The sequence below is a fragment of the Erythranthe guttata genome, chromosome 5, assembly GCF_056151865.1.
Source record: "Erythranthe guttata isolate IM_541 chromosome 5, IM_541, whole genome shotgun sequence".
Lineage (NCBI taxonomy): Eukaryota > Viridiplantae > Streptophyta > Magnoliopsida > Lamiales > Phrymaceae > Erythranthe > Erythranthe guttata.
The window spans coordinates 8,341,886-8,413,974 of NC_142537.1; the positions used below are offsets into that span (position 1 = coordinate 8,341,886).

The 72,089-nt window shown below is 34.1% G+C and overlaps 2 protein-coding genes across 5 annotated transcripts; both read left to right on the forward strand.

The window, feature by feature from the left end:
* The first annotated feature begins 10,737 nt into the window (after positions 1–10,737).
* LOC105972741 (germin-like protein subfamily 1 member 17) lies at positions 10,738–11,821 on the forward strand. The gene is made up of 2 exons (XM_088818761.1): positions 10,738–10,912; positions 11,020–11,821. The coding sequence occupies exons 1-2, from the start codon at positions 10,783–10,785 to the stop codon at positions 11,586–11,588; spliced, it is 699 nt and encodes a 232-aa protein (XP_088674887.1). The 5' UTR covers positions 10,738–10,782; the 3' UTR covers positions 11,589–11,821.
* A 19,992-nt stretch (positions 11,822–31,813) lies between these two features.
* Positions 31,814–38,201, forward strand: LOC105954139 (uncharacterized). 4 transcript variants are annotated; one of them, XM_088818763.1, is made up of 9 exons: positions 31,815–31,953; positions 32,164–32,236; positions 35,529–35,594; positions 35,732–35,833; positions 36,020–36,104; positions 36,852–36,911; positions 37,284–37,329; positions 37,785–37,848; positions 37,934–38,201. In XM_088818763.1, the coding sequence occupies exons 6-9, from the start codon at positions 36,885–36,887 to the stop codon at positions 38,154–38,156; spliced, it is 360 nt and encodes a 119-aa protein (XP_088674889.1). In that variant the 5' UTR covers positions 31,815–31,953; positions 32,164–32,236; positions 35,529–35,594; positions 35,732–35,833; positions 36,020–36,104; positions 36,852–36,884; the 3' UTR covers positions 38,157–38,201. The 4 variants fall into 4 exon arrangements, with proteins under 4 accessions (XP_088674891.1, XP_088674889.1, XP_088674888.1 ...); XM_088818765.1 differs by lacking the exon at positions 35,529–35,594 and having other exon boundaries at positions 31,814–31,953; positions 37,785–37,851; positions 37,936–38,201; XM_088818762.1 differs by lacking the exon at positions 35,529–35,594.
* Positions 38,202–72,089: the final 33,888 nt, after the last annotated feature.

Consider the following 72,089-nt stretch of genomic DNA (forward strand, 5'->3'; position numbering starts at 1 on the left):
GTTCTGGATTTTCTTGCATTATGCTTGAAAATTTCGAAGGAAATTGAAAAATAAATTGTGAAAAATTTCATTATATCCAAATTTGGAACAAAAGTTTATAAATTAATGCAACTTCCAAAATTTCTGAAATCCCACCGATTCCGGGCATTCCAAAATTCAGAAGATTTTTTAACTCCGAACTTTTTGGAACGAAATCGGAAATTATTTTTAACTTCCAAAAAAAAATGGAGAATTTCCAAATCGTTCCATCCGATTTACACACTTATTCATAATATAATATTAGAGATGTGATTTTTTTGGGGGGCATAATTAGATGAGGTCAATTGATATAAATCCTTTAACTCAACAGAGAAGGTTAAAAACGGGGCCATCAACACTTTATACTGTGTATCATTTGATAATTGTGAGACTTTTAACTAAAAATATTATATTGTAAGCTTATTTTAATTTTTAAAAAAATGTATGAGATGTACTTTATGTTATGTTGTTCCTACTAATAAAAATAGATCTCAATGACTTTTCTCAAATTGCCCGTACCAAAACATTATGAAACACGTGAATTAATTTCACAATGTGTTTTTAACTTTTCTTAACTTCTAAACTAAATCTTAGTTAGTGGGCTTAGTAGGGTTAAGTAGTGCTTAGTGGATTTAATTATGGGATTTATCTTAACTTCCTAACTAACCCACTAACCCATTATCTTGAGTGCTCTTGTGGTTGGTTTTCTTGTAGATCATGGGCTGAAGAGTGGAAGCTTGGCAAGTCTATAAATACCAAACTCAAGACTCAAGATTATCACAGATTTCGAGAAAACAAAATAGAGAGCTGAAGTTTTAATCTCGAGAATTTTAGTGTGTTTTCTAGGATCTGTTGTACGTACTATTTATAAGTACATTCTTTGAAATCTAGAATTTTTGATATCTTTCTTTTAGTATCTAGATTTGGTTGTAAGAGTGATCTTGAAAAATATTCACTCATAAGGAAGAAGTTTTCGCACTCTTCTGTTTGTATTCTTGGAATACTGATTTTAATATATTTTCCGTCCTGTAAAGGGCAAGTTCACAAGTCTTTACTTGTGAACATTTTTAATTCTGAGTATTGTTCTTTTGTCTTTATATTTCCGCTGCATGTTTGTTCAAGTGTCATAACACCTTCAACAACACCTCTGTATTAAACGAATTCAGGACCATAAATTCTTTCAATTGGCATCAAGAGCCAACACTTGACGTATACTAAGTGTTTGTTCCTATTTTCTTTACAGAAACGAATTCGTGATGGATACTCAGATGACTGCTTCTATGCGACCTCCTGTACTTGATGGCACGAACTACACCTACTGGAAAGTCAAGATGAGGGCGTACATCAAAGCCATTGATGAGAGAGCATGGAGATCTATTCTCACTGGATGGAAGCCACCAACTATCACAGATGTGGACGGAGATGTTTTTCCAACTCCAGAATTACGGTGGACACCAGACGATCTATCAAATGCTAATCAAAACTCAAAGGCGTTAAATGCAATTTTCAATTCAGTAGATTTAACAATGTTTAAATTAATCTCTGTATGCACTTCTGCAAAGGATGCTTGGGAAATTCTTCAGCTACATTGCGAGGGATCAGATAGTGTCAAAAGAACCAAGCTCAGATTACTCTCTTCCAAATTTGAGAGACTGAGAATGGAGGAAACTGAAACAATTTCTCAGTACAATGAGAAGCTGATTGACTTGGCTAATGAATTTCAATCCTTAGGTGGTCCTTTGAGCAACGAGACACTAGTGAATAAGGTATTGAGAACTCTTCCAGAAAGGTTCAGCATGACGGTTACTGCTATTGAGGAGGCTAAAGATACATCATCTCTACGGCTGGACGAATTAATAGGAAGTCTCAAGTCCAGAGAGATGAACTTCGAAGATCAAAGAAAGGAGAAAGGAAAGGCTATCTCAAATGCACTCCAGGCAGAATTAGAGAAGGAAGATGTTGCTCCGGAATATGATGATGATGCAGAAGAATGCCTCAATAATGTGGCATTTCAGATTCAGAAATTCAACAGGGCGTTCAGGCGAAGTGGAATCAAGCCCAGGCAGTTATTCTCAGAAGGGTCTCCACAAAATCGACAAACTCAGCCCCGGAACAGATCTATTCCACAGAGAACATTTCCTCAAACACCTTCTCAAAACAATTTAAAAAATTCTTCTTTTATTCGTTCAAATTCTGAACCACCTAACTTGGATCATATTAAATGCAGGGCCTGTTCAGGATTTGGACATTATGCTAATGAATGTGCAAATACCTTGAGAAGGAGAGGAATGAGTTTGATTTGTGCTGTCAGTGATGAGGAGGAAGAACAACCTGAACAGACAGAGGAACAGCAATCCTCTAAACAAGCTCTTTCTGTCAGATATCTTACTGGAAGTTCCACTGAAACAGAATCCCAAGGAGTCTCCCTGGATGCTGCAACACTTTCTGAAACACTTTCAATTTGTGAGTTAAATACTGATCAATATACATGTTTAAACTCTATTTCTGTGAATGCAGCAGAATCCAGTAATGAAGCAGTCAGTGATGATGAAGAAATGTGTAAAAAGCTGATCAGAAACTTGGAGAATAAGACTCAAGCTCTAGATGCAGCCAACAAAGAAAATTCCTCCCTCAAAGAAACAATCACACATTTGGAGGTTGGAATCACCAAGAAGGATCTTGAACTGGCAAAAGTGAAAGAAGAACTCAAAAAGGCAACTCTAGCAATCAAGAGGATGAACACTGGCACAACTAAGCTCGAAGAGATTGTGTCAATGGAAAAGCACTACAAACATGAAGGGCTAGGGTTCAAAAAACAAATGAAGCCAGTTAAGAAGAAAGAAATTGTCTTTGTAAAAGAGAAGGGTGCAAACAGAAAGGATTGCAGGAAGTCCACAGTCACCACTCCAGATTCCAGAATAAGAGGTTATGTTTGTCATTACTGTTTCTCACCAGGACACATTCGTCCATTTTGTGAAAAACTCAGCAGTGACAAAATGTTGTATAAAATAAGCCACAACACTTCAAGGAACACTTCAAAGAAAAAGGTAGAATCTACCAAAAAGGAGTGTAAAATATGGACTCCCAAAGGTAAATTTTTGTGCAAAGCAGTATACACCTCTTTAAATGCTAACATTTCAGGTTCATGGTACTTTGATATTGGATGCTCCAGGCACATGACTGGAACAAAGGAATTTCTATCAAACTACCACACACTTAATGGAGGACGTGTAACCTATGGAGGAGGAGCTAAAGGCAAAGTGGTTGGACGTGGAACACTCAGTATTGAGGGGCTTCCAAAACTCTCAAATGTTTTACATGTTGAAGGATTGGGGTCAAATCTCATTAGTATCAGTCAATTGTGTGATGATGATCTACGTGTAGAATTTGATAAATACTGTTGTTCTGTGTTTGATAATCAAAATCATTGTGTACTTACAGGTTCCAGATCAATGGATAATTGCTATCAAACAGGTGACACCATCTCATGCAAGAGTTCAAGAGTAAGTGAAGTAGAGCTGTGGCACCAGAAACTAGGACATACAAACTTCAAGAATCTGAAGCTTCTCAACAAGTACAATGCCATAAGAGGAGTACCAGATCTCAAGATCAAGGATATTCCTATATGTGGAATGTGCCAGAAGGGAAAGCAAACCAGAGTACCACACAAAGTGTTGCAACACGTTGGTACCACTATTTGTTTTGAACTTGTACATATGGATCTTATGGGTCCTATAGAGGTAGAAAGTCTAGGTGGTAAAAAATATGTCTTTGTATGTGTTGATGATTTTTCAAGATATACTTGGGTGTATTTTTTGAGAGAAAAATCAGACACCTTTGAAGTATTCAAAAATTTGTACAGGTTTGTTAGAACTCAATTTCAAGTTTCTGTTCGTAGGATAAGATCTGATCATGGAAAAGAATTTGAGAATGCTTTATTTTTTGCTTTTTGTAATAAAAAGGGAATAAAGCATGAATTTTCTGCTCCAAAAACTCCTCAGCAAAATGGCATTGCTGAAAGGAAAAACAGAACTATTCAGGAAATGGCTAGGGTGATGATGAGTGCAAAAAATTTGTCTAAAAGGTTTTGGGCTGAGGCTGTCAACACAGCCTGTCACATCTCAAACCGTGTGTATCTAAGATTAGGATCTATGATGACTTCATATGAAATTCTTTATGGTAAGAAACCTAATCTAGAATACATGCATGTGTTTGGGTGTGTCTGCTATGTTCTAAATGATAGAGATCATCTAGCTAAATTTGATTCAAAAAGTGATTTGAGCTTGTTTATGGGATACTCTAATAACAGTCATGCTTATAGAGTATACAATCTAAGAACTCGAACCATTATTGAATCTGTAAATGTGGTATTTGATGACTTTGCTGATCTCCGCAGTAAAACAGCTGAAGATGAAGTTGATGACTTGATTGCTGAAAGGGAAACAACAGAAGAAGACACTTCTGCCACAGAAAGCCCAGACACAAACAGTCCAGTCTTAAGAGAAGAAGGTGCTGAGCCAAGTGTCACCACATCTGACTCAACACATCCTACAGAGACTGAGTTGCAGCCAACCCTAGATGTCTGCAGAAAGGAACCATCAAGCAGAATCCAGAAAAATCACCCATCAACTCAAGTAGTGGGTGATATCTTTGGTGGAATAAGAACCAGAAGAAAAGAGAGAGTGAACTACAGAGATATGGTAAGATTTGCTAATTTATCTTCTGAATGTGCACTAACTGGAACCACTTGTTTTGTGTCTTCAGTGGAACCTAGGAATATTGCAGAAGCTCTGAAGGATGAATTCTGGGTAAATGCAATGCATGAAGAATTGAATCAATTCATCAGAAATGATGTGTGGTACTTAGTTCCCAGACCAAGCCATGTAAATGTGATAGGGACTAAGTGGATCTTCAAAAACAAAACTGATGAAAAAGGTACAGTTGTTAGAAACAAGGCTAGGTTAGTAGCACAAGGATACACTCAAATTGAGGGTATAGACTTTGATGAGATTTTTGCTCCAGTAGCTAGAATTGAATCTATTAGATTACTTCTTGCTATAGCCTGCTTTCTTAAAATCAAACTGTATCAGATGGATATCAAAAGTGCATTTCTGAATGGGGTTTTAAATGAGGAAGCATATGTTGAACAGCCAAAGGGTTTTGAAGATTCTGCCAAACCTAATCATGTTTTCAAGCTTAAGAAGGCACTGTATGGTCTTAAACAAGCTCCTAGAGCATGGTATCAAAGACTCACTGACTTCTTACTTGAAATACAGTTCAATAGAGGGGAGGCAGACAGAACCCTATTTGTTAGGAGAACTAATAATCATATCATTATTGTTCAGATATATGTTGATGACATTGTTTTTGGCTCTACTTTCGCTAACCTTTTACAGTCTTTTGTAGATTCAATGTCTCAAACTTTTGAAATGAGTATGGTAGGGGAGTTGAATTACTTCTTAGGACTCCAAATCAAACAGACAGGTGAAAGAATGTTTGTGAATCAGAAGAAGTATGCTCTCAACCTGGTCAAAAGGTTTGAGTTGGAATCAGCCAAGCACATGAAAACTCCAATGGGTTCCAGCCAAAAACTGTCTAAGGATGATGTTGCAGAAGATGTCGACAGCACTCTCTACAGAAGCATGATTGGAAGCCTTCTGTATCTAACAGCAAGCAGGCCTGACATTATGTTTAGTGTTTGTGTGTGTGCCAGATATCAAGCAAATCCCAAGGTCACCCATCTTAAAGCTGTGAAGAGGATTATTAGGTATGTTGCAGGTACAGTAGACTTAGGGATTCAGTTTTTCAAAGACACAAATACAAACTTGATAGGCTTTAGTGATTCTGATTGGGCTGGGGATATTAGTGACAGAAAAAGCACATCAGGTGCATGTTTCTTTTTGGGGAATAATCTAGTTTCTTGGTTTAGTAGAAAGCAAAACTGTGTATCTCTTTCAACAGCTGAATCAGAATATGTAGCTGCTGGAGGGTGTTGTGGTCAACTAATTTGGATGAAACAAATGTTGGGAGATTATGGGTTAACCAGTGATACCCTGACCATATATTGTGATAATTCAAGTGCTATTGACATTTCAAAAAATCCCGTTCAACACTCACGAACTAAACACATAGATATTAAACATCATTTTATTCGTGATATAGTTGAGAAAAATATAGTGTGCTTAAAGTACATTCCTACAGAAGATCAGCTGGCTGACATCTTTACAAAGGCATTAGATTATGAGAGGTTTTCAAAACTCAGAAAATCTCTCGGGATGTGTACTCAATAAACATGTCCTGAAACGTGTTGCAGCACCTCATCAAATATCTTAAGTTGCAACACAATTTACTGAAGCATTAGCTTCATTAAATAAATGACTTCACTGTGATGTATTATTTTCTAAATCAGTAACTGGAAGTCTTTCACCTTGAAACGTGATCATGCTTCATGTAAACATTTAGACAAATAATTACACTCACATAAGTCAAACTCCTCTATTTTGATAGTCATATCTTAGTAACTGAGGAACCTTCAAACTGAACACTTGATCATGTTCCATGTGAATTGTTTGACTTGAAAATAAGAGTTTATATATAGATATATTATTATAAAAAAAAAAAAAAAAAAAAAAAATATATATATATATATATATATATATATATATACATATTTATATAATAATAAATATATAAATATACAGATATAATAGTATCTATGCCTGTCAGCAAATTTTTCTCACTATTAATCATCAATAAATGTATTTTTCTATTATTTGTGAATATTTCTTGAGTGCTACGGTTTTATTGATTTTTCTCTTTTCATTTTAATTATCCCTATTTATATGGGTCATGGGTACATGGGTTAATTCCTTATTTTCCACTAAGTCCACTCCTTATTGTGCCATGTGTCACGTTTTTATTTTAAACTGCCAAGGAAATTTTATTCTCCTTAATCACACTCTCCCCAAGAAAAACGGACACCACTTCTTCACCTTCTCCACTTCAATTTTTTCTTTCTTCTTCAGCAAAAATTAGGGCTTATAAATTTCGTGCTTCTTCTCACAAAATTCACACTCAAAAATCAAAAGCACAAAGAAGCAATTTTACTTTATCTACTGTATCATGGCATCCCCACCTAGAAATCCTCCTCCAGCCGTCGATGGTGATGTCCACAACGATGCTGCAGCACCTGTACCAGCAGACCCACATCTGGCCATCATCGTTCATCCAATCAACTTTGAAGCTGTTCCTATCAGCTACATTGAGCCCGGCGACGAGCTGAACCCGATTGACCCAGACAACTTCGATTTTGTGGGTCCCTCTTCCACCGCCGGAAGATTTCCAACGCGCCGGTCAAAGCGCACGAACCCTTTTCCAGATCTGAACACTGCGGTGCCTCAACGCCGAAGAGGAGAAAACTCTCCCCGGAGAGGAAGCAGAGGTGGAAGAAGAGGAAGCAGAGGTGGCCGCACTCCAGTCCAGTCAAACCCACGAAGAGGTCTTCATCTGGTAGATGAAGAAACTGATGACGAAGCAGGGGATCCTACCTTTGCTGCACCACAGGCTCAAGCCTTGTCCTCCAGCTCCTCTGAGTCTTCATCCAACAACTCACCTTCCCCAGCATCAACTCAGGGGGAGACGTCGCAGCCCAGCATGGCAACAGCAGCCTCTCAACATTCTGTTCCTGAAGGTGTTGCTGCACCTGTTTCAGAAGGTGTTGCTGCACCTGTTTCAGAAGGTGTTGCTGCACCTGTCTCTGAAGGTGTTGCTGCACATGCTCCAGAAGATGCTGCTGCACCTACTGTTTCAGCAAATGTTCCTCAGAATGCTGCTGAGGATGCTGCCCCTTATCAGGATGAAGAAATGCCTGATTTCTCTGGAATGTCATCAGCAGAGCATGTAGACATTCCATTTGTCGATGCTCAGGAGTTCACCACTACAGAAGAAACTCCATCAGCACCTCAGGGAGATCCTCTGGAAACCCTGGCAGAAGCAGCAGCTCAAGCAGATACAATTCCTCCTCAGGCTGAAGAATCAGAGAAAAGTGAAGACAGTTGGGAGGTTCCACTAGCTACTTTTCGCAAAAACTTGTCCTCTTCTGATTCCGACAGTGAATCCTCTGAAGACTCTTCTCAGCAGGAAGAAGGTGTTGCCCCACGTGCTGCATCACCTGAACCAGCATATGTTCCTGATGAGCTTGAAGATTCAGAAGATGATGATTCCTCAGAAGAAGAAGAACCAGACCTGGATGGGAAGAACTTGTCAATCCCTTTTGAGGTAACAACTGCCTTCAGTCCTAATTTCTATTTTGAGTCTGATTCACTGTTGAGTCCTCAAGTCATGAATTGTCATTTCATTGAGGAAAAGAAAATTTCTAAGGAAGATTTTGATAGGCATAGGATAACAGCTTTTCTTCACCAAAGAAAAATCCTTAACCTAGTTGAGATTGCCTGCTCTTATGATCCCTTGGTTGTGAAAGAGTTTTATGCCAATTTGCAAACCTCCTTTTTAAAGAAAAACTCTCCAAACTTTGGGAAAGTTTTTGTGCGCAATGCCATTTATTCTTTTTCTCCCAAAGTTATCAACTCTCATTTACAGACTCCTACTGTGATTGATGAGGATAATTATGGTGATTTTACTGCAATTTGCAAAGTTATTTCTGGAAACCGTTTAAGAAATTGGCCTGCACACCCAAGAAAATTTCAAGTCTCTCAACTCACTGCCTTCTATTCTGTCCTGTTTAGACTCACAGTGGCTAATTGGATTCCATCCAAAAATGTCTCTGTGGTAACTAAGCCTCATGCTGTACTCATGTACAAATTGGGGATGGGTTTACCAGTGGATTTTGGCAAACTGTTCTTTGATACTATTGGTCATCTTGCCCAGAAAATTTCACCCTCCACTCACCTCCCCTATCCTTCTCTCATCTATTCCATCTTGCTCTCTCAAAACTTGGGCCAAGATGACTCAGAATATCTTCACACCCCACAAGGCATGATCACTGTGTCTCAAAATTTTCTGAGGGCTCCTCATGTTCAAGATCTTCCCTGGAATGGAGATGATTTTCTCTCAACTGAATCAGGTCAAAATAACATTGGTACTGAGGGTGTTGCACCTCATGTTGACAACACTTCTAACCTTCTTGTGTCTGTTCCTAGAGATCTCCTATTGCAGCAACTTACTCATTCTCTAGCTCAGATTACCTATCATCAGTCCATGGTGGAGCTGATTCAGAAGGCTCTTTCTGATCAAAAAGGGGGAGAAAAAGATCATGAAACTGAAGCAGGAACATCTCATCCTTTGGATGTTAGAGGCAGAGAGCGAGGAGTCAATGAAGAGGAAGCAAAGAAAGAGGGGGAAGCTCAAGAAGAAAGCAGTGGATCTAGTGATGGAGGAGGAGCAGCAGCTGAAACTGAGGAGACCTTGGAGACTTTGGATATTTTACTTTAGATTGTTTTCATGAACAATATTTTTGTTTGTGTTTTGTTTATTTTCCCTCTGAACTTTTGTTTAGGACTGCACTTTGATTATTACTTTTGTTGGACTATCTTGCTGAATTTGGTTTTAATTTATTGTTTCTATGTTTTTCAAATGGTATCAAATTCAGGGGGAGTTCAAGCAATATCTCAGGGGGAGTCTTTGACTAAGATTTAGTTTTGATCAGAAAGTTAAAAAGGGGGAGTTTGAAACACGTGAATTAATTTCACAATGTGTTTTTAACTTTTCTTAACTTCTAAACTAAATCTTAGTTAGTGGGCTTAGTAGGGTTAAGTAGTGCTTAGTGGATTTAATTATGGGATTTATCTTAACTTCCTAACTAACCCACTAACCCATTATCTTGAGTGCTCTTGTGGTTGGTTTTCTTGTAGATCATGGGCTGAAGAGTGGAAGCTTGGCAAGTCTATAAATACCAAACTCAAGACTCAAGATTATCACAGATTTCGAGAAAACAAAATAGAGAGCTGAAGTTTTAATCTCGAGAATTTTAGTGTGTTTTCTAGGATCTGTTGTACGTACTATTTATAAGTACATTCTTTGAAATCTAGAATTTTTGATATCTTTCTTTTAGTATCTAGATTTGGTTGTAAGAGTGATCTTGAAAAAGATTCACTCATAAGGAAGAAGTTTTCGCACTCTTCTGTTTGTATTCTTGGAATACTGATTTTAATATATTTTCCGTCCTGTAAAGGGCAAGTTCACAAGTCTTTACTTGTGAACATTTTTAATTCTGAGTATTGTTCTTTTGTCTTTATATTTCCGCTGCATGTTTGTTCAAGTGTCATAACACCTTCAACAACACCTCTGTATTAAACGAAATCAGGACCATAAATTCTTTCACATTAAAACGTTTCAGCGAGCACAGTATATGAAAATCAGAAGCCAAACTCAAAATTGTTACAACTACAATTATAATTACAATTACAATTAATATATTGGTCATCGCCTGCGTGTGATATATAGGTGGAAAAGTAGGAATTCTCTACCATATATTATGAAAGTAAACTTACTGATCATTTTTAAATGACAAAAAAATTGAACTTAATTTATATCATTTTCAGAATAATTGAGTGACGACCAAAATATATCTCATGGTCTACAATAGTCTGCTGAAGAAACATGATTGATTATTGATTGTTAGATGTGCTTCTCCTATTATATTTCAGCTATATATACATCCCCCGTTTTCTTTTGCTGCATATCACAATTACCTCTATTAATAAATTCAAAAAACATATATAATTATATATAGTATACTTTGTTAACATGAAAATGTCTGGAATTAATTTCTTATTCCTCGTAGTTGTTGCTGTTTTGGCTTCTTTATCAGCAGATGCCTATGATCCCAACCCGTTGCAAGATTTTTGCGTAGCTGTCAACGATTCCACTGCTGCTGGTAACTAATTCATATATAATTTCCCCGATCTTGTTTTTTTTTTATTCGAATTAAATCAAATATATTTATGACTCAATTTGAATGATGCATGCATGGAATGATGGCAGTGTTTGTGAATGGAAAGATATGCAAGGACCCGAAAACAGTAACATCAGATGACTTCTACCATTCGGGTCTGAATAAACCCGGAGAAATAATAAGTCAATACGGGTCAAAAGTGAGTCTCGTTTTCATCGATCAGCTAGCAGAGCTCAACACATTAGGAATTTCTATAGTCCGAATCGACTTTGCAGTTGGAGGAGTAAATCCACCGCACTCGCATCTACACGCATCCGAAATTCTTCTATGTATGGAAGGAACTATCTATGCTGGCTTCATTTCGTCGAACCCTTCGAATCCAGGTGACAAAAACAGGCTATTTGCAAAGATATTGAATCCAGGTGATGTTTTTGTGTTCCCAAAGGGACTCATTCATTTCCAGTACAACCTCGGAAACGACACTACTGCAGTTGCAATAGCTAGTCTTAATAGCCAAAATCCAGGTGTCGTCACTTTATCTAAGGCCGTGTTTGGATCCGATCCTCCAGTGATCCCTGAAGCTCTCGCTAAGGGATTTCAGCTCGACATTGAAGCTGTTCAACAACTCCAATCGCTGACCTGGATCGGAAATGGCTAATGAATCTTACATATAGATTCATGAGAATGCCATTCCAAATAAATGGTTGTATAATGTGGCCTTCAATTTATAATAGGATTGCTTTCAAAATATGTGTGTCATAATAAGTAATAACTAATGTTTTCTTATGTAATGAGTATTGCGTACACTCCTATATATCTATAGATCTCCAGTTTGTTGTATTACATTCATTACTAGTGTAAGATCCCTTTAAAGTTTGTATCATTTAATAAAGTCATACAAACATCGGGTAAAGAGAACCAGCTTGCTACGTCCCTTGACGACTCATGCTTGTTTAACCACAAGATTACTACACTGGCCGAGAATTCTAATACTGAGGTGGAAAGGAAATTCCTGAAAGTCTCTAACAAAGGAAGGAAGAAGAAGGCAGATGAGTTGATGGTGCTTGATACGGAACGCACACCGAAACGTGCGTATCTTCGTCTCTTGGACGAGGACATTTCTCCAACGGCGGAGGCTGCGGGGCAGCCCCGCCGAGATCCATGAATTGCCTCTTCTGGAATTGTCAAGGGTTGGGGGGGTTGGGGGGTCCTTTGACAATTCACGAAATCGGAGCGATGCTTCGAAAATTTCACCCCCCACTGGTGTTCATTTCGGAAACGAAATCAACACCTCGGTTCGTGGATATTTTAAAAGGGCGTTGGAATTACGATGGAATTTGTGTTAATCGAGAAGGTTTGTCCGGTGGCCTTGCTCTACTCTGGAAAAAGGATATGAATGTTACGCTCTTATCATTCTCTAAGAACCACATCGATGTGGTGGTTGAGAATTCGGAAAAAGAGGTTAAGTGGCGTTGTACGGGATTTTATGGATTCCCAGAAACTCAGCGGCGACGGGAATCATGGACCCTCCTACGCCAACTTCGTGATCTCTCCCCTCTACCATGGCTCGTCGGTGGTGATTTTAACGAGATTCCGTGCAACTCCGAAAAGGAGGGTGGCCTTCCTCGACTCCCTTACCAGATTGAAGAATTTCGCAGATGTCTGATTGATTGTGATCTCAGCGATCTTGGATTTGAGGGGCCGGTGTATACGTGGTGCAATAACAGGGAGGTGCCCAACACGATTAGAAGTAGGATTGATCGGTTCTGTGCTAACGGGGAATGGTCGGCGCTCTTCCCTTCGGCTAAAGTCCAACATCTTACGGCAGCAGGGTCGGATCATTGCCCCATAATGCTCACTCTCTGCCCGACTTCGAATTATCTACGACGAGGACATCGTAAACCTTTCCGTTTCGAATCTATGTGGCTCCGCCGAGATGAGTGTGAAGAAGTTATTAAGAACGTGTGGGACTCTTCCCACTTAGCCGATCCGGTGGAGGATTTACTCATGAAAACGGCCGAGTGCCGTGTTGCCGTGCTTCATTGGAGCAAATTAAATGTTTGTGCCCCGCAAAAACAGATTAACGAGTTAGATAAAAAGATTCAGGAGTTAAAAAGGGGGGTCCAAACTTTGGAGACAAAAGAGATGATCCTTTCTCTTAAAAAAGAACTCGAAAAGGTATATGGAGACCAGAATGAGTATTGGCGGCAACGAAGTCGAGTGCAATGGATTCAAGAAGGAGATAGAAACACCAGTTTTTTCACTCACGAGCCTCTGCTAGGAAAAAAATTAATCGTGTAGTGCGGTTGAAAGATGACTCGGGGATTTGGCAAGATGGGGATCAGGCCATTGAGGGGATTATTTCCAACTATTTCGCTCACATTTTTCAGTCTACGGAGCCAGATGAGAGTGAGATTGATGGGGTGCTCGACCAGCTGCAACCGATGATTACTCCAACAGCAGCTCAGTTACTATCCATTCCTTTCTCGGAATCTGAGGTAACCCACACCATTCATAAAATGGCTCCATTGAAATCACCGGGGCCTGATGGTCTCCCGGTATTGTTCTTTACTCGTTTTTGGCATGTCATTGGAGCTAGTGTGGTGTCTTGTGTTCTAGATTTTCTCAATAATAAAAAACTCCCTAGAGCTTTGAATTATACTCTCATTGTGTTAATTCCTAAAGTCACCTCCCCCGAGAAAATCACGGATTATCGGCCAATTAGTCTATGTAATGTTATTTACAAGATTGGATCGAAAATTATCACCAATCGTCTTAGGGTTATTCTTAATGACATCGTTTCCCCTACTCAATCAGCATTTGTTCCCCACCGCCTCATTACAGATTATGTTTTAGTTGCTTACGAGATTAATCATTTTATTAAAACTAAATCTGGGCGTAGAGAGTCTTATATGGCAATTAAGTTAGACATTAGCAAGGCTTACGATCGCATGGAATGGGTTTTTCTGAGGAGAGTGCTTGCTCGATTTGGTTTCCCCCTTCATTTTATCGATCTTATCATGTTGTGTGTCTCTTCGGTCTCTTACTCTTTTCTCTTTAATGGTTCGCAGTTTGGAACTCTTTCTCCATCCCGGGGTCTTCGGCAAGGAGATCCCCTATCTCCATTTTTGTTTATTTTGTGTGCAGAAGTTATGATCTCAATGCTTCAAACGGCGGTTTCTCGTGGCCAACTTCATGGAGTCCGTATTGCACCACAAGCGCCTGTGATCACCAATCTTTGCTTCGCCGATGATACCCTTATGTTCTGTCGCGCCGATCCAGGAGATGCTCTCGTACTGAAAAATATTTTAGACTTATACGCTCGCACCTCAGGACAAGAAATCAACTTGGCCAAAACGACTATGTGCTACAGCCCTCATACTTGCGAAACTACCAAAGGTCACATCAGGGAGATTTTAGGCTTCAAGGAAGTGGAGAGACATGACACATACTTGGGGATGCCGGCATCACTAGGGAAATCTCGTAAGGAGATCTTCCAATTTCTTCGGGATAGAATATGGGGCCGAATCAAGGGTTGGGGCGTTCGACATCTTTCGAAGGCGGGAAAAAAAATCATGATCAAGTCGGTTTTACAAGCAATTCCCTCTTATATTATGAGTTGCTTTGCATTACCAGAAGGATTAATTCGAAACTTGGAGTCGTTGATTAGGTAATTTTGGTGGGGAAGGGCTGGATCCAAGGGGATGAACTGGGTATCTTGGCAGAGACTTTGCAAACCAAAAGCAATCGGGGGAATGGGTTTTAGGGATTTGAGGCTATTCAATTTGGCGCTTCTCGCCAAACAAATGTGGCGCTTCATTACCGAACCAGATCTTCTTATCTCAAGGGTGATGAAAGCGAGATACTTCCCGTCGAGCGACATTTTTCAAGCACAAATTGGGAATCGACCAAGCGCAACCTGGAGAAGTATTCTTAAGGCCCGGCCCTTGGTTTTATCGGGGATGCGTAAGAGAATTGGTAATGGGAAAACGACGGCGATTTGGGGCGAACCGTGGTTAATGGAGGACGGGAACTTCAACGTCTTTACTCGACGCTCAATGCACTCTGCATTTCCAAATTTAGTGGTGGATCTTATCAACCAAGACTCGAATTGCTGGAATGCTGTCCTCATTGACCAATGTTTTTGGCCAGTGGATCGAGATAGGATTCTTCACGTCCCTATTGGTAGTGAATTGATCGAGGATAGATGGGTGTGGCATTACTCCGCGAACGGGAAGTTTACGGTCCGCTCGTGCTATCTCAATGCTCTCAATAGCAGGTTGCACTCAAGTGTTTCGCAACGACGAGAGGGTGGCGATGGTAGTGGGACAGTGGCGGAGGATTGGAGGATGGTTTGGAAGTTGAAGCTCCCCCCAAAAATTAAAAACTTCGTATGGCGCGCTTGTGCCGAAATTACGCCGACGGGGGCTGAGCTGTTTCGGCGAAGAATTACTCCGACCCCTGAGTGTGCGAGATGTGGATGCCGAGTAGAGACAATGGTGCATGCAACGTATGAGTGCAGTGGAATGTCCCGAATTCGGCAGGCCCCGCCATTTAATCTCCAACCTTTCTCTCACTTGGAGTCCTTTTGGGCTTGGATCAGATTTACTCGACAGAACTTGAACGACCACTTATTCCATTTGGCGATTGTTATTGCATGGAAGAGCTGGCAACTACGTAACAACGATTTGCATGGGCACGACGACATCCATGTTGCGGAGTTGCTGAGCTGGTGCGAGAATTTTTTGTCCCTATTCCAAGCGCACCATATGCACCATACCGACGGGCCCTGCCCCTCTCTTCCGTCTACCTGGACTGCTCCACCAATGGGCAGCATCAAAATCAATTTTGATGCAGCTCTACCTCCTGGTAAGCCGTTTTATGCATGTGCCATGGTGGCGAGGAATCACGATCGTCAATGTCTTGGTTGGGCTATTCGCCACATTCCTGGGAAGCCAACAACCACTGATTGTGAGGCCCATGCAGCTCTTGCATCCATGGTCTGGGCTAGGAGACAAGGCTGGAACAATATCATTTTGGAGGGAGATAATCTCACAGTCATAAACCTTCTCAAGAACAAAGAGAACACTTCAGCTTCGTTTGGTGCATTCATCGAAGAATGTATTTCGATTTCTTCTTCGTTTTCTAGTTGCATATTTTCTTTTATTCGTCGTAAGGGCAATGTTTTAGCTCACTCTTTTGCCACGAACCTTGGCTATTCATGTAATGAGGGTATTTCCATTCCCTCTGACTTAAGGCATTTAGCCTAATTTATTTATCACCTTTTCCTCAAAAAAATAAAGTCATCGTTGTTTGTTTGCCTCTATTTCTAATTAACTGTCACTTTAAAAGTATTTTTGTCGATATTATCTATCATTTTAAAGTTCTAATAATGCATTAATTGTCCTATTTTCTAGTTTTGCCCTTATCACCCATACGCTATTACAATATTTTCAAAGATGATTTTTCAAACAGAAGAAATAATTCGTAGAGAAAGAATTAGGGGAATGACAGCTCAGTCATATTATAAGTTTTATTTCAAAGATCCATATATGATTATTAGGTTTCCCTAATATTAAACGGCACTTATAATATGAAATTGAAAATAAAGGGAATATAATGTTAATGGACTAGCTTTGTTTGATTACTAACAGTTAGGGGTGCAAGTTGGAATGGAAATTCCAATTTCCGCTGGTTTCGATCCGAAAAGTTCCGATTTTGAAACAACTTTTTTCATTCCGATTTCCGAAATTCCGATTTCCGAATTTTTCCGATTTTTTTGGATTGGAATTGGAATTATATAAAATAAATTTGGAATTTCCGATTTTCGATCCGATTTGATTCCAAAATTAATTCCGAAAAATTCCGATGTTTTTCTGAAAATACATCTATAAAGAATAAATATTATATAATACTTATCTTTCCGAAAAATACACCTTTAAGATTTGTTTTAGGATTTTTACATAATGAATTGTTGTTAGAAGTTTGATTAGATATTATGTTGTGTTTATGTTTATTTATTTTTTGAACTGAAATTTAGTAGTTATTAGTTTTACTTTTATCGACGTGAATGTTCTTATTTTTGGAAAATTATGAATATTTTAAAAAATTCCGCTAAGTTTTGAAATTTTTAAGCTCATGTGATTATCCGATTTTTTTCCGAAATTCCGAAAATTCCGGGACTTTTGGAATTGGAATGAATTTTTAGATTTCGAAAATTTTGGAATTGGAGTTGGAATTGATTTTGTACTTCCGATTTTTTTTGGAAATTTTCCGAAAAGGCTAATTCCGATTCGATCCATCCGACTTTCACCCCTACTAACAGTGATATAATCCAAATAGCCAATTAATTAGTTAATTAATATCACCCTTAATTAGATCTCACTAGAAAGACTAATTAAAACGGCTTCTTCAAAATTTTATTCTAATTCATATAAAATCTGAAATTTTATTTTAATTCATATAATTATTAGAATAATTTTATTCTAATAATTATAGCTAGATGCATTCAAAGGTCATGCGGAAACAAAATAATTGTTATCAGTGGCCAAGCCAGGATTTCATCACCGGGGGTGAATATGCATTAAAATATAATGTAGAAGAATTAATGACGTTGATTGTTCCAACAATGGTATATCTAAGATGTTCTACATGGTGGACTTATTTTTTGGGGTTCGTAGGCAGCGCCCCTGAAAAAAAAATCAAATTTTTTTTTACAAAAACCAAAAGATAGGAAAAGAAAATTTAGTACATTTTGTTGCATTTATATGGATTTTAGGTGCACTAAATAGTAAAAATTTGGTGGACTTAATAAATATAAAGGCATAATACCGTGGATACTTTTACAATTGAGGATGACTTGAGTCCATCACTTCCCAAGGATGGATTCGTGGTTCCAATTCGTAACTTAATTTTTATCTTACTTATTAGAACCATTTATTATAGAAGGGCAATGCAAGGCAAAACAAAAACTATACATACATATATAGTAGTAAAAAAAATAAAATTTAAGGGGGGGCCAGGGCCCCCCGGCCCTACACCGGCTTCCCTACTGATTTTTATATTAGAAAATCCGGGCGATTATCTAATTGTTTCACAATATATTCATTGTTTCTCTTATCGGCGCATGCCATGCATGAATGAGGAAGCTGGAAGAGATTGTCCGGTGAAAAATGTCAATGGAGGAGATGATGAGGCGACGAGCAACTTTTATAGATTGATTACAACAACTAGACATGATAGCACACAAGTTAGACTAATATACTTGGCATACTAGTTGTGTACATATTACGCCAAATTGTACTTTTATTTGCAAATTGTAATTGTAATATTTATTTCATTAATTTTATTGTACTAGTTGTAGTCAATTTCTGAAGTACTAATTCCTAACGTTCACCTCCCCTATACATCTCCAATAGCAGATACTTTCTTCTGAGCCCTGCAAATTATTTAGTAAGCATGAGATAAATAAATATTAGTCAGTTTCTGCCTTATTTATTTAATTTTTTTTTCTTATTTTATGGTAAGGCCTCGATATATCATTTTCGTTCTAAAATTAAATGTCACTCCGTAAAACTATATTGAATTCGATAAAGAACAGGGTATGTTGGAGAAACTGCTTACTTCTTTCAACTTTTGACTTCTCACTTTCTTCCCATGCTTTAAGTAGGGACAATCTCTTCTCTCTTCTCTATTACTGATCGGAAAAGCAAAACACTTGTGATAATATTGAAATAATCAAGTATTTTCAATTGCTCAATACCTAATACCTAAAATGGCATACTAACACGAAGTGTACTATCATACCTCTGTTTATATAGCCTTGGGTTTCTTCTCCCCAACAACTTCAGGTTCTTCTGCAATATATGCGAAAAGCATCACAAGTAAGCAAAATAAGTAATCAGATACAAATCATTGAACGAGTAAATAAAATTTGAGATTTACAAAGTAATTAACATGATAGAAGCAATTCACTGGAAACTACTGCATCTGCACACAATCTCAGAAATTTTATTAACGAACTCATTTTAAGTGGATGTTTTTTACTTTTGTGATAGAAGCAGCGCCGTGTGCCGGCCGGCGCGTGAAGCGGCAGGACTTAAGTATATATATATATATATATATATATATATATATATATATATATATATATATATATATATATATATATATATATATATATATATATATATATATATATAATAACACAATTACACAAACATATACGGAAGACTATTAATTTATAATATTTATCGAAATTCATCGAAGAACTGCCCTGCCCTCGTTTCTCTTCCTTCTCCACTAGCGGTTGTGGGCGAAAAGTTCACAACCACCGGTAATCGTTCCTCTCTTTGTTCTTCCTATGGGAAAATTCTCATGTTTTCTCTTCCATCTCGATCCGCCACTGTCTCCGGGAAGACCACCGACCATCACCGCGCACAGGTACTATAATCTTCTTTCTCTCCATCTATTTCTCGTTTTTCTTCTCCTATTATTCAATTGTATGTTAGGGGTTTAATCTTGAATCCCCTAAATTTTAGTTTTCACATCTTGTTTTTGTTGTTAGATTAATATTTTTTGCGGATAACACCTCTTAAGACATCTATGCAAGTATATTCAAATACCCAATTTTTGCCATCCCCTGTTGTCGAAAAAAATGCATCAATAGAACAACAAAAAATTCTAAAATTGAAATATGACAAGAGTGAGACAAAAATGAGAATCCAAAGAGAAAATATTAGGGAAAACACTTAGTGAACATCCTCGGCATCTGCGAGTGCTTTAGAGAATTCCAGCCTTTATGAATTCTCAACGAGCCGACCCAGCTCACACTAACATAGGTGACGGCATCTATGAAGAGTATCCTACTATACCCCACTTGTAATTTACAAGATATAGACGTCATTAAAAGCAATAGCTTAACCTTTTTGAACATCGTAGGTTGCACCTATTACATCATAGGAATAAGATGGAGTTAAACTCCTAAGTGCTCAATTCATTTAAGTTACACAGAATTGGTTGTCCTATTGAACTTGGTCTGTGAGATCTCCAGTCGCCAAGTTAGGTTTTCGTATAAGGTAACTTAGTTAGTTAGGCTTTAAACTTATTCGCCTCGATGCACATTTAACTCTGTCGCTAGATAAACCTTTATTAAATAGATCCGCTAGGTCATCTTTGGATTTCTCAAAATCAATGGAAATTTATTCCATTAGAGAGTAAATGTATTGCAAATATGTCTACGACGAATATGCCGAGACTTACTATAGTAAAGTATGAGTGCAATTGTTAATTGATTGTATTTAAATTGAATATTATATTGCCTCACTATACCCTTTAATGACATTACAAACATATTTAATTTGTAGTTAAATTCCCCAACATTTCGAGATATTTATAGCTCAATTTTATATCTTTTCATAACTCAAATAGAATGTTATTATTTTTCTTGTGTTAAAACTCGATAAAGAGCTTCCCCCACAAGTCACCCAATAAATTTTAATTTTGATCATGTCAATTGTAACACATGTCGATGTGCATACTCTAATAGTTGGAGCTCTTGAAGTTAAAGCCTTTTTCACAAATTTTGTCTCTAACGCAAATTTCTCATTTATTAATCATATTTTTTCAAATAAAACCCAGTTTTATTTAAACAAATATTTTCAATACAATAATATATTACCAATACTGTTGTAAATAATATATAATTTGGTTATTCCTATCTTAAGCCACTTGAAGTTTATAACTCCCCATTACGTTACTAGAGATTCTCAACTTACCAATTATCACATAACTCCCTCCATGATGTATGTAGGGTATAACTTCCATGTAACTCCCATGTAACTTCCAGTGGTTTTCACCTATATAAATGAGAATCTCCCCTCCCCTAAGGGTCCCACAATTTTCTCTCGAATTGTTGTTCTTTGCATTCTCCTTTTCTCTCTCCATCTTGTCATTTACATTCTTATACATTTCCACAAACACAAACCAAACAACTAGATAAATAGGCCATTTTACAACACGTTATCAACACGAGGTGCTCGCGGTGATCATGGAAAGATAATCGTTTGTGGGACAAAAATTCTTTGAGAGCTTGTAATTTGGTTGCGTTCGGGAAATGGTGATCTCGTTCGAAAAACACAATATACATTCATCATAATTCTTAAATTTTGGCGTTTCAAGTAAGTTTTAATCATTTGCAAATTTGATTTCGTATGAGACCCATGCTCAATAAATTTGATGTCATAATATGTATGAAGGACATATCCATATATGTTATGCATTCACGATAGTAAGTTATGATCTATGATTATAAATACATAACTCGACTTGAGTTACTTGTAGTTTAGTAACATGTGCACAATAATCATAAAATTTAGGGTCTTTCTAGGGTGAGACTGTTAAGTGTATATTTTTACACTTTATCGTATCTTTTTATTTGAGCTTTTGGTGTGTTTTAATGATAATTGGTGCTTAAAAAGTTGATTTATTGTATTTCAGGTATAAATTGAAGAATTGGAAAAGTATGGGGTCAAAACTGCAATTTTGGAGAAAATATGGGCCAAAAGTGAAAAAAGCAGAATTCTGGAAAATCAAGGACCGCACGGCCGTGCGGATTTTAGGCATAAATCTCACACGGCCGTCCGGATGGTCGAAATAGCGCAGTGAAGGAATCTTAATTGCACAAGGAAACTGCCTTCTTCCCCAAGTTTTTCACCCTATATAAGACCAAGCCAAGCACACAATTAGGGATCTTTTTTTTACGCAATTTCAAGAGCAACAAAGCAATAACAAAGACGAAGAATTCGAAGACTCCAAGCAAATATTTATCGTCTATGATTTATTTTATTTGCGTTTTTGATTTAATCATGAGTAGCTAAACTACTTATTTCTAGGATTTTATTTGGAACCCTATGTGGGATTTATGAACCCAATTCTATGATTTTATGCAAGTTTTAATTCCGGATTATTTCTTCTACTTGTTTTATTAAGTGCATGAACTTGATCAACTTATGTGCTTTTATGTTATTGTTAATCGCATGAATCGGAAGATCGGGTTAATAATTAGAACTGTGGTAGAAGAGCCTTTGTGGTATTAACATAGGAATATAGTTAATCTCTTAGGTAGCCATTATTGAGATTTGTGCTTAATGCTGTGTTCTAGAATTAATTGCATAGGAATATAGTAATTGAATCTAGAGTATTAGAATCGTAATACACGCGGAAGCGGGTTATGATTATTTTAGCATCTCAGGTTAATAATCCGGGTTAATTGCTTGCATAATTGAAGGAATTGGGGGAATAATAATCACATAGGGGGAAGAATAAAATCCTAGGCTTGTTTACTCTGATTAAACCTTCGTTTTTTATTGCTTTCGTGTTCTTGTCTTTTTAATTTGCTTTTTAATATAGTTTAATTTAGTTAATCTTTTCCAAATTCGACTGTGTAGGGTGGGCTTGAAAACAATTGGTAGAATTTAGCGTCTAGGATTAGATAATTAAATATTCCCTGTGGGTTCGATATCCGGACTTTTAGTCCACTATATTACTTGTACAATACGTGCACTTGCGTGTAGGTTTTCGACCAACAAGTTTTTGGCGCCGTTGCCGGGGACTATTTTAATTATTTATTTTATTCTAGCTCTATATTTGAACAATTTTCACGATTCACCCATTTAATTTTTGTTTTATTTTATTTTTGTTTTAGGTACGGTGTATGCCTAGGAGACTCAATCTTGCTAGAGAACCGTTTGATCCCGAAATCGAACGCACTTTTCGAGCCGCTAGGAGACGTCAACACGCAACCAATACAATGGAAGACGAAGAACGCATACGCGCAGAGGGTAATTTAATCAATGCCAATGGAAACCAAGTCCGAGACCCACCCCCTCAACTTCCGTTACAGCCAGCAGCTAGGCCACGGGCACTTCAAGATTACATAATCCCGACTCATGACGGATTCCGGCCGAGCATCCAATATCCACCTATTGAGGCGCACAATTTTGAGATCAAGCAAGGCCTTTTGACGATGCTCCAAAATAACGGGCTATTTAGTGGGTTGGCAGGTGAAGATCCCCATCTTCACATTGTCAATTTTCTAGATACCTGTAATTCCCACCGTCAAAACGGCGTTTCCCAAGAGGCGCTTCAATTAATTCTCTTCAAGCACTCCCTACAAGGAAGAGCTCGCCAGTGGTTGATGTCCCAAGCCCCCCACTCTATCCCGTCGTGGTCTCAACTCCTCAACCTCTTCATGAAAGTTTACAGCTCACCCGAGAAGGACGAGAGAATCCGACGAGAAATTCACAATTTTTTCCAAGAGCAAGGCGAGCAATTATACGAGGCATGGGAGAGATTTAAAACTCTTTTGCGGCAGTGTCCAACACATGGAGTCGAACAATGGCGGCTAATCCACATCTTCTACCAAGGGATTAACGAGAATGCACGAACGGTCTTAGATGCATCAACCGGGGGAAATTTTATGAGTCAATCGATACCGGATGCATTTATCATGTTAGATCAAATTGCTCAAAATCGGTTTGCCAAGTCAAGCGAGAGGACGGTTAGTGGATCCAAGAAAGTTCCCGGAGTGTTGGAGTTAGATGCAATTACGGCCCTTCAAGCTCAAGTGACCCAAATTGCTCAACAAAATCAACTCCTTCTGCAGCACATCAAAGCAAGTCCACCACAACAAGTCAAAGCAATCGAATCTCCATGTTGTGAAATTTGCGGTGGAAATCATTACACGCTCCAATGCCAACAAGATGTGGAGTCGCTCAACTACGTCAACAATGCGCCTCGCCAATTCCAAAATCAAGGGTGGAGATCACAAGGGCAATATGGAGGAAATCAACAAGGCCAAGGATATCAAAGACCTCAAGGTCAATTTCAAAATCAAGCCCCTCCTCAACAAAGCTATCAAGGCAACAATCCACCGGTCCAAAAATCAAACACGGATGAGATATTGGCCCAATTCATGACCGCTACCCAAGCCTCGTTGCGAAATTTGGAGAATCAACTCGCTCAATTAGCTTTGAAGCAAGAGAACCGCCCGCCGGGAGCATTGCCATCGAATACGGAAGATCCTCGAAATCAAAAATTCGAGACGTGCCAAGCTATCGATGTCAAGAGCGAAAAAAGGGAAGAAATTCAAATCAAGCCGCAAGCCACTGTAGCCGAATGGGTCGAGCCAATCCCATATCCACAAAGATTGCTAACGAAAAAGATCGAGGTCGAGACATGCCAAGCAGTCACCTTGAAGAACGGTAAGCAATTGGAGGAAGCCCCACGAAAAGAGAAGAGAAGCACGGTAATCGAGAAGCCGAAAAAGAATGAGGAAAAAGAATCATCTCATGACGAGCCACCATCGACGGTGCCTTCACAAGTCCCTCCAATTCCTTATCCTCAAAAATTCATTAAGAAGAAGCTCGATGCCGAATATCAAAGATTTTTGGACAAATTGAAGGAAATTCGCATAAATATTCCTTTCATTGAAGCACTACAAAAGATGCCAAAGTGGGTGAAGTTCCTCAAGGACCTCGTGAAGAAAAGTTAGAAATTGCAAGGGAACGAGATGATCCAACTCACGGAGCAAATTAGTGCAATTCTTACTCGGCCTCTTCCACAAAAACTTGGCGATCCAGGTAAGTTTACTATTCCTTGTACTATAGGAGGTAAAAATTTTAGATCGCTCATTGATTTAGGCGCTAGCATTAATCTTATGCCGTACTCTACTTTTAAAAATCTTGGGTTAGGAGAAATTGAACCGACGGCTATAACTCTTCAATTAGCCGATAGATCTTTAGTTTACCCAAAAGGTATTTTAGAGAATGTGCTAGTGAAAGTCAATAAATTTATCTTCCCTGTTGATTTCGTGATACTAGATATAGATGAGGATAGGGAGATACCTCTTATCGTAGGGAGACCGTTTTTAGCCACGTCAAAAACTCTCATTGATTGTGCTAGTGGTGATCTTACAATGACTGTGCATGATCAAACAATCAAATTCAATGTTTTTAGTGCTAATAAAAATCCATGTGATAATAATGATTGTTTTGCTATTGAGCTTATGGATTTTACAAATAATGAAAAATTTGATGTTTTGCACTTGGACAATGGGAAAGCATCTTTGAGTGCAGGAGATGATGGCGGAAGCGGGAATCGGAAGGAGCAAGTTTACTTTATGGACTCAATTTTAAATCCTCCGAGAGAAAATCATACGAGTCGAGGTCTTAACGACGAGGAGAATGCAAGGAAGATGTTGCCACCCAAAAACTCGAGCAAGTCACGAGAGAAGGATGAGTCAAGCTACTGTGATCGTAAGGAGAAAATCAAAAAGGAATTGCACAAAGGACAATTGGTGTTATTGTACAAATCCCGTCTTTGGTTATTTCCAAGGAAGCGCAAATCAAAGTGGTCGCGGCCGTGTATTATCCAAGAACTTCTTCCTCACGAGGTGGTTAAAATAAAGGAGCGCGATTCAAATCGTACGTTCAACGTGAAGCGGAGCCGGCTCAAACCGTATTGGGAAGCGAGTGAAGAATGCCAAGTGACCTCGGTCACTTTTGCTTGAAAATAAAGAAGCAATGTCTGGCTGAAGACTTTAAACTTAGCGCTTCTCGGGAGGCAACCCGAGCTTTATTGTTTTTCGTATTTTTATTTAATTTTTCGTTTCGTTTTTATTATCATAAGCATGCATTCTAATTTATAATTTTTTTTATTTTACTTTTCAGGGTCGAAAACGTGAGTCGAGAGTCGAGTGGGTCGTCCGCGAAAAAAAAAAAAAAAAAAAAAAAAAAATTGCTTGAGTCGAATGCATCGATGAGTTATGATAATGAGAGATGATCAATGTTTGATGATGAGATTGCTTGTTTTGTGTGATAAGGATTTGATGTTTGTTTAGCTTTCGATTCAACGGGACTTAGAAGCGAATTATTGCTAGGAATCACATTTTGTGCATTGCTTTGGTTGAATTTTTTGTATTTTAAATTTGGAATTAATTTATGCTAGATCATGATATGTTCGGTTTTAGAACTCACCTTAGGAAATTTATGATACGAAGTATTGAGTAGTGAGTGAATTGGGATATGATTTGGGCCTTCTTTGAACCGTTTGAGCCTTTCAAGCCGACCTTTTTATCGAAATTATCCTTAGAACCTTGATTTGAGCCTCGGAGAAAAGGTGTTCTTTCTTTTAGCCAATGCGTAAGGTAGAATAGGTGGAGATTCTTGAAAATTACCCCTTGGAGTTCGGTCGAAAAGTTTATAAGGTCCTTCTTCTTCTTCTTCGAAAAAAAAAAAAAAAAAAAAAAGACAAATATCTATGCTTCTATATGCATATAAAAAAAATATATATATAAAAAAAAAAAAAAAAAAAAAAAAAAAAAAAAAAAAGAAGAGACTAGAAGGGAGAAATAAGGACTAGTTGTTGAATTATTTTTGAAAACTCGATCCATTGCCTCAAAAGCAAAAGTGGAGACTTTTGAACTTTTGAGAATCGAGTTTATTAAAGTCCGTAGAGGTGAATTCATTGTTTCAAACGCCTATCTTTCAAATTTTGGCGTAATCACCTAAATTCAAGAAGAATAGCCACATATACCCATATTTCCTACCTCGAACCAAAGAGCCTAACAATTGAAAGCCACAAAGCCCCAATGATCCCAATAGCTTAATGTTCGATATTAGTAGAGTAGAATAATTTGGTGAGTATTTGGAGTCAAGCATATGCATGTAAGTATAAATTCTTTCTATCTTTAATTTATAAATATTGGATGCTTGAAGCAATTGTATGAATTGTGGTTTTTGGTAATGGTGAGTGACTAAGTGTTGTTGAATTTTGAGCTTGCGAATGTCTAAAGAATTGTCATTATAATTACAAGTTCTGAAAACGTGAAGTTGATCATTGATCTATGTGATGAGATGTTATCGTTGAGTTAATTGCTTATTGGTAAATTTTGCTTGAGGACAAGCAAAAGTTCAAGTTTGGGGGTGTGTTAAGTGTATATTTTTACACTTTATCGTATCTTTTTATTTCAGCTTTTGGTGTGTTTTAATGATAATTGGTGCTTAAAAAGTTGATTTATTGTATTTCAGGTATAAATTGAAGAATTGGAAAAGTATGGGGTCAAAACTGCAATTTTGGAGAAAATATGGGCCAAAAGTGAAAAAAGCAGAATTCTGGAAAATCAAGGACCGCACGGCCGTGCGGATTTTAGGCATAAATCTCACACGGCCGTCCGGATGGTCGAAATAGCGCAGTGAAGGAATCTTAATTGCACAAGGAAACTGCCTTCTTCCCCAAGTTTTTCACCCTATATAAGACCAAGCCAAGCACACAATTAGGGATCTTTTTTTCACGCAATTTCAAGAGCAACAAAGCAATAACAAAGACGAAGAATTCGAAGACTCCAAGCAAATATTTATCGTCTATGATTTATTTTATTTGCGTTTTTGATTTAATCATGAGTAGCTAAACTACTTATTTCTAGGATTTTATTTGGAACCCTATGTGGGATTTATGAACCCAATTCTATGATTTTATGCAAGTTTTAATTCCGGATTATTTCTTCTACTTGTTTTATTAAGTGCATGAACTTGATCAACTTATGTGCTTTTATGTTATTGTTAATCGCATGAATCGGAAGATCGGGTTAATAATTAGAACTGTGGTAGAAGAGCCTTTGTGGTATTAACATAGGAATATAGTTAATCTCTTAGGTAGCCATTATTGAGATTTGTGCTTAATGCTGTGTTCTAGAATTAATTGCATAGGAATATAGTAATTGAATCTAGAGTATTAGAATCGTAATACACGCGGAAGCGGGTTATGATTATTTTAGCATCTCAGGTTAATAATCCGGGTTAATTGCTTGTATAATTGAAGGAATTGGGGGAATAATAATCACATAGGGGGAAGAATAAAATCCTAGGCTTGTTTACTCTGATTAAACCTTCGTTTTTTATTGCTTTCGTGTTCTTGTCTTTTTAATTTGCTTTTTAATATAGTTTAATTTAGTTAATCTTTTCCAAATTCGACTGTGTAGGGTGGGCTTGAAAACAATTGGTAGAATTTAGCGTCTAGGATTAGATAATTAAATATTCCCTGTGGGTTCGATGTCCGGACTTTTAGTCCACTATATTACTTGTACGATACGTGCACTTGCGTGTAGGTTTTCGACCAACAGAGACCGCCTGTGTTCTAAACTTTTATGAGATATGCATTAATCACCATTAATTTTTTAAGATTAAATCTGGACCCTAGAAAAATAACATGGCATATGTTCTAAAAAATGAAGTACTTTACCAAATTATCCTTCGATTATTTTTTTTATTAAATAAATATAAAATATTTAACATTGAATTGTCTAATTTGCCCCCTACTATATTTTTATTAAATAATTAATTTAAATTCATTATGACCGAGTTTTATTTGATAAATAGTCGAAAAAAATGCATTCATTAGGGATAGAACTTGGGACATCTTAATACATTTATCACTCCTAACCATCCAAGCACATTAACTTATTGTAATATATTTAACCATAATTGTATAAATACTGTTAATTCAAATATTAATTGCAACATTCATTATTATTAAATAATATTAAATAAATTATTAACAAATTTAATATAATAAAGTTTGAAAAATATAAATAATTGCAGTTCAATACGCCAAACATCTATCATTAATTATATAATATTAGAATTATTAATAAACTCCACCATTTAAAAATGTAAAGAATGCTCAATTAAATATAAAAAAAATGCATAACTTAATTCAAACTCACTTATGTTATTAAATCGATAGTGTGACAAATCCAAATAAAAAAATAAAATAATATGTTTATTTAGAAGAAGAAAATTTTATAACTCATTCCAATTAGTAGTTTTCTCACTTTAAAATAAAATTATATACTACAAATAATAAATTGTGAATTTTCTTTTAATATTTAATTTAATCAAATAGTAAAATTTGAATCGATTAAGTTCAAATCCTTTCAATTAGTAAACATTATTCAAATATTTGAATCGGTTGCTTAACTATTGACATAACGTGTTACATAGTTGATTTAACTATTTATAAGTAATGTCTAGTATCTTTTTAATTTAATTTTGTCATAAAAAATAATAAATTTAATTCCTAACACATGTAAGAACCTAATCGTAAATCGTTATATTTTATCAAAGCGTAATATATGAACCAATTAAGCTCAAGTCCTTTCAATTTGTAAACATTATTCAAATATTTGAATCGATTAATTAGCGCGCTCAACTATTGACAAGAACGTCTTAATCAAATTAACTATTATTAATTAAATTGTAATACATTTTTAATTCAATTTTATCATAAAAAAATAATTCCTAAATTACTTAAGAATCAAATCATAAAACTAATTAAAGCGTATGATTTGAATCAATTAAGCGCAAATCCTTTTAATTTGTAAATATTATTCAAAAATTTGAATCGATTAAGTTCAACCATTGACAAGAACGTATTAATCGAGTTAACTATTTATAATTAAAGTCTATTATCCTTTTAATTCAATTTTAACAAAAAAAATAATAATTTAATTCGTAAAATCGTAAGAATGAAAGCGTAAATCGTACGATTTAATCTGACCATGAACCGATTAAATCTTACGATTTTTACGAATTAAGTTTTATTATTTTTTATGATAAAATTCCATTAAAAAAAAGGATACTAAACTTTAACTATACATAGTTTTATTAATACGCTATTGTAAATTATTGAGTTTAACCGATTCAAATATTTGAATATTGTCTACGAATTGAAATGAGTTGAGCTTAATCGATCAAATCTTTGAATATTTTTTTTTGAATTGAAAACACATGAGTTTAATTGATTCACATATTACGATTTAATTAAATTTTACAATTTACGATTCAATTCAAACTTCAAATTCTTTCGAAATTCATTTTTAAATTACACGAGTTGATCAGCATTTCCTTAGATTTTTAAAATATATTATATAAAGATTTTTAGTATAGGATATTATTAATATATAATAATAATTATATGAGAATTAGTAATTTATTTAACATTATTTATATAAGTTTTATAACCATTATAAATTGTAGCTTTGTGATATATATCCGTATTATTAGTTTATTGTCAATTATGTGTTGTGTCTTAATGGCAAGTATTCTTGCATGTTTTCAGATGGTCACAAGTTCAAATTCAAGTTGATGCAATTTTGGATTATTATTATTATTATTATTATTATTATTATTATTATTATTATTATTATTATTATTATTATTGTTGTTGTTATTATTATTATTATTCTTGTTATTGTTATTATTATTCTTGTTATTATTCTTGTTATTATTATTATTCTTGTTATTGTTATTGTTATTGTTGTTGCACTTCATTGACATTTTTGTTGTGATAAACAAAAATTGATTAGTTTTCTTCACAAAATGATTTCCAATTTTTGTTTTGTTTTCCATCCTTGTGCTTCCGTGATTCTTCCTCGAATAAATCCCAAAGAAACCTCTATTTTTTTTGGCCAATGTATCCCACAACATATGCAAATTGCTTGAATATATGCTACACGAAAATTGATCAATGAACAATGTATTATTAATTACACATTAGTTATAGAAAATATAATAGAATAATAAATATGAATATAATCTTTCATTTCTGAAATTTCAAGATGTAGTCACATTTTCTACAAATCCGTAGACTTTTTTCCGTGGCCGATATAAGTCGCTTATAATACATGACTTAGCAGTGTACATATCTACAAATCATTTACAAACAAAAAAACAATTATTAGAGATATCATGTATACATTAATAGAATGAACAACAACTAATGTAAACTTAATTATGATCAAGTAATTATCATGTGCATAGAAACAAATGAATTCTACTGATTTATTTTGTCGAAAAAAAATATTCGGAAAAAAATGTACACGAAATATGAATTTCAATATAATTATCCGAAAAAAAAAACAAAAAAAAAAAGAAATACAAAAAAATATGAAGTGTAAATAATTAATTAACATTAGAACAAAAAAATTGAAGATTGGTTTTTTGAATTTCAATTTAAAAATAAATTAAATACATGTTTAAATAAGGAAACCCCAAAACTAATATAATTAATGCTATGTGTCCAATCTTGCTAAATCATAATATATATATATATATATATATATATATATATATATATATATAGATTAAAAAATCAGAAAACTGAACTTTAATTTTTTCGGAGAAATAAAGTAAAATTAGGGTTTTACTCAAAAAAAATAAAAAAATAAAGTAAAATTAGGGTTTTATAACTATCTTATTCTTCAAGTTTGTTCGAAATATAGATGTTAATATGAAGTTTATCTGGAACTGTTTCATTTCAAGAATCTAATTCATATTTTCTGATTCAAATATCAATTTTTTATATGTGAGTTTGCATCAATTTCCTCGCATCAATTTGCAATTAGTTGAAATCCCAATACGCGAGGACAATGAAGATATGCATCTTGAACAATATAAGTTACAGTCGAGAATGAAAAATAATACATATCATTTTCACAATGATCTAGTAAATGTTATAATATTTTGTCGAAGAATTCATAAAATGTTAGCTGCTTTAATGTTTATTCAATTTGTTGTTAATTTCCTTCTAGGCTTCCACTTTTTCTCATTTTCAGAAAACCATCATCTTGTACTATTGCTTGAAAAATTAATAAATGCTCAATATTCTTCTACATATATGATTGAAAACGAGATATTTTCCGTGTATACACACATGCATTCCTGTTATTGTCATGTGTCTTATTATTGTCTAGTTTTCGTTCTCTCTTTCTACAAAAGAAAATGTGAGTTAGTAAGTTCTTACGTTCGTTTTCTTTTTTTTTTTTTTCTTTTGGTAATTCATTGCAGTTTTATATGCAATCGTGAATTTAAATAGAGAGTAATGGTGTTGGCTGGAAGAGCAATCAAGATCGAGATGAAATGCCAAAATACCAAAGAGAATAGCAATCAGTTTTCAGCATTACCAAAGTAAGTTCGGTACAAGTACAAGCGGTTCGGTTTTAGTTAATGAAATGCCATAGAGAAATTTATATATCTTTTCTCATTTTTCAGAAAATTCAGTTCTACCTTATCTGGACGAATTTACCGACGATAACATTTTTTTTGGATTTGGTATTAAGTTTGGCAATGCAAACTGATATTTCGATTTTTCTAATGTTGGGTTTAATGAATGGACAGGCCTATTAGAATTGGATATTGGGCTTCGGAAATCCAAGAAATGGCTAATGAAGAGTCCACAAGACATAGTAAGGTAATGTCAAACCCTTCCAATATATTTTACATCTTGAAAAATCGTATACTGGCTAAAAATGGTTAATGCTAATACGTTAAATTAGCTGGCATGTTGGTGGATGGATAAGGCAAAATTTTATTGCGTATCGCTGCATTGACTGCCGGTCTTATCACGGCAGATTTTCTCACATTCTATAACACTCATTTTCCCTGCCCCCATTCATTCTCATATCGCCATCTCTCTATTTTCCTTTCAGTTTTCTACTTTTCTTCTCATCATTTTCTCAGATTTAAGGCTTTTGCTTTATCTTTAGTTGAAAATGATGAGATTTGTGTTTGATATTTTTTAGTTTTCGATTGTGCTCTTTTTTTTCTTTCTTATTTTTTGTTGGTCCCCGGACCTTATCTCCTCAGATGCATTCGACATTCCGTTTTCTATCTTCGAACCATTTTTCTGGATTGAAGGCTTTTGATTTATTTCTGGTTCAAAATCAGATGACACATCTGATTTGACATATATATATATATATATATATATATATATATATATATATATATATATATATATATATATATATATATATATATATATATATATATATATATATATATATATATATATTTTGACTTTTATATTTTTTGTTCCTCCTTCCCCTAGTTGATTTACTCATCCATTTCTTTCCGTTCAATTTTCATTATTTCTCGGGAAATTCTTGAAAACATGGCAGCTTTTACTATGGATTTGGGTGAAATCATCTATATAGTATATCTTGATTTGAAAATTAATTTTTTTGAATTCAATATTCACCAAACCATCTCTCTTTGCATTATTCAAACTACCTAAAGAGTCCTATGCACTACTGCACAATCCACCCCTCAGTAGCGAATCTCAATTTTGTTTTTGCAAAATTAGATGTTCAAAAGTGAGAACTAATGGTTCCTATGTTATATGTTAATATCTTTGTCTTTGGGTGTGACGAACGAAAATGAACTCAAACAATTGTCTTCAGCGTCACATGTGTGGTAAAGATATAGTTGTTAGATACATCAAATGCAATTTGAAGGATTATTGCGTTCTCAGCATCACTAAGTTGTGAATAAGTTTGTTGTTGAAGATACTTTTCATTCCAGTGTTTCAGTTTTATGTTAAGCTACTAAAATTATATCTTTTGCATCTGGAAATTCTTTGACTGGAACCAATCTTGTGACGTGGGCTTCCAAATTGTCACAGCCGAAGAATTTCCATGACACAAGATTTTAGTAGTCAAACAATTGAGCATTGAAGTATAAAATGTCACCAACAACAAAAGTTCTCAACATTTAATAATGCATGGAATGGCGGATAGTTCTTCTTATTGCATCTGGTGCATTATAAAACTATTTCTTCATCATTCTTGTGACATTGATGACAATTGTTTGAGTCACTCTGTCATACTCGAAGACAAAATTTTTTAACATAAAAATCTATAGTTCTCACTTTAGAATATCTTGTTTTGTGAAGAAGTTATGAGAGAGAATGAATGTTATGAGATGTGTTATTGAACTTTCAAAGTTATTGGTGTTAGAAAAGTGTTTTCCATATTTCAAATACGACTGAGAATGAGTATACATATGATATGAATTACTTACCGAGTCATGAAAAACTATTTATTTTGCGTTTTCGGCTTTGACAAAATAATTTTTTCTCCTGCACTATAACATTAATCTGTTTCATTTTGAAGCAATGGTATATTTATAATCATTTCAAAAATCACATTAATATTTCTGCACCATTAAATAGTGATACATCTGAAATCTTCACGATTTGCTTATTACTGTAAAAAGATCTTTCCGATTGAGTATTCAGTTATGCAGAGAGATCTGTGCGATGTGGTAATAATTGTAATTTTGATGATTGTTATGGAGTCAATAAAATATGTATTAACCAAAGTGATCTTTACTCTTTAGTCTGCAATATTGTTAAAAATGCATTTGGAAGAACATTTTTTGTACAATAATAGACACAATCTGTTATAAAAGATATTCAAATGCTCTGCAAACTTCATGATGATCAATTGGTATCTATAACTGCTAGCTGATAATTTTGTATAAAGAACCAATTCTGGTTGTTACATCGAATGATGTACTATCAAAGATAAATACACTAATTAAACTATAAGATAAGGGCCCCCCTTTTTTTTCTTTCAATTTTCATGATGCTCCCAAAAAATATTGAATTCATCATGCAAATTCATAGTAAGAAAATGCTCGAAGCAGCACATCATGTAATAATGTCGAAAATAATTTATTATTATTACCTGCAGTGTTCAAGAACACAAGAAAAAACGTCGAAAATAAATTATTATTACCTGCAGTGTCCCACAGTCCTAGGTTGACTGTGCTGCCATCCACAACTAAATTTGCTCTGAAGTTGTCGAAAACTGTAGGACCATAATCCTGTAATACGAAATAAGATATAACTATCATGATGCTCCCCAAAAAAAATCATGAAGCCTAAATACTTTTAGAGCAAAATTATTCTCCTGAAAGACTTTGATAATTGCAGTAATGTAAATTTTAATTATTGAACACAATTAATTATGGTATTGAAGAAAATTGATTTTCTCATGCATTTGTTGACACTTATTACGTGCCCTTATAAAACACTTGAAATTCGAATAACCAAAAAAGTCTTCAGATTTCTATCATTTTTATGGCTTGTGCGCGGGGAACAATGAAGATAGTCAGGATTTGCATCTTGAACAATATAGCTTACAGTGGATAATGGAAAATAAGAATTTTCATTTTCACGGTGTTATATATTTGATGGATATTCTTCAAATTCTAGAGGAATATTTGGTCAATGAGCTTCCATACATTTGCGTGTATGTATTGGCCATCGCTGTTTGGAAATAAGTATTGAAGTGTTGAATGCTGTTTCCTTTTGATTTAATGAAAATGGCTTAGAGAGTAAAATCTGTTAGGTGCAAAAGAATAGTTCATAGGTCGTTGGTTTTAATTTGGTATCGAGGCTAAAAAAGTTTTGTTGAGCTTCAAAGTTTTATGCATTTCATCAAAACAACATCAGAGATCTATGTTAACCTGTGATATCACTGTATAACTTATTAGCAGTTGGGTAGATGTTTGTACGTTGTGGTAAACTAACCGAACTAAAAACAAAGCTTTAATTTGTATCGAATACTGAACTGCTATCCATATTTCACAGTTTTGGCTTGGTACCGGTTTTTTGGTTTTAGTGTACTCAACTGATCGTAACACTGATTTTCTTTGAATTTATATTCAATTTCTGGTTTCCATTTTTCTCATTTCAGAAAACCCTCCTCTTGTGGAAATATGATTGAAGAGAAGTTTTGCATGTATATATATGTTCATTCCTGGTATTGTGATATGCCTTACTATTAGCTAGTTTTTGTTGTTTTCTTCTACCAAAGAGAATGCGAGTTATAAGTTTTTGTTTTTATTCAATGGAAATTTTACATGTAATCCTGAATCTAAATAGAGAATAATGGTGCAGGCTGGAAGAGCAATCAAGACCAAGATGAAATTTTGGAAATTTCCGAGGAGCAATCAAGACCAATAATGGCAATCGGTTTTCAGCATTGCCAAAATATATTTGGTATAATTTCCATGCTGTTCAGTTTAGTCAATGAAATATAATTAGTTGTCTCATTTGTCAGAAAATCCAGTTCTCTCGGATCTTTATGAATTTACCGAACCGAACCAAACCAAATTGTTTGGTTTTGGGTATCAAGTGTCGCAATGATATTTTTGTTTTCTAATTTTGGGTTTTCTGAATGAACAGGCCTATTGGCAGTGCATATTGGGCTTAGATACTCTCATTCGGAAATCCAAGAAATTGCTTGTAGAAATTCACAAACCGTTGTAAGGTATTGTCAAGCCCATCCAATATGTTTTATATCTTGGGAATCCGTATATTGCTGCTGCCAGCTAATAATTGTTAATGCTAATACGTCAATTGAGTTGGTGAGTTGGTGGATGGATAAGGCAGAATTTATTGCGAACCGCTGCATTGAGTGCCGACCTTATCAAGGCAGATTTTCTCACCATTATATAACACGCATTCTCCGTGCACCAATTCATCCACCATATCTCCATTTCTCTATTTCTCTTTCAGTTTTCTTCTCATCATTTTTTCAGATTTAAGAATTTTGCTTTATTTTGGTTGAAAAGCAGATGAGATTTGTGTTAATATTTGTAAGTTTTTAGTTTTATTTAGTTTTTAAATGATGCCGATATTTTTTTCCTTATTCTTCTTGCCCCCTCACCTCCCATATCCTTAGTTGTATTCGACATTCAGTTTTCCATCTTCTAACCATGGATTCGAGGCTTTTTATTACTTCTGGTTCAAAATCAGAGGACATATCTGCTTTGAGTCGCATAATTTTTTTTATTTTTGTTTTTGAATTTTGTATTTTTCGAATTTTCGTTCCCCATCGCCTAGTTGATTAGTGTATCCATATCTTTCTGTTCAGGTTTTATTCATTTCTACTTTGGATTAGAATTTAGAATGAGATCATAAATATTTCATCTCGATTTGAAGATTAGTTTTCTAGGACAAGTTTACATGTCGTAGTTATGTTGCTTCTCTTTCTGATGATTTTTTTTCCTTGTAGAGTTATTAATGAAGATTATCCTCTACTGGTAATATGCAGATGAACAAGCTCAACTTAAAGGTAAATTATCGACTTTCTCCTACTAATTAAAAGAGTAAATTTTTCAAATGCCATTGCTGCGTTTATCTTTTCTAAACTATTTATTGTAGTTAAATTATTTTGATTAATACATTCATGTTTCCAAGAGGGATCTGATGTTGTTTTTGATAAAAATATATAGTCATCAATCACGAAATGATTTAGTAAATAACCTTATCATTATTAACTTAATCGACAGATCTTACATTATATTTTTCTTTTTGAGAGGATTATATTCCGATCTGTAGATCTCTTCTAATACACTACAATACCAACTTTTTCATAAATGAAGATATTCAAAACTGAGGACAATGAGTTCCTATGTTAACATGTTTTTGTCTTTGGGTATGACAGGTGAAAAAAAGCGACTCGAATAATTGTCATCAGTGCCACATTCAAGGTAACTTTAACTTTTGTTAGGAGGTTTTAACTTTCACCTGTATGGCTGTATTACACTTTTTGTTTGGAAAATGAATTTGATATCTCTTATCCTCTTGTTACTGATATGGATTTTGATGCCTCCAAACGAAATCGAAGCGTCTTAAAATGGTCTCTTGTTCTTGCATGTTAGTATTTTTTTATGCCAGACTTAAAACTTGACATCAACGAAAAGATTCAAAAAACAAAATATATTATTGATATGGATTATACTTTCGTGTGGAAAATTGGTTTGATACCCTTGTTTTCTCGTTATTGATATTAGATTTGATGTTACAGAAGAAACTCGAAGTGCCTCAAGATAGTATTCAACCTGAAATTATTAAATTGCATATATGATATTACTAGGTTAAGATACGCATAACAAATAGAATTATTATTAAATGTAATTTTTTTTTCTTTTTTTTTGTCGAACAGGCTTATCGGTTGCAGGACTACGGCTTCCCAAAGCAAACCTTAGCCATGAGTATCAACTGAAAAAATGGTGGATATTTCGAACCAATTTATTTTCTCGATAATTCTCTGCTCCAATATGCAAAATGTTGATTTTAGAACTTATGTTGTGCAGCGGTAACTGCAAATCATCAGTATTTGATATTCACCGAAGCTGTTCAAACTGTTCGTGCAAGCTTTGTTTGTGTTATATGTCAGGATGTTAGAAACGGCTTTGTTTCTGACTGTAAACTGACAAATAAAGGTAACATTATTTGTCCACCTCAAGGCATGGGGGGCTGTGGTCCTAGGATTCTGGAGTTGAAGTCCACATATCTAGTTACCTGGATATCGTAACTGCTAATGAAAGTATTAGAGTCCATATCTACAAGGACTAATGAGGTAAAGTCAAAGTTGGCTAGTATGTTTTATTTACCTACCAATTGCTTAAAATGAGTTCGTATATTAATACATGGTTCTTTGGGTGTGACAGGAAAACAAGCGACTCAAATAATTGTCATCAGTGTCACAGAAACGACAAAGAAATTGTTATGCAATGCCCCTAGTGCAAGCAGAAGAATAACACACATTCCCTGTTTCTGGGTTATTTTTGGTGAAATCCAATAGGGTCAACAACTTGCTTAAATTGGTGCAAGATAACTCGACTTCTCTACTATGTGAAATATGTGGTTGAATGACACTTTTGCTCATTTTGCATCGTTTTGTTTGGTAAATTATTTCCAAATTATTTTTCTTAAAAATTCGTGATGTTCTTCGTATAACTTCTTTCCTCAATTACCGTCTTATTTTTTTGTAATTGTTCTCTCCCGAGAGGAAAAAAATAACATAAATACTAAATTCTTAGTGTTCTGTGTTTCCGTGCAAAATTCTCAATCTAGAGATTTGATGATTTGTTGTACTCTCTTGATGCTTTATTGCATTGTAACCGAAATGTGGACCAATATATATGTCGTCTCTACCCTTTATATTAACCATGTCAAGTATCATTTCTTACATATGTTTACGTTTTTTATTTTAGCAACCTTAAAAATGTAGTGTTGAAATGATTTGATTTCTGGACTGTGGCATGTGCAGGAAACTATTAACATGCACCAGTTTTTCGAAGGATATGTTGAATTTCTCCCCTAAAATTGTAGGTCGGGATCAAAATTTCGAAGTTCGAGGACTGACTGAATCCTTCAAGAACAACTGGCCCACCATTTCTAGGGTTCGTTAGATCGTAGGCCGCAAGTATTGCACACATCCATTTGCACCCCCTTATTGGCATCAGAATGTACACGGGAATCCTACTCAGATGAGAAAAAGGGTGTTGGAGGTGATGAAATTGGCTCTTGAAAAAAAAAGGCTTCCACCATTTTCAACCGCATATGAAAGACTATCTTTTAAAAACAGATTACATGCCTTGCTAACAAAATAAACTCCATTCCAGAGTCGTATTCATCTTACTGACAACATAAAAGAAGGAATATATATATATATATATATATATATATATATATATATATATATATATATATATATATATATATATATATATATATATATATATATATATATATATATATATATATATATATATATATATATATATTGGCAAAATGCACTTTGCTCCCTTGTAATAAACTCCGTTGTAGAGTTTTATTCGTCTGTCTTAGTGACAACATGAATGAAAGAATTTGTATTTACAGTTTTTGTCTCGAATGGATTATTATCAACCGATTAGCATATATATGTTAACATAGCATATTTATAAATATACCCCTATATTTTTAATACTTATGGGACATGCCATTTCCCCGTTCGTTTCTCGTTTTCCCGTATCGTCATTTCTGTGTCCGTGCTACATAGATTGATGTATTTTATCTTGATTTGTTCATTGTGTAGAGGTACTTACCCTTTCTCTCTTATACTTCGAAAATTGTCATTTACCCAACTAAGAAGTCAACCTATTTGACTACAGATGATGTTAGTGGTGTAAATAAATTCGAAATAATCCAAATTTTTTTAAAGTGAAAATCTAATTTCGATTTCATTCAAAAAAATAAATCAGAAGTTGGAATGATTTTTTTTTTCTTTTCTGAAAGAATTTGTATTTATAGTTTTTTTTATATTAGTTATTTGGGCAGTTGGTGTTTTTTATTTTATTTGTTCGCACTTTAGAGTTCATGATTTAGTGATTGTATTTGTATTATATACTTCACTGTTTACAGTTTGTACTTCACTCTTTATTATTTTTCGTTTACGCTTGTTAAGTGTATATTTTTATACTTAATCATATCTTTTAACTGAAGCTTCTGGTGTATTTTATTGATAATTGGTGCTTAAAGTGTTGATTTATTGTGTTTAAGGTACAAATTGGAAAATTGGATAAACAGAGGGTCAAAATTGCAATTTTGGAGAAAATATGCGCAAAAAGTGACGAAGTAAAAAAATTGAAGAATAAGAATCCAGACGGCCGTTCGAGAAATACACTAGGAATTCGGACGGCCGTCCGAATATTTTCATGGGAGAACAAAGTCTCTGGAATTGAGACTGCCGTCTGGAATTTTTGAACTGCAAATCTAGACGGTCGTCCGAGAAGAAGTAGAGGCGCTGTAAAGGAATTCTAATTGCACATGGAAATTACATTCTTCTCCAAGTTTTCCACCCTATATAAGACCAATTCAAGCACACAATTGGGCACCAATCTTTTGACGCAAATTCAAGAGCAGAAAAGATCAACGAAGACCCAAGCATAGTTTTTCTTATTTAATTTATTTATTTCATTTTCTTTATCATAAGAATCACGAGTAGCTAAGTCTTTATTTCTAGGATTTTATTTTGAACCCTATGTGGGATTTATGAACCCAATTCTATGATTTTATGCAAGTTTAATTCCAGATTATTTATTCTACTTGTTTTATTAAGTACGTGAAACATGCCACTTTATGTGCTTTTATGTTATTGTTAATCGCATGAATCATAAGACCGGTTTTATAGTTAGAACTGTGGTAGAAGAGCATGTGTGTTATTAACGCAGGTATATAGTTAATCTCTTAGGTAGCCATTATCGAGATTTGAGGTTAATATTGTGTTCTAGAATTAATTGCGTAGGAATACATGAATTGAATCTACAATATTAGAATCGTAATACACGTGGAAGCGGGTTATGATTAATTTAACATCTCAGGTTAATAATCCGTGTTAATTACTTGCATAATTGAAGGAATTTGGGGAGTAATAATCACATAGGGGGAAGAATAAAATCCTATGCTTGCCTTCTCTGATTAAATCTTCGTATTATTTGTTTCTTGCTTTTGTCTTTTTATTTGCTTTAATTGCTTTAGTTTAATTTAGTATAATTGTTTATCTTTCGACTGTGTAGGGTGTGCTTGATAACAATTGGTAGAATTTAGCGTCTAGGATTAGATAATTAAATATTCTCTGTGGGACCGATATATGGACTTAAAATTCACTTTATTACTTGTACGATACGTGCACTTGCGTGTAGGTATTAGCACCAACAACGGTTTGCCTTCAGTGTTTGTATTTGTAGTTTGTAATTAGACGTTGTTAATATTTGCAATTATTACATTTGTTGTTTTGTAACTTACAATCATTATCTTTTTTTGTTTCGCATTCAACATCCACTGCAGAAGGAAAAAAAAAAAGGACTAAGCCATTGTTCAACAACATCAAAGAAAGGAATACGGAATATTAAATGCATATGTACGTCTGTGAAATGGATATCAAGGGTGAAAAAGTTCATGATGTGAATGAATATGAGCAATGTTCCTTACATTCTTTTCGCGCTGCAATCAAATGCAGGTGAATGTCCCATTGCCGAACTTCCGATCCGGTCACTCCTTGCATGTGATAAATATTTTGCTCGCGGGAGCGTTTCAACTTGTATTTGCCCATAAAAAAAAAGAGAAAGACGATCCATTTTTTTGGTTGATGTTGCTAACATGTAATAGGTCCTCTAGAGCGCCAAAAAAAATTATTGTTTCATGATTCATATTCATTTTGTTGTTTCATGTTCTTTTTTATTTTTTAGATGAAGCAAAATCAATTTCTTGTAAATATATTGGCCCATGAGCAAAGTTATGTCATTACAATTTTTTATTGGTTGTGTTTAGATAGTTGTTTCACATCATATAATGAATATACAATTTAATTTTCAATTATAAGTTGCGATTTCTAGTTTTCTTATGTTGTAAATTTATTTTGTTGTTCCATTTTTTTATTTTTATTTTGTTGTTTGGTTAAGTAAAACTAATTAGAAAATGCAAATAAAAAAAAATGCAATACAACCGAGAACATGCAAAATAACAATTAAAATCTTACACATATGGTCTCAAGAGGATTAATAATTGAAGATTGCTATACGATACTTATGGAAATAAAATTAAAGAATTTCTTTAAAGAAAAAAAGAATTAATTTTCACACTAACTAGAGAGAGAGAGAGAGAGAGAGAGGGCCGGGGGAGGGATATTAATATTAACTGAGGGTATTTTTGTCTATACACATAATAATTTTATTTTATTTGGTTGGTCAAGGACCTACACCTATATTCATCTAATAGAATGGATCTCCACGTATATAAGTCTAGGATAAATAGTGTCTAGCCAGTTTTCCCGCAATGTATTTACAAGAAATTTTAAAATATAAAATAGTTGAGGTGCGTAAGTGTTATAAATGATACTTTAAGGGTTAAGTGTTACATATGCTATACTTCAGGGGTGCAAAGTGCATATATATATATATATATATATATATATATATATATATATATATATATATATATATATATATATATATATATATATATATATATATATATATATATAATTAAAGATTTTCTGTAAAGAAAAAAAATTCACATTAATTAGAGATTTGAGAGAGAGAGAGAGAGAGAGAGAGAGAGAGAGAGAGAGAGAGAGAGAGAGATGGAGAGGGAGGAATATTAATATTAACTGAGGGTATTTATGTTAATACGTTAATAATTTAATTTAATTTTATTGGTCAATGAACTACTCCTATATTCATCTAATAGAATGGATCTCCACTTATATGAGTCTAGGATAAGGGGTGTTTAGCCAGTTTTCCTGCAATGTATTTACAAGAAATTTTAAAATATAAAATAATTGATGTTGAGGTGCGTACCTGTTACAAATGATACTTTAAGGGGTAAATATTATATATGCCATACTTCAGAGGTGCAAAGTGCATTTATATATATATATATATATATATATATATATATATATATATATATATATATATAATTAAAGGACTTTTTTACATAAAAAAGAATTAATTTTAACATTAACTAGAGATTAGAGAGAGAGAGGGGGTGAGGGAGAGGGAGGATATTAATATTAACTGAGGGTATTTATGTCAATACATTAATAATTTAATTTAATTTTATTGGTCAATGACCTACACCTATATTCTTCTAATAGAATGGATCTCCACATATATAAGTTTAGGATAAGGGGTGTCTAGCCAGTTTTCCCGCAATGTATTTACAATAAATTTTAAAATATAAAATGAGTGATGTTGAGGTGCGTAGGTGTTACAAATGATAGTTTAAAGGGTATGTGTTACATATGTTATAATTCAGGGGTGCAACGTGCATATATATATATATATATATATATATATATATATATATATATATATATATATATATATATATATATATATATATATATATATATATATATATATATATATTATATCAATATAATGTACACGAAATATGAATTTCAATATAATTATCCGAAAAAAACAATATATATATATATATATATATATATATATATATATATATATATATATATATATATATATATATATATATATATATATATATATGTATATATATATATATATATGTGTGTGTGTGTGTGATGTGTGTGTGTGTGTGGTGTGTGTGTATTATGGGATTATTTTGGAGAACCTCCTCATTTCGTAAATATATATAACTAACTACCATATTGTTACACCCTAGTGCAAACCCCCTCCATTTGGATAATAATTTGACATACCCCCTAGCCCACCTTGAAGTACCTAGAATACCCTTTTAAATCAGTTTTAAACCGTAGTCAACTCTTATTGGTCTTTAACTTGCTCTCTCAACTCCCATATCCAAATCCCGCCCCAATGGTCTCTAACCGGCGATATTGTTTCCCGGAGTCGTAACTCCCTTTCTGGTGGTCGGAATTCGATGGTTCAAATATCGTTGGATTCCTCTCATCGAGATCTTTCTTTTGGTGGTAATTTCATTCATTTTGAAGTGCTGGATGTTTTTATGCAATTGTTTTTCAGTCGGCATATTTCGATGACGGTGGCCTTACGAGAGGTGTAATTTGTGTTTCCCCAGTCTGAATTTGACGGGCTACCCACCGTTGGATTTCTCTCAACGAGATCTATATTTTGATGGCAATTTAATTCATTTTTTTATTGTCAGATTTATTTCTATAATTTTTTTCATTTGTGAGCGCGGAACTTTGGGTGGTTAGCGGCGGCTAGGGTTTTGATAGGAAGCGGTTGAGGTGAGGAGTTATTGATGGTTTGATCTAAAGTTCGCAGCTATGGCCTCGCTCTCTCTCTCTCTCTCTCTCTCTCTCTCTCTCTCTCTCTCTCTCTCTCTCTCTCTCTCTCTCTCTCTCTCTCTCTCTCTCTCTCTCTCTCTCTCTCTCTCTCTCTCTCTCTCTCAGTGTTTGTTGGTTTTTAAGTGTTTTGATGTTTCTTTAATTTTTGTTGATTTGCACTAAAATATATATATATATATATATATATATATTTTATTATACAATTGCAGCTTAATGAAGGGCATTGATCCTTTCGTTGAAGATGTCAAAAATTTTGGTTGAAGTTATACTTGCTTTGTTCAACAGACTATATACATTACTATACATTACCAGTTACATATAGTAACATGTAGTTACATATGGATATATTTGTGTATTTTCGATTTGTATTTTATTGGTTCTGAGGTGATTTATAATATACAATATTGACATTTGTAAATTTTTGTTGTTGGAATTTATGAATTTCTTTTGTATAAGCCAGTATTCGTTTGTGTATATAATTGATCGACTAAAAATATGGGGTTAAAAAAAAGAACATAACTATGAATTACTACAGTTTACTACAGTTACATGTAGTTATTGTAGTCATTTTCAGTACAGTAAACATCTTGATTTAAAAAAAAAATTAAATTTTGTGAATCAAAAAAAATAAAATTAAAACAAAATAATAATAAAATACATAAATTAAACAAACAGGTTTTAAAAATTAAAAATAAATTAAATAAATAATAATGATAATAATAATAATAATAAAATATAATAATAATAATAATAATAATAATAATAATAATAATAATAATAATAATAATAATAATAATAATAATAATAATAATAATAATAATAATAATAATAATAATAATAATAATAATAATAATAATAATAATAATAATAATAATAATAATAATAATAATAATAATAATAATAATAATAATAATAATAATAATAATAATAATAATAATAATAATAATAATAATAATAATAATAATAATAATAATAATAATAATAATAATAATAATAATAATAATAATAATAATAATAATAATAATAATAATAATAATAATAATAATAATAATAATAATAATAATAATAATAATAATAATAATAATAATAATAATAATAATAATAATAATAATAATAATAATAATAATAATAATAATAATAATAATAATAATAATAATAATAATAATAATAATAATAATAATAATAATAATAATAATAATAATAATAATAATAATAATAATAATAATAATAATAATAATAATAATAATAATAATAATAATAATAATAATAATAATAATAATAATAATAATAATAATAATAATAATAATAATAATAATAATAATAATAATAATAATAATAATAATAATAATAATAATAATAATAATAATAATAATAATAATAATAATAATAATAATAATAATAATAATAATAATAATAATAATAATAATAATAATAATAATAATAATAATAAATTAACGAAAATTCTAATGCAAGACCAGAAATATTGAATACAGTTTGGTCGAAAATTGCACATAAGTGTAGTATAGTACTTTCGCCTCTCCAAAGGGGTATGTCAAATGATGATTTTGGTTCGGGTTTGGGTTTATCCCTGGTTTATTTGGTAACCAGGTGTGTTATATATATATATATATATATATATATATATATATATATATATATATATACTAGACTGGTCCACGTGCGTACCACGTGTCATATTAATTTTACTATGTATTTGTTGTTTTTGCATTGTGCTTGATAGATTTTCAACAAAATAATATTATACATTTAAAATGTCTAAAATTTATTTCGAGGCATGTTAACTTTTTTCAATATATATGGGGAAAATTTGACAAAATCCACATTAGCATGTGTTTACAATGACCTCCAATTTTACTGTAAATCCAAAATGTCTTTAATTAATAAAAATTAATTAGATTTCTTGATTTGCCCCTTACATTAATCTTACGTATATTACAGTTGAAAAATACGTAGTTACATAATATCTTTCATAATTAAATTATGATGTTCTCACTAGGAATGATCAGAAGTTTGATGTTCTGACTTCTCACACCTATTCACCGCCATTCATCCTCCCCTTGTTAGCAAAAGATTTGGATCATCAGAGCGCCAGAGCCTCTGTTTAGTGGTTGATGTTGGCTTTAAAACTCTTCACATTCACAATACTTATTAATCTAATTCTCCCTCACATTCGAGTTGTGGCCGATAGAGGCGAAGTCAAATCAACTATTGCTTAGAGTGGATTTCGTCTTTTCCAATTATTAAATCTACGCATAGTCGATTTCGCCCTTACCACTGATTAAATCCACAATTGCGCAGAGTGAATTTCGCCCATTCCAGTTATTACCATTGCCTAGAGTTTGCCCTTTGTGATTGTAAATGTGAAAATCCTTGGCAACTTGGTGTCTCCGTGGTGAAAGTGAAGTGGGATGATGGATTTTTTGAGAAAGTAGGGAAGCGAAATTCTATGGCGTTAATTATGGAAGAGATTTCTCTTAATCCTTAAGCTGGCGGGATTTGCATATCTCCCTAGTTTTTTATTTGATTTTCAGTAATAGTAAATAGGGGTATTTTGGGTAATTTGAATCGAATGGGTTTATGTCAACTTTTGAGTTAATAATTGAATTTGTCACAATAGGATATTTCATTGGGGGTTTTTTGTCAAATATCCCCCTATATATAATAGAGTATGTATTAATTAATATTAAGAATATATATATATATATATATATATATATATATTAGCAATTTTGTAATATTCGTAACTCGATAATTTTTTTATTGTCTTCATAGTTTTAATTGTTTTCTTTCATGACTTCAATTCTTCAAGTATTTCTCATCATCGCAACTTTAATTTATATTTAATCATCTTCTTTTGTTATTAATCATTTTTTTTAATTCTGAAATCACTTGTTTTTGTCCAAGTTGCTTTTCTTTTTGGCTAACTCACTTCCTTTTTTCTATGTGAGTTTCGACAATATCCCATTCATAGGTCCGAGATCAACATCTATAAATTGAAAAGTCCGAATGATCAACGTTGCAATCACAATCAGTTGTTATAATCATTGGCGAGTCCACCTCTTTGGGAGGGTGGACTCAAGCCCACTCTTAAATTACAAAATATTCCCCTATTATACCTATATATCTATTAAGCCCACCCAATATTTATTAATTAGGCCACCCAAAATCCAAGTTAATGCAAAAAAGCGCCAATTATTATTAATTAGTACACCCAAAATTCAAATTTATGCAAAAAAAGCCCTTTTCTTCTTCTTCTTCTTCTTCTTCTTCTTCTTCTTCTTCTTCTTCTTCTTCTTCTTCTTCTTCTTCTTCTTCTTCTTCTTCTTCTTCTTCTTCTTCTTCTTCTTTTTTTTCTATTTTTTTATTTTGTCACAAAAAAGTCCTAATTTTTTTTCAAGGGCGCTGCTCTCGTATCCCCAAAAATTTGAACCCACCCTGTATCACATTCCTGGACTCGCCACTGATTATAATCAATAAGTCTTCAAAATTTTCATCGTCACTATTGTTTCTTTATCTCACATCTTTCATTTCTATTATCAGCTGCAATTTTTAATTATTTATTGATTGTTGATATGTTATATATTTAAAGTTTGTTAATGTATTGACAATTTAAGAATCACATTTTGCAATGCAAAACAAGATCCAACATTTTAAATTCAATATATATTTATAACTATTAAAATCAACAACTAGCCCTTTGAATTAAAAAAAAATTAAAGAAACAAACATATGATTATATTTTTCTTAACCATGTATTTTTAATTCTTAGTGTAATAAGTAATTATTTTATTTTTATTTAAATAAAAAGAACTATTTTGATTCATTACTCTTTTGATATAAAGTTATGGAATATTTCATTGCCATTCTTTTCATGTAAGTTTTTTGTATTGTTCATGGTGTCAAATTAACAACCCATTATAGTTGCAAGCAAGTACAAATTCATGTTGGTAGCAAAAAACTTTCAAAATTCCAAAAGTACTATATATATAACAACATAACTTGAAATTTAATTTCGTAGTGTTATTAAGTGCTAATAAAAGAACCTGGCTCATCCTATTTGTTGAAATTGTTAGAGTAAGTGACCAACAAGCCAATTTGTCGTTGTGGTCTTTCCATTTATTTTTGTAATAAATAATTCTTTTTCGTATTAATGATAAAACGACTTGGCATTCTATATCTTTGTCCCTTGTTCAAACATAGATATAGTCGTTACAGTTATTACATGTACATGTAATTGATCTTTTAGGATCGTGAGATATGTACTTAAGTATTATAGTTGTTAAACGTGTTCCTAGTCGAAGGGTTACGCCACCAATCAGAATATCGGCCTTTCCCATTAAGAGACTAGCACTTAATGTATGTGTACTGCGTCTCATAAGTAAACGGTATTGTGATATCGGCATTCATATGTAAGTACTCGTAAGTTGACGAGTTCACTGAACTCCCTCACCCTAGAAATCTCTAAGTGTTCCCAATTATCGAGTACAGATATCTATGGTATAGTTGTACACCATTAGTCCTTATGACCTAGACATCACCGTGACTTCACTAGAGGATCAACTTTATCATGACCTGTCCCTGAGTTCCACCGAGGACCGCCCCAAGGGCCAATGTTCGTGCAGTCTGAAATCAAGTGGGAGGTTTGTGCATTGTAGTCGGGGATTCGATCGCTAGAATAGTCTTGGATGTCCTGTGTGTTCTCATCGTTTGTCTCTCTAAGTCTCTGGCCATAGCTGATTAAGTGATGATTAGAGACTTCGATTCTCTAAGTCATGCACGTACCGATTACAACACTTAGAACGATCGCATAGTCATTGAACTACTAAGGAGGTCTCGATGAACCAATGCCTCTAGTTCAATCGGGACATATGAATCGAAGGGATCGTATTGTACGTTAACTATATCAAAAAGTTCTTGCAGGCACTTCATTTGTATCTAGAGAATCATGACGCGTAGTTGCTAGACGCCAATCTTGATTTGCTGGGTGATTAAGTTGAAACGAGCTTTATCTTAATCGTAACTCTAAGGGATGAGTTTAGACCACAAAGGGTTGAGGACCCACGACTAGCTTACACCTGAACCATCGATGGTCACACTGCTCGTGCACTCGAGATCTTTGAATAAAAGGTCAAAGATAAAAATGTTTAATCTTTGCATGATTGGAAGTCAATATGATTAAGTCCAACATTCGTAATTTGGAATTATGAATGAGAATAAGAAAAGGAAAAGACTAGGCGAACATCTTAGTGAACTTTCTAAATTGGGAAGTTTCCAAATTTAGAAAGTTCACTGAATTAGGGTTTCCACTTTTAGAAATTGGAAATCGAGAATTGACACATGTAATGATGAGTACGTTACAATGATTTCGAAAATGTAATCATTACAATTTTCCGATCATTGAGTTGTGAGAAATGAGCGAGTAAAGAACTAACGAACTTAAGCTGTTGGGCCCGGTCCAACTTAAGCCCGTTAGGGCTTTTATACAAGACACTATAAATACATGATTTATAAGTCTTGCACAACACACAACACACTAGAAAAACCCTAGCCTCTCTCTCTCACACACTCGGCCGTTCTCCCCATCTCCGCCACCGCCGCCGATTGTCGCCGCCGTCGCCGGAGTTGGCCTCACGCGCTGTTATACTATTGGTAGTATTTTCCTTTTTTCTTTTTCTTCCGTTTTTTCTGACTTTTACGTGTCTAGTGCCACATAGTTAGTTGATCTCGGTGTACGAGGTGAAATCCAAAATCCGAGAGGAGGAAAATCAAGGAGTCAACTCGTCGAGAAGCATCCGCCGAGCAGACGCCGCACGCGCCCTCACGCGCCGCCCGAAGACAGCGCGTGATCCACACGCGCCGCCGCTACAAGGGCGTCCGCCGCCGCCGCTTCACTGCGCTGCTCCTGACTACATAGATTGGTTTCTGTGGCAGTTTGCTTCGATTCGAGTGCTTGCCTCACGCTTCGAGAGGTATTTTTCGGATCTGTTTTTAATTAGGTATTAATTTAATTAGATTAAATTATATGTTTGTATTCGCAGTTTGTTTTTCGTGAATTGCAATATGTAATTATTTATGTGAAATTCATGATTTACTGCGAGCATGCTAATTGATTTATTATCGAATTAATTATATGCATGTTGTTGTTTTAAATTATCGCGGGTACGCAATCAATTGTTTAACACGAATCAAGCATGTGGTTATGTGAATTAAATTGTTTATTTACTGTAAAAAAAATTGTTTTCCCACGTGCCCAATTCCCAACAGTGAAATCACAGAAGAGGAAGACCAAGGAGTCGAATTGCCGAGAAGCCGCTGCCGAATCAACGCCGCACGCGCCTTCACGCGCCCGAAGACAACATGTGAATCTTTGGCGCCGCCGCTGCGCTCCTCCTGACTGCACATATTGGTTTCCGTGGTAGTTTGCTTTAATCCGATAGTTCGCCTCACGCTGCAAGAGGTATTTTTTCGGATCCGTTAGATATAAGGTTTAATTTAATTAGATTTAATTGCTCGTTATATGTTTTTCATGAAATTGATTTTGTATGTTTTACTTGATCATTTTTCATGAAAATATTTGTATGTATATTGCGTTTCATTACGAGCATGCTATATGTTTTTAATTATCAAATTAATATGCATGTTGTTTTTATATATATATTTTTTCCGCTGCGTACACGTGCCCGATTTTCAACAGTGGTATCAGAGCTCGTTGCGCAATTAATTGCGTTCTAATGTGCTATGCTTAATTTTAATGCATGTTCAATTTATTAAAATTGTGATTGTTGTATTATTTAATTGGGAATTTTCGAAAGTTTAAAATATTTTGGAAATATTGGTTAGATTTTTTCCAGCTTTGAAATTGTTTTAAAATTGGAAAACCGGATCTGATATTTAATTAAAATTGTCATTTTTAATTTTGTTCGGATTGAATCGGTCGACCCGGCCGCTTCGATGGTTCTATTCCATCTAACTGACCGAATCGACGTGGATTCGGGTTGGTCAGACCGGTTCACGATCTGACTGACCCGACCCACTGATTTCGGCCAAGTGGACCGGTCAGAACCGGACCGTTTCGGTGTGAACCGGTCAGACCGGTCGGCCGAACCGGTTCACTGAAAATAAAAAAGAAAAAAAAATTATTTTAGATTTCTAACACATATAATATTGATTATACTTCAACTTATTTACTAGTACCTCAACATTATTTGATTGGTTTATGCTAGTTGAGGTCCTATAATTATTTTGAAAAACCCAATAATTAATTAATGTAATTAATGATAAAGTTAGGTCGTATGTTCCTCCTAGGACAATATGTGTATCTATATACCTTTAGAGAACATAGATGTAGGAATCACATCGACCAATCCAAACCTTCTGATGAGATACAACTTTTTCTAAAAATCCCTCATTCTTAATTTAATTAAGATTTATTTCAAGCTATAAAGAAAAACCAATCTGTTGAATTTTTCTTCTCTTATGCCAACGGTTGAATTATGTGTAGCCCCTTCCAATAGTGGAGTAAGCCGTGTTAGCAGGGAGTACTATATTGAGGTAAGTTGTAATTCAATTGACATGACGATGAAGGTAGCCATAGAAAAGGTTATGCTAGATTAATGTGGTCGGCTAGATTAACTAGGCACTGCATTAGTTTGGTATAATTAAGTTCTATGAGCATCTTTGATTAGTAGGTTAGACTTGACACACGAAGATTTTGAATTCGCGAGATTAACATAGGTCATTATCAAGAGCGAGGAAAATTACTTTAGGGTCATATAAATGATGTGAATGATTGTGATCTACCTTCGGGTAAATATAATTGGGCTAGATTAACTACGGGTTATATTTGTCTATTGGACCTAAAGCCCATTAAAGAAAAATCGGTTTTCTCGTTTGTCTACTAAAGGAAAGTGGAACTCGGTAAAATTAGTGGGAGACTAATTAAATAACAAAAGTCCAAATATTTAATTTTAAAACCATTTAATACGAATCTCTAATAATCCTCTTCTCTAACATCTCAGATAATCATGTCTAAGAATCCCATAATGTCAATCCTCGACCAAAAACTCAATGACCCTAATCACCTAGATGTGTTATGTGGTCTTAAACTTGTGCTCACCATTGATGGGTGTCTCTATGTCCTTAATGAGAGATTCCTGTCACTATACCCGACACTTTGACCGATGCTGAGAAGGAAACTTATGAAGCTTTGAAAAAGGACGACACTCATGCTAGATGCTACATGATAGCAGCCATGGAGCCCGCGCTTGCGAGGAAATATGAGTCTCACAAACATGCTTTCGACATCAAGGCTCATCTCGATAGCATGTATAGTTAGAATATTAGGGCGTCGAGGCATGCTGCTACCAAGGAGTTGACCACTGCGAGACTGCGGGAAGGGGCTTCGGTCCACAAGCACTGTCTCAAGATTATCACTCTCCTTGAGAAGCTAGTGAACCTTGACGGCACCCTCCCTGCCTAGCTTTCGTTGGATTTGATCATGTTGTCCCTCCCTAGTTCTTATGAATCGTTAATAGTGAACTTCAACATGAAGAAACTTGATCCTCCCTTGGATGAGTTAATGAACATGTTAGTCAGTTTCGAGTCTACCATCAAAAAAGAGAAATTTGTTCTCGTTGCTGCCACTTCTGGAAAGAAGAGTTCTTCCCAAAAGAAGAGAAATGAAAGAGTTCCCTTCCCAAACAGCAAATTCGAAGTGGGTGAAGGTAGTGGGGGCGCTAAAGCGAAAGTCAACAAGCAGGCTGATGATGCTTGCCATCACTGTGGAAAGAAAGGGCATTGGCGCCTCAATTGCAAGGCTTACCTAAAGCAGAAACGTTATGAAAAGGGTACGTATTTTATTGACGTAAATTTGTCTGTCAATTCTTTTGCAGCTAACAAGAAATATAAAGCTTAGATGAGACCTAGCTAAGGATGGGGAATGGAGCAAGAATTGCTGCTGAAGCCATTGGGACTATTTACTTAAATATTTTGGATTCTAGTTTTCCTATTGTTTTGAACGATTGTTTATTTGTTCCGCCTCTCATTAGAAACCTTATTTCTATTCCTGTTTTGGATATTGAAGGTTTTACTTTTGTTTTTGGAAATTCGATTAGCATTATACAAAAGAATGAAAATGTGATTTGCATGGGATGACTATTAAAAAACTTATATGAACTAAATCCAAGTGAAATACCTATTAATGTTATATCAGCAAAACGTAAGAAGATAGATCTAAACCCCGCACAACATTGGCACGCTAGATTAGGCCATGTCTCTTTAAGAAGGATAAGAAGGATGAACGATTTTTGTAGTGAAGGATTGTTCACTTTGGACGACGTGAAATCACTTCAAACTTGTGAATCCTGCCTTAAATGGAAAATGACCAAGTAACCCTACAAAGGAAAAATGGAGCGGGCCGAATGTCTTTTGGATTTGATCCATACAGACGTATGTGGTCCACTAAGTGTTAGTGCGAAGGGTGGTTACAACTACTTCGCTATCTTTACCGATGATTACTCAGGTATGGGTACGTGTAATTGATGAAGTACAAGTCTGAAACATTTGAAAAGTTCAAAGATTTTAGACACAAAGTAGAGAAACAACTCAGACAAAGTATTAAGAAATTATGATCCGATAGTGGTGGAGAATACTTGAGCATCGAGTTCATTAACTATCTAAAAGAGAATGAAGTACAATCTCAATGGACTCCATATGGAACTCCTCAACTAAATGGAGTTTCCGAAGGTCGGAATAGAACCTTATTAGACATGGTTCGATCTATGATGGGGTTCACCAACTTACCGGCATAATTGTGGGTCACGCACTTTGCACTGCCATGTATTTGCTGAATAGAGTTAACACCAAAGTAGTTAAATCCACACCTTACGAACTTTGGCTTTCCCGGAAGCCCAGCATCAAACATATTAGGATATGGGGCTGTACCGATTATGTGAAGCGACTAGTGGGTGATAAGTTGGATAGTAAATCTGACTTATGATACTTTGTGGGGTATCCCGAGGACTCAATGGGATACGAATTCTATTATGTCAAGGAAGCAAAGACGCTTGTTTCGAGAAATGCCATCTTTCTAGAAAGGAAGTTTCTATCAGATAGAAAAGGCAGCATGATAGAACTTGAAGTGGTTCAAGAACCGCAAAGTGAATTTCAAGCATAAGAACAAGTAATCGAGTCAATACAACAATCCACTAATATACCTCCTGAACCTTCAGTAGGCATATTCGAAAGAATTCGGAAATGCCTGATAAGTTATTCCTCCTCGAAAATGATGAAGATCATATTGAACTTGGACAAGATCCAAGAACATACTATGAGGCCGTATCGGAGGCGGACATGGGACATTGGCTAACACCCATGAAATCTGAAATGGACTCCATGTAATCCAACAAGGTATGTACCTTGGTAAATCCACCTAAAGGAATAGTTCCTATAGGCTGCAAGTGGATCTATAAGAAGAAAATTCGAGTGGATGGAAAGGTATGGACCTATAAAGCTAGATTGGTAGCGAAAGGGTATACTCAAAGGCAAGGTGTTGACTATGAGGAAACTTTTTCACCAGTTGCAATGCTGAAGTCCATTAGGATTTTGCTGGCCACAGTTGCGTGATATGACTACGATATATGGCAAATGGATGTGAAGACCGCTTTTCTTAATGGAGACATTGAGGAAGAAATTTATATGGCGCAGCCGGAAGGCTTCATATCTTCTGGAAGTGAGCAAAAGGTTTGCAAACTCCAGCAATCCACTTATGGATTGAAACAAGCATCCCGTAGTTGGAACATAAGGTTCGACTCAACTATCAAAGAGTTTGATTTGGAAAAGAACACAGAGGAACCTTGTGTATACAAGAGGGTTAGTGGGAGGGTTGTAATATTTTTGGTGCTTTATGTCGATGACATTCTACTCATTGGAAATGACGTAGGACTGTTGCAACAGACAAAAGTATGGTTTTCCACATGTTTCTCAATGAAGAATTTGGGAGAAGCATCTTACGTATTAGGAATACAGATCTATAGAGATGGAGCAAGAAAGATGCTTGGCTTATCCCAAAGCCTGTACATAGACACCGTTATGAAACGGTTAGAATGGAAGAATCCAAGAAGGGATTCTTGCCAATGTCCCATGGGGTTTGTCTCTCGAAATCCATGTGTCCTCAGACACCTAGTGAAATCGAGGAGATGAAAATGACGCCTTATGCTTCTACCATAGGAAGCATAATGTATGGCATGCTATGTACTAGACCTGATATTGCGTATGCTGTGAGTGTCACAAGCAGATATCAGTCTAACCCCGGTCCAGCTCACTGGAAGGCTGTGAAAGATATCCTCAAGTACTTACAAATGACTAAGGATATATTTTTGGTGTATGCGGGTGCCGAGTTGAAATTAGTGGGCTTCACCGACTCTAGTTTTCAATCGGATGTGGATGACTCAAAGTCGAACTTGGGGTTTATATTCACGCTTAATGGTGGTGCCGTGTGTTGGAAGAGTTCCAAGCAAAGCACGACGGCTGATTCCACTACCGAAGTTGAATACATTGCAGTGTCCGAAGCTGCAAAAGAAGGGACTTGGATAAGGAAATTCATCCAAGAGTTGGGTGTCATTCCTAATACTAATAATCCAGTATCGTTGTACTGTGATAACATCGGAGTCGTGGCGCAAGCTAAGGAGCCGAGATCTCATCAGAAGTCCAAGCATATTCTGAGGAAGTATTATGTGATCCGAGAGATCATTGATCGAGGTGAAGTCAAAGTAGAACGAGTCACCTCGGAAGAGAACGTTGAAGACCCCTTCACGAAGCCTTTAGTCCACCAGAAACATAGAGAGTCGATGGGATTACGATTTATGGATAGTTGGCTTTAGGCCAAGTGGGAGATTGTTTGAGTAGGTGACCAACAAGACAACTTGTGGCTGTGGTCTTTCCATTTATTCTTGTAATAAATAATCATTTTTCGTATTCATGATAAGACACCTAGGCATTCTATATCTTTGTCCCTTTTTTCAAACATAGCTATAGTCCTTACAGTTATTACAAGTACTTGTAATTGATCTTTTAGGATCGTGAGATATTTACTTAAGTATTATAACTGTTAAACGTGTTCCTAGTTGAAGGGTTACGCCACCAATGAGGATATCGGCCTTTCGCATTAAGAGACTAGCACTTAGTGTATGTGTACTGCATCTCATCAGTAAACGGTATTGTGATATCGGCATGCATACGTGGGTGCTCGTAAGTTGACGAGTTCATTGAACTCCCTCACCCTAGAAATCTCTAAGTGGTTCTCAATAATCGAGTAGAGATCTCTATGGTATAGTTGTACACCATTAGTCTTTAAGACCTAGACATCACCGTGACTTCACTAGAGGACCAGATGTATCTTGACCTATCCCTGAGTTCCACCAAGGACCGCCCCAAGGGCCAATGTTCGTATAGTCCGAAATCTAGTTGGAGGTCTGTGCATTGTAGTAGGGGATTCGATCGCTAGAATAGTCTTGGATGTTTTGTGTGTTCTCATAGTTTGTAATCATTAAGTTTCTGGCCAGAGCAGACTAAGTGATGATTAGGGAATTTGATAAGTCATGTGGACCCACGGCTATCTTACGAGTTTAAACTACAAAGAGTTGTGGACCCACGACTATCTTACACCTGAACCATCGAGGGTCACACTGCTTGTGCACTTGAGTTCTTTGAATAAACGGTCAAAGATAAAAGTGTTTAATCTTTGCATAATTGGAAGTTAATGTGATTGAGTCCAAAATTCGTAATTTGGAATTATGAATGAGAAAGAGAATAAGAAAAGGAAAAGAACTAGACGAACATCATAGTGAACTTTCTAAATTGGGAAGTTTCCAAATTTGGAAGGTCCATTGAATTAGGGTTTCCACTTTTAGAAATTTGAAATCGAGAATTGGCATTCATAATGATGAGGACGTTTCAATGATTCCGAAAATATAATTGTTATAATTTTCCGATGATTGAGTTGTGAGAAACGAGCGAATAAAGACTAACAAACTTAAATTGTTGGGCCCGGTCCAACTTAAGCCCGTTAGGTCTTTTATACAGACACTATAAATACAAGATTTGTAGGTCTTGCAAACTCACAACACACAATTGAAAACCCTAGCCACTCAATCTCAAGTCCACGGCCAACTCACCACTCACGGCAGTCGCCATCCCCGTCAATCGTCGCCGAAATCGGCCTCACGCGCCGATCGCCTCTTGGTAGCTTCTTTTCTTTTGTCTTTTTCTTCCGTCTATTCTAACGTTTGCGTGACTAGTGCTACGTAATTCGTAAATCTCAGTATACGAGGTGAAATCCGAGAGGAGGAAGACCAAGGAGTCGAATTTCCGAGAAGCCACTACCGAATCACCGCTGCACGCGCTGCCCTAAGACAGCGCGTGAATCTCACGCGCCGCCGCTGCTCCTCCCGACTACACGGATTGGTTCCCGTGGCAGTTTGGTTCAATCCAATAGTTCACCTCACGCTTTAAGAGGTATTATTTCGGATCCGTTAGATATAAGGTTTAATTTAATTAGATTAAATTGCACATTATATGTTTTTCATGAAATTGATTTTGTATGTTTTACTTGATCGTTTTTCGTGAAAATATTTGTATGTATATTACGTTTCGTTACGAGCATGCTATATGTTTTTAATTATCGAATTAATATGAATGTTGTTTTAAAATTTCGCTGGAAGCGTTAAGGTACGTAATTAATTGCTTAATTGTCGGGCATGTGTTTATATGAATTAAACCGTTTTTCATATAAAAGTTTTGTTTTCCGCTGCGTACACGTGTTTGATTCCCAGCAGTGGTATCAGAGCTCGTTGCGCAATTAATTGCGTTCTAATGTGCTATGCTTAATTTTAATGCATGTTGAATTTATTAAAATTGTGATTGTTGTATTATTTAATTGGGTGTTTTCGAAATTTTAAAATATTTTGGAAATATTGTTTAGAATTTTTTCCAGCTTTAAAATTATTTTTAAAATTGGAAAGCTAGATCTGAAATTTAATTAAAATTGCCGTTTTTTATTTTGTTCGGATCGAACCGGTCGAATAAATATGAGCAACTGAGTACTACGGTTACATTGTTTTCTCAGCTAATGAAATATTACTCTTGACTAACGAGTATTCAAGTTAATGGTGGTTCAGATTCAAAAGCAACTCTACTGTAACATAACAATAAACATGAAAATATAAAATAAAACAACAATAAACAAATAATGATAAAGAAAACTTGAAAACAAAAAAAGATAAAGAAACAAATTTGTACATATATGCTAGAAATTCTAGAGCATAGGAATGAATTATAAGCCTTTGTCACTATTCAATTGTATTGCTTTGCATCTCCTTGAACCCGACCACTGCCAACTTGCCTCAGATCCACTCTTTCACTTTCAAAACCAAATACTTCATTTGATTAGAATGTAGTCTCTCCTTCAACTACTTAGTATATTTTGACACTGTAACAACGGAGAGTATATATAATACTTATATGAGTAAGGAACATTAAAAGTTTGAATACTTGAAAGTTCATTACATGAAATTAAAAGAGAAAATAAAATAATTAATCATATGAATCATTATAGGTGCAGTACATTATACATCAATAACCGTTCAATTTAATGTACCTAAACTATAAATTAATAGTGTAATTAATATAATATGAAAATAAATATTTTATTATTAAGATTACATAGGTAACCTTCCAATCTTTCAATGTAAAAGGGTATTTTGTACCTACATAAAAGGCAGGTTGGCCTGGCCCAGGGCGAGTAGGGCCCTGGCCCAGGGCCCACTTTCCAATGGGGCCCAAAAAATATTATATTTTTTGTTATTATTTTATAATTATTTTCTTTTCTCTTCTTCCAACCTCTATTCGATTCATGTCTTAACTTTTTAAACCCCACTTTTCACATTAAATTTTTTGACTCAATCAATTTTGTCCTTTTTCTCTCCCTCTCTCTATATTTTTTTTCACCCACTCTCTTATCTCTTCTTATCCTCTCTCTAATTTACATTGTTTTACTCTAATTTATTTTTTCATGCACTTCTTTATATTTCTCTATTGTTAGTTTCTACAGTTTAAACTTAGTTGTTTTTTCCATGTTATTGGTGTTTTAATTTCTCAAAATTCAATTATTTTTGTTAAATTAAAAAACTTTTTTCTAATACCCATTTTTAATTAATACATCCATATCTTACACACACACACACACACACACACACACACACACACACACATATATATATATATATATATACTTCTTGATGCATTTAATGATGCCAGTAAAGTCACGGAGTCTTATATTCCAACTGTGAATATTCCAGCTAGGATCGCTTACCTAAAGAACATGCGAAAATGAATGATGATCCCCCACGACAAAAACGGGGTAGACCTATTGGATCAAAGGACGTTGCTCCTAGAAAAGGAAAGGGGAAAATCAGTGAACCCTCAAAAGAGGCGAATCCTACTGAGAATGCTCAAGATGAATCTGTTGAGCCTGATATCGAAAAGTCGATATCAAATCTCGAGAATACCGAGAATCCCATAAGTTATTGCAATGAAATATAGGATATAAATGAGATAATCATCAATAATATTTTTACATTCTCAATTTCTCAATAAATGGTCTACGATGATTATAACAATGAACAATGTTTTGTAATGTTGCAGGTACATCTCGTTGATTTACCAAACAAACATGTCCACTGCCATGATAATGCTACTTATATAGTGCACGGAAGAGTCAGATAAACAAAGGGTGGATACATAAAAGGCGATCGAACCAAGTCTTTCCCGATATCTACATTTGAGAATTTGGTATACGACATTAAATGAGAAGAACCAATATGAAGCAAGATTGACGCCCCATTTCAGAACCTATATTGCTCATTTCAGGGGGAGCAATAGTGCGCTGCACTCTTTTTTCCTTTTGTCTGGTTTTATCCATTTGGGTTTTCCAACAATGGTTTTTAATGAGGTAGCTTATGCACAAGGCTTGGATTCGAGTCATGCACTTTTTTTCCCTTCTGACCGTTTTATTCCACTGGGTTTACCGACTTGAGGTTTTTAACGAGGCATATATATTTTACTCATCCGATTTAAAGCCACTACAAAAAATTCTTATTCTTAGTCTAAGGGGGAGTATTATAATATCTATCCATTGCTTCTGGACTAAGTTTGATTGCTATGAGTCATCTTCTCCTTTTACTTATCTTATTGGCTAGCATAACAAGGCTTGTTTCCAATTTATATATATATATATATATACATTGAGAATGAATAAGATGATACAGAGCTTTTGATTAGCAATTCATCTCCCTCTCTCTCAGTGCATTTGATCTCCCTTTGTTACTTTATATTTTCACTCAAAAGTATATAATATAATATAATATAGATTATTCTATAACAATTAACACATTTTTTACTTTACCCTCTAAAGTCTAGACTAAAAAAATGCACGGTCTCGCAAACTCCATATATTAGAACACCGATTATTAACTTTATCATTTTTTGGCAAAACAAACTTCCACGGGTCTCAAAACAAACTTGGGAAGAACACGAGAACATGAATGAAGAAGATGTGCAGTACAGTACTAAGATGACTTAGTTCACAAGATCGGCCACGTCAGCAGCCGTAATTCCAAAGTGGGACGATGACGAGAATAATGAAACATATGACGTTTTTGTCGGTCACAGATAAATACAATAATTATATTGGAATGGGGGATAAACAGATAAGTGTGTATTTAGATATGAATTGTGTTAATCCCACCACTTTAGACCTATAAGTTCATGCAATGTTATGTATAAGATTATCTCTAATATTCTATTGAAGATAATTAGACCTATTCTTAACAATCTTATTGCTCCTTTTCAAAAGTATTTGTTGTTCCTAAAAGCTATTGATGATAATATAATTATGGTTGGTTCTGGAATTTATGGAAGGCATTAATCTGGGTAAGTTTGATGCTATTGGTCATAGTAGGGGAGGGCCTAAAATTCCTATTTTATGCTTTGCTGATGACTGCATAATTTTCTCTAAACCCAACCAAAAATCTATTACTTTTATCAGAAATTTGTTGGATATTTTTACTCGTGAAGCTGGCCAAAGCATATGTTGGAACAAATCTAAAGTTTTTTCTCTAAAATTTTGCAGCATGATATTAAGCGGAATATATGCAATACTCTTCAAATTGCTAGAGGTAAAGTGGGGGAAAAATACTCTTCCTTAGTAGGTTGTCTAAACAGACTTTTCAGGAAACTGTGTTTAAAGTGCAATCTAAAATTTCTAGTTGGACGTACATGCCGGAAGATATACACTCATTAGACATGTTCTTAATGCAATGCCAATATATAGTATGAATATATTCAAAATGTCTGCTACAACTATCAACAAAATTAATGATTGTTGTAAGAAATTTATGTGGAATGCATCTCCCTCTTATAAAAGGAAAAGCTTGATAAACTGGAAAAATCTGTTTGTCTGCATAAAAAAGACGGCGGCCTTGGTATTACAGATTTACGCATCCTAAACAAAGTTGCTATTTTGAAAAGGTTTGAGGATTTTAACCAATCTAGAGGCTCTATGGGATCCATGCATCAAATCTAAGTATTTTCCAAAAGACGATTGTTTAGACATTGATAGATTAAGGCTAATTGTAGTAGTGTATGGAGGAATATTTTTAAAAGGGTAAATTCCACTTTCTCCCCTTTGTACTTTGGCTAGATATCACTTTATCCCTTCTACTCTCGATTGCGTCGATTTGAAGAATTGTCTCAATGTGGCCCTCGCCATTAGTTTTCAGACCTTTGACATTAACACCGTTTCTAAGTCTTAATTACAAAAAAAACCACCCCTCCCAGTTTAAATAATTATTAAAAAAAAATAGTGGTTGGTGTCGTGGACTATGTTTTCTCGTTGTCTTGATTTTTTTCTTATTTTATTGCTTGTTTTTTATTTATTTTTTATTTATTTAAACTGGGAGATGTGGCATTTTTGTAATTTCAGAGATTAGATCAAATGGTGTTAATGTCAAATATCTGACAACTAACAGGGAGTGCCACATTGAGACATATTTTCAAGTGTACGGGGGCAAATCGATACAATCGAGGTAAAATGGGGTAAAGTGATACCGAGCCAAAGTAAAGGGGGAAAGTGGAATTTATCATTTTTTAAAATAATAGAGCTAAGAATATAAGCTTTTGGTTTGACAAGCGGTTGGATGTTTGGTGTATTGTTGAATAAAAAAAAAAAAACATCCCAGAGCATATGCTAAATTATAAAGTTAGTGAATTCATTGACCCCAAATCTAGGAACTGGAATCTAAGACAGGTTGAAAACATAATCCCTACATTTATCGTCGATTGGATTTATGGTGTTCATATTCCTTTAGGTTGTGGAACCGACACCGTTTTTTGGGCATGGGATAAACAAGGTAAGTTTTCTCTTAAGAGTGCTTTCAATTGGCTCTATAATAAAGAAAATGGGGTATTAAACCCTAGGCTACCTTGGCAAAGCATTTGGAAAATGCAGTTTGGTCCCATGATGGACTTCCAACTAGAGCTTTCCTCCACAAGAGAAAGTGTGTTGAGTCTGATATATGCCATTTATGCAATTCTTGTTCAGAGACTTGTGTGCATCTTTTCAAACATTGTACAACTTTTCCAGTTATTTTCCGCTATATTCCCTTTCTTGGTCCTGATATAAAACATAATTTCTGCTTACTTTTTCATAAAGTTTGTGGATAGCCACAATTCCAAGCCCAATTGGCCAATTTATTATGGCTTATATGGAAAGTTAGGAATGAGTTTATTTTTCAAAATAAAGTTATAAATCTCGCTCACATTTGGACCTTATCTAAACAAATGATCATACGAATCAATACTAAGGTTAGTGTAAAACTCAAATGGAAACCTCCCCCGCCTAATTGGTTTAAATTAAATATAGATGGTGCTTCCAAAATAACACAGGAGGAGCATGTATTGGTGGGGTTATTTGTGACAGCTACGGTTATTTGGGATGAAATTTGCCAAAAATATAGGGATTTCATCGAATAACAAAGCAAAATGTTGGGCTTTAACGGAAGGAATCAAACATGCAAAAAAATAGGAGATCAAGAAGCTTATCATTGAAACTGATTCACTGGTTTTATTGTCTATTCTTAACAGGAAAGGATGTGCAACACAAGGAAATTCTAACTCTCCTTGACGAATTATGGAAGTTATTGGGCGAATTTGAGGCAGTGGAGATACAGTTTGGCTATAGGGAGATTAATACTGTGGTTGATAGTTTGGCAAAACTTGGGTCTACATTTACGAACAATGATAATTTGGTTTTTGATTCTCTCCGGAATTTTTAATGGATGTTATGAACAAGAACTTAAGCCGTACTTTTTGATAAGTTTTGTAACCCCTAACCCCCAATGTATTAAAAATGTTGTTTTAATGCCTTAAAGGAAATGAGATTCTTATTATGTTAAAAAAAAAAATTTACGTCTTTCCTGTGGGATTGACATGCGACTCTCCGAAATCCACTTTTTACTACTTGTTTGCGATACGTGCACTTGCATGTAGGTATTTACCCCAACAACAGGCACCTAATCTTATCCTTTAACGAATTTTTGTGATTTGTTGCCAGATTGTTCGTGAGTTTAGTTGATGGTTTGGGTGTATATGTACACCATATTTTCTTAAATGTGAAGGTGAACGAAAAGACGAGAAAGAAGAGAGCAAAACCTTGGGTATTTTGAGTGTCAAAATCTAAGTTAAGAGTTAAGAGATAATCTTTTTTGAGAAGAAAAGCTCGATTCTTTTCGGTGAATCTAAGCTTTCTTCTTTAGGGAAAGACAAGTGATGTTAGGCTGGAATTTGAGGTTTTGTTTTTCCACTTTTTACGTTGGGATACATTGTATGTATGTGCGTGTATGTGTTTTGCCAGTCCAATTTTTTTCAATTTTATTATTCTAGTTATGAATTGATTTAGTCCTTGTACAAGAATTATGAGATTACCATTGTTGCACCAGTTTGTGTTCTTGTTGTATTAGTTAGCTGCTGGTAATTATTGGTTTAATTTGCTCAATATTTTCTCATGTACTGACTTTTATAATTATAATAGTTGTCCTTGCTTTATTAATTATGGACAAATGGCAAAGAGGGACATGACAAGGGAGTTAAATGCACATTGGTCCAGACAAAAAAATAATCTTCCAAATAAATCCATCCCCATGTCTTTTGTCTAAAATACCGTTCATAACATATTTTTTATCAGTTCCATCCATTATACTCTAACTTCCTCGATATTACACATTGACCCCGGAGTTAAACAAATATATCACATTAACCCCCGGTTTAATAATTTTTTGAGAAAATAATTTTCTTTTCTTAATTTTTTTTCCGACAAGATTCCGGCGTTGACTTTTTTTTTCTGAGATATTTTTCCAGCCGGTCTCCGGCATTGACTCTTGTTTTTTTGAATTTTGTTTTCTTAAAAAAAATTATTTAATTAATATTACTGTCTTGGCTGCTAAAATACTGTCTCCAACAATAATTTAACTGTCTGAGACAGTAATATTACTGTCTCCAACGTTGATTTTTTTTTTAATTTTTTCTCTCTCTAAATTACTGTGTTAACGACAAAATTATTGTCTGAAATAGTAATATTCAATACCAAAACAGTAATATTACTAATATTACTGTCCCAAACAGTAATATTACTATCCCAAACAGTAAAATTACTGTCTCAGAAAGTAATATTACTATTTGGGACAATCATATTATGAATATTACTTTCCTGAACAGTAATATTATGAATATTACTTTCCCGAGAAGTAATATTACTAATACTACTGTCCCAAATAGTAATATTATTGCATGAGACAGTATATTACGGTCGAAGGTAGTAATATTACTGTCGAATACAACAAAATTGCTGGTAAAGACGATAAAATTAATTCAGACAGTAATATTACTGTCTCAGACAGTTAAATTACTATTGGAGAAAGTAATTTAGCATCCAAGACAGTAATATTAATTAAAATATTTTTTTAAGAAAAAAAAAGAAGTCAATTAACAATATAATTACTGTTGGAGATAGTAATTTAGCAGCCATGATAGTAATATTCATTAAAATGATATTCTTTAAGAAAAAAAAAAATCAACGCCAGAGACCGGCGGTTGATCTGCTGGAAAAATTCAGAAAAAAAGTTTTCAAAAAACAAAAAGTCTACGCTGGAGACCGGCGGTCTCCAGCGGTGGCGGGTCAAAATTGGAATAAATGGTCAAAATTGGTTAATTGGTGAAATTGTGCTAAATTGGGGTGTAAATCATCAATTTAGAGTTGAATTGGATTTCAAAGAATTGGAGGTAATTTTGGTATGTATAAAAGGGTTTTTCTTACTTGCAAATAAGTTTGTATGAGCTGTAATTATTTGAAAGACAAAAAAGTTGGATGTCTTTTTTTAATAAAGTGCCCTTGTCAAGGGCCTCTTTACGATTTATGACCATGTTTTTTATTGCTTCTCCGGACGGATATCCAACATTTATTCATCCGTTCACTACTCTTAGGGAAAATGAGTTTGGTGGAATTCCCTTCAACTTAATTTTTTTTTTCCTTAGTACACATGGCTCAAGCATAAATGGAGTTAGTACACGTAGTGGACTTTTGAAAGATAAGGATGGTTATTGCTACTTTCTATAATTTCTATGGTTTTGGAACAAATAACTTTGCGGATACTCGAGCGTTTTTGAATATATTCAAAAACAAATTGCTAGTCTTATATATGGAATTGGTCGATATCTCACCATATTGGCTAGCGGAATATGCGCACCAACACCGAAGAAGAAAGTCTTCATAGGCAGTAATTAGTTTTCGTGCGATTTTAGGCACATTTGTTTTTCCGATAGATTTGGTATTTATTATTTATGTAAAAAATAAGGGGTACTCTTTTCTTGTTAGGAAAAATAAGGTTTTATGAGGCCCTTATTCCTTTTCTGAAATAAAAGTTTTTTTTTGGGACAAAATTTGATTTTTTTGAAAAATGACCATTTAAAGCTAATTTACTTCATCTTTTTTCATACCCCTATTTATACAAAGGTAAATGGCAAATAGACCCATGATAAGAGCACTTGTTAAAAAAAAAGATATCCGACTTTTTTGTCTTGCAAATAAATCCACCTTATTCAAACTTAGTTGCAAATAAGGAAAACCTTTTTGTATATACCAAAATTACCCCCAGCTCATTGAAACCCTAATTCCAATCACATTTCTTGATTTACACCCCAATTTAGCCCAATTTTACCAATTAATCAATTTTGACTCTTATTCTAATTTTGACCCCAATTTTGAAGACCACCGCTGGAGACATGCGGTCTCCAACGGTAGTCTTCAAAATTGGGGTCAAAATTTGAATAAGAGTCAAAATTGATTAATTTGCGGTCTCCAGCATTGACTTCCTTTGCGGTCTCCAGCGGTGGTCTTCAAAATTGGGGTCAAAATTGGAATAAAAGTCAAAATTGATTAATTTGCGGTCTCCAACATTGACTTTTTTTTTTAACTTTTTTTTTAAATTTTTTTTTAATTAATATTACTGTCTGAAATAGTAATATTATTGTATGAGACAATAATTTTACTTTATTATTTAATTTTATCTTCTTGGCCTGCAATTTTGCTGTCTTCGACCGTAATATTACTGTCTCCGACTGTAATATTACCATCACACACAGTAACATGACAGTAATACTAGTAATATTGTTGTTCGAGAAAGTAATAATTGTAATATTATTGTTAGGGACAGTAATATTACTGTTTGAGACAGTAATATTACTATTTTGGCATTCAATATTACTGTCTCAAACAATAATTTTGTTGTTAACACAGTAATATAGAGAGAGAAAAAAATTCAAAAAGAAGAGTCAACGTCGAAGAACAGCGTGGTTAACGACAAAATCTCGCCGAAGAAAAAATTCAACAAAAAATTATTTTCTGAAAAAAAAATATTCAAAAAAATATGAAATTGGGGGTTAATATGATATATTTGCTCGAATTCAGAGTCAATGTGGAATATTGATGAAGTTAAAGTACAATAGGTGGAATTGATGAAAATTATAATATGAATGGTTTTTTAGACAAAAGACATGGGGTTGAATTAATTTGGAAGACTGTTTTTTGTCTATACCTATGTTCATTTAATTAATTCCCTTGTTATGGTCCTAATTGCCATTTGCCCTTTATTTTTTATGATAATTAAGAAACCGCAGCTAACCATATAGGTACACTGGGTAAACCTACACTCTCGTATAATAGCTTGCAAACCATACGAGAGAGATAAACCACACTAGGCTAACCATGTGTGACAAGCTCCACCTAGCGACCATTGGCAAGAGGATTCGAACCATAATCAATTGACACAAGATCACTTGCTCTAACTGCTAGGCCATTCCTTGCGAGACCCATTATACAAAGCAAGTTATGTACTTCAATTTTCCTTATAATGGATGATAATTGAATTGATCAGATTGGGTTGAACCACAGATAGTATTTAAAAATTATAATTTTTTCCAAGATGTTAAAATCTTATTATAATTCCATTGAAAAGAAGAATATAGAAATTCGAAATCGAATTTTCAGACATTGAAATCAAAAAGTGCTCTGTAGTGGGCCACCAATTCGCACCGATTTCTAACTGTTGGTCTCATATTCAAAGAAAGAAAATGAGGTTCAGAATATCATCGGTCACAATTCCAAATTACATCTCACACTTTCACAACACCAAATTACACATCACACTTCATAACTCGCAGCCCCCACCCCCACCCTCACCTCCACCCCATCAAAAAGTAAATAATGAAGTTAAGGATTGTGAAAATGTGGAGGCAATTGAAAAATAATTAAAAAGAAAAAATACGTGAAAAAGGAGGATGAACACAAGGGAAATGTGGAGTACTCAGTGGTTCAACGAGGAGTAAAAAATGAAGAAAAAAAAGGTTTTGAGGGATCATGAATAATACATTCACACCAAATAAGAAATACGATATTAATTTGAATCAATCACAATATTCTCTTCAGTGAAAATCTGGTCAACTTACTTAATATTTGACAGTGAATATACTTTAATTTAAATAATATAAACTGTATGTTTGGTTGCCAATATAAATATTAGCCAAGATAAGATAATTCTCCTCATAAAATAATAGACCTGTTATTTTATAAGATGTTTGTTATCAAATTGTGAATTTGTTATCTTCCCATTATTTAATAGTATTTGATGTTTGGTTTCCTTAACATCAACCCAATTACATGAAAATGACCGAATTACCCTTTCTTATTGTACATAATTATTTTTCTTCTGTTTAATACTTATACTTTGTTATTTTTTCGAAAAAAATATTTTATTTATAATTTTTCGAATATTTTGTCTTCTTCAGTTTTTCCGATATTTTTTTTTTATTTTTCGAGAAAAAAAAATAATATTTTAAAATTTTGGAAAACAAAATTATTTTTCGTTATTTAAAAAAAATATATTATTTTTCGAAAACAAATATTTTTTATTATTTTTTCGATTTCTTTCAGAAATTGTTTTTTTGAATTTCTTTTTCTTTAGTTTTTCCCATATTTATTTTACGAATCTAAAAAATAATTCAAATTTTTTTTTGGAACAAAAAATTTTTTATTTTGAAATTTATTTATTTTTATTTTTTTCAATTTTGGTTTTCAAAAATAATATTTTCGAACTTTTTTCATCGGAAATTTTTTTTTATTATTTGTTTATATATTTCATATTTTTTCCAATAAAATATAGTTTTTGAAAACGTTTTTATTTTAATTTTTTTGAATTTGTTTTTGAAAAATTTTATGATTTTGTTTGATTTTTTCTAATTTTAATTTTAATTTTATTTTATATTTATTATTTAAAAAAAATTGAATATGTCATTGTGATAAATAGATGAAAGTTAGAAGGGCAATTTTGTCATTAACATATCTAATTATAGCACTACAATTTTAGTGGACCTCTCAAGGTCCAATTAGTTATCTCCCAATTAGCCAAAATAAGCAATGACAAAACTATTTTCGCGGGTCGACACGGATAATAATAGGGATAACCAAAAATCAAACTAAACCTTACTATTTAGTTAATCTTGGCTAATCTTGCAAACCAAACGGGGCCTAATATGATAATCCTTTGTTTTGATTTTGTTAAGTGGACTAAATAAATTATGAGATATACTAATATAATATAAAGTTTTCGATGTGAGAGTGGGATGAAATCCATTTTTTATAAATAATGAATCCGACACTAATTCCGATCATTTAAAAAGGGCCAACATGTTACTAATAAACTGAGAAATATAAGAAAAAGGAAAACGAATAAACAATTGGAACGCATTTTCTATTGCAATCAAATCATATTAAATTCTCTATTTCCATAAAAATCTTATTACAAATTTGCAATCCATCACCAGTGTTTACAATCTATTATACAATAATATGTATATAAATATACATTCTAGCATTTTTTAGTATCGGTAATGAAATTATTGGTCTTTTTTCATAATCCAATAAAAACTGTAAAAACCACGAGAACCTCACATTTTTACTACACTCAATCACTTGCAAAGAACAAAATAATGCAAACAAGTATATATGGCCGATTTAATCTAGTCAATTTGCACTTATTTTCTGTGTTTCTCTTGCCTAATAAATGGTTCGACGACGATGCTGGTGGTGGCGATGGTGACGACCGTCCATCAGAGCGGCAAGCATCTCGCATGAATCTAATGAATTCGGCGACGCAATCTTGCATCGTCTCTTTCGTCTGATCGGCCATCTTTGCGTGGGCCAGGAAATAAAGCCCATTCATAAGGGTGGCGTTTAGCGATGGACCTGTACTGGTCGGCTTCGCGTTTAAATGCTCGTTAGTAATTCAAAATGTGGATATTTAAGCAGAGGATATATGTGGATCCCCCATAACTGCGAAACCTATATTTTGTATTCAAGGGGTCAATTAGACACAATGGATTTTTAGAGGGGGTCGATAATACTAAATAATTGATGAGAGGATTAGTTTTCGTATCAGATGGTAGATTATTGGGAAGTGGTGGGGGCCGTGGCCCCCTATAGTTTTTATATTGGCTCCGCCACTCAAAGTGTATATTAGCGAAGAATATTACGATTGAGTTGTGTGATTTTGTTCCTGCGATGCAAGTCTATTTAAAGGGCGGAGAAAGTAAATGTGACAACCTTTTTATGTGAGCGGATCAGGATGACATTAATACATTTATATAAATATTTAATGTGTTCTTATCCGTTTTAATTTTTGGATTTTTTTCTTTTTATAAATTGGCTATATACATGACGTTAGAATATAACACAAATAATTGAACGCTGACCTAATAGTATACTTCCCAACCAAATACCCTTGATTAAAAAATTTATGCATTCCATAAGTTATTGTAAAAGATATACAAATATGGAGATAAAGAGGAAAAAGGAATAAATGTGCCATTAGTTGTGTTGCGAAACATTTTTTTTATGAAAAATTATATTACATTACTAATTGGTCGTGGTCCTACAAATTTTTATTTTTACATAATCAAATATACGCATAACGACATGATGGGCCTAGTTAAAAGGCCCAAAAATGCAATTTATGAATACTCCTTGTTCAAACTAGGGGTGGGAACGAGCCGAGCTCGAGCCGAGCTCGGCTCTTTTGGCCAGCTCGAGCTCGAGCTCGAGTCCTGATTCCCGAGCTCGAGCTCGAGCTCATCGAGCCAATTTTTTTTGTCTCGAGCTCGAGCTCGAGCCAATTTTGGCGAGCTCGAGCTCGGGCTCGAGCTCAGGAATAATTTTTTTTTTTTTTTTTTATTATTTAATTTTTTTATTAAAATTATTTTTTTATTAGAAATCATTCATAGGAAAATAAAAAAAATTATAAAATAAATAATGAACTCTAGGTATATATATTTTTTATTTTTTCTATTATTATTATTAATTTATTATTATTATTATTATTATTATTATTATTATTATTATTATTATTATTATTATTATTATTATTATTATTATTATTATTATTATTATTATTATTATTATTATTATTATTATATTTTATATTTTATATAATTATGAATTATTTAAGTAATATAGATTTGTTTCTATTTAAATACTAGATATATTTATTATTATAGACTATTTACTATTTAGTTAATAATAATAATAATATATATATATATGTAAAAAAAAAAAAAAAAAAAAAAAAAGCCGGCTCGCGAGCTGTCGAACAGCTAATTTTGGGCTCGAGCTCGAGCTCGTCCGAAGCTCGAGCTCGAGCTCGAAAATCCCGAGCTCGAGTTCGAGCTTTTTTCGAGCTGGCTCGTCGAGTTCGCGAGCCGGCTCGGCTCGTTTACCACCCCTAGTTCAAACTAACGTACTAATTATTAGCTTGAATTACCTATAAAATTAAATACACCAAGAAAAGGTTGTAATAGAAAACTCAAGTTGCATGAATAAAAATATTGTTGTTTATTTCTCCTATTTTTCATGAAAATTTCATATGCATTATAGAAACACTAATTCAAGTTTTATAAAATTGTATGTGATATGCCTAGTCTAAAAAGCTATAA

Excerpts from the sequence above, each read along its gene's own strand:
- LOC105954139 (XM_088818763.1), top strand. The coding sequence starts at position 36,885 with ATGCAGATGAACAAGCTCAACTTAAAG. Across the intron at positions 36,912-37,283 it reads TGAACAAGCTCAACTTAAAG|GTGAAAAAAAGCGACTCGAA; the intron begins GTAAATTATCGA and ends TGGGTATGACAG. Across the intron at positions 37,849-37,933 it reads CATGAGTATCAACTGAAAAA|AGCGGTAACTGCAAATCATC; the intron begins ATGGTGGATATT and ends CTTATGTTGTGC.
- LOC105972741 (XM_088818761.1), top strand. The coding sequence starts at position 10,783 with ATGAAAATGTCTGGAATTAATTTCTTATTCCTCGTAGTTGTTGCTGTT. Across the intron at positions 10,913-11,019 it reads CAACGATTCCACTGCTGCTG|TGTTTGTGAATGGAAAGATA; the intron begins GTAACTAATTCA and ends GAATGATGGCAG.